Source organism: Jaculus jaculus, chromosome 9 (assembly GCF_020740685.1).
Source record: "Jaculus jaculus isolate mJacJac1 chromosome 9, mJacJac1.mat.Y.cur, whole genome shotgun sequence".
NCBI classification, from domain to species: Eukaryota; Metazoa; Chordata; class Mammalia; order Rodentia; family Dipodidae; genus Jaculus; species Jaculus jaculus.
In genome coordinates, this window is record NC_059110.1 from 80,503,242 (window position 1) to 80,575,330 (window position 72,089).

The 72,089-nt window shown below is 40.5% G+C and overlaps 2 protein-coding genes, 1 non-coding gene and 1 pseudogene across 3 annotated transcripts; 3 read left to right on the forward strand and 1 right to left on the reverse strand.

The window, feature by feature from the left end:
• Positions 1 to 21,770: 21,770 nt before the first annotated feature.
• On the forward strand, positions 21,771 to 23,777 carry LOC101595819 (annotated as a pseudogene).
• A 442-nt stretch (positions 23,778 to 24,219) lies between these two features.
• LOC101596111 (DNA-directed RNA polymerase I subunit RPA43-like) lies at positions 24,220 to 25,786 on the forward strand. Its single transcript, XM_012952341.2, is given in 2 exon segments — positions 24,220 to 24,473; positions 24,677 to 25,786. Coding segments are annotated over 2 exon segments (1,323 nt in total). The 3' UTR covers positions 25,746 to 25,786.
• Positions 25,787 to 38,498: 12,712 nt separating this feature from the next.
• LOC101596404 (olfactory receptor 1468-like) lies at positions 38,499 to 41,441 on the forward strand. The gene is made up of 2 exons (XM_012952343.2): positions 38,499 to 39,407; positions 41,412 to 41,441. Exons 1-2 carry the CDS (start codon positions 38,499 to 38,501, stop codon positions 41,439 to 41,441), a joined length of 939 nt encoding a protein of 312 aa, XP_012807797.1.
• Positions 41,442 to 55,387: 13,946 nt separating this feature from the next.
• On the reverse strand, positions 55,388 to 55,578 carry LOC123463647. The gene has a single exon (XR_006639050.1). It is a non-coding gene; the product is annotated as a U2 spliceosomal RNA (small nuclear RNA).
• Between the last annotated feature and the right edge of the window lie 16,511 nt (positions 55,579 to 72,089).

Consider the following 72,089-nt stretch of genomic DNA (forward strand, 5'->3'; position numbering starts at 1 on the left):
GTTAAATTCTAGCAATATAGCATTGTGATATGATATTGTGAAGGGAATTATGTCAATCTTCCTAAATATATGAAGGCAGTCTTTGTGACCCAGTATATGATCTATTTCAGAGAATGGTCCATGGGCTGCTGAGAAGAATGTGTAGTCTATGAATTTGGGATGGAATATTCTGTTGATATCTATTAGTGTAAATGTTGTATGGTTTTGTTGAGCTCTCTTCCCTGTTGGGTTTCTATTTGGGTGATCTATCTATTACTGAAAATAGTGTATTGAAATCCCCAACTATGATGGTGTTGGTGGTTATTTCTGTTTTATTGTCAAGTAGGTTTTGTTTTATGAACTGTGGTGCTCCTGTGTTTGGTGCATAAAGATTTATGATTGTGATATACTCTTGATGGATCAATCCCTTGATAAGTATGAAGTGGCCTTCTTTGCCTTTTTTGATTATTTTTGGTTTGAAGTCTACTTTATCCAACATTAGTATAAGTACATCAGCTTGTTTCTTATTCACATTTGCTTAGAATATTGGTTTTCATCCTTTCACCTGCAGGAGGTGTCTGCCTTAATGGTGAGGTGGGTTTCTTGAAGACAACAGATTGAGGGGTCTAAACTTTATGATCCACCTTGTTAACTTGTGTCTCTTGATGGGTGAATTAAGACCATTAGCATTTACAGTAATGACTGTGAGGTTTGATTTGCTCCCTGCCACATTGTGTTGGTATGTGTGGTTTGGTGTTTTCATGGACTTTGAAGTTTTTTTGTGCATTCTCTGAGCTTGGTTATTGTGATCTGCTTCTAGTACGCATTTGAGGTTGATTATTTGATTCTTATATGTGGAGAATTTCCTGAAATACTCTCTGTGGGTTTGATTTTGTGTTCATATAATTGTAAAGCTAAGTTTTGTCATGGAAATTGTGATAGTTAAGGTGACGTCAACTTGATATGTTTAGTAATCCACAGGCTGCTTCTAGGAAGGATCAACTAAAGGAGGAGGTCTTTCTCCCAGGGTGAGCCCTTCCCCCAGAGTTGGCGGCCCCGCTCAGAGAGGGACTTGATATAAGGAAGCTCTGGGTAGAAGAGTTCCCTTTTTTTTCCTTCCTTCCTTCCACTTGGCTGCCAGAGCTGCTCCCTACCTTCTAGCATGGATTAAAGACCAGTGCGGACTAAAGACCAACATCAACTGAAGACCCACGTGTATTGAAACCCAGCGGCTCCTCAGGAAGCCTCCAGGCTTTCCGGCACCATCTGCAGTGCCGGGTCAGGACTGCTGAGGCATCTAGCCACATGGACTGAGCAGCTACCAGGTTCAGTGATTCTCAGGCCTGCAACTGCTATTGGACTACTGTAAGCTAATCCAATAAATTCCCTTTTTAAAATAATTCATTCTAGTAATTCTGTTCCTCTAGAGAACCCTGACTAATACAGATTTTGGTACCAGGAGTGGTTCTAAAGAAACAGAATTGTAAGGATGGATTTCTCTAGTGGGCTTAGTGCTATCTGGGGTTGGCTCTCCAATTTCAGTGCTACTAAAGGCCCTACTGGTGATAAGGAGAGGACCTTTACTGGAAATAAGGAGGGCACTAATAATCCATGGTGTGCACTGTTTAAAGAACTCCATGAGATAGATGTATTTGCTGACCCTGACTCATGTCTTGTGAAGAGCAAGGAATTTAGTGACTCTGTATTTAAAACATTTGTGGAAAAGTAAGACCAATGATGAGGCTGGTTGGTTGCTTTAGCATCTCTGGACAAACTACTGAGGGAACAGCAGAAGCTCATAAAGGAAAATTACAAGCTTAAGACCTACATACATGATCTGAAGGTTTCTAAGGGAGCCCTGGAGTAGAGTCTCCTCTCTAGCCAGAACAGGGCTCATATTGCAGAAAACCAAACCCAAGCTCTCATTGTGAGATTGGCTAACTTGCAACAGAAACTTAGATCCCAGCCTCATCAACTATAAGAAGTTAAAGTGAGGGCACTGATTAGAAAAGAGTGGGATCCTGTGACTTGGGATGGTGATGTGTGGGAAGACCCTGAAGAACCTGGGGACATTGAAGTGTTAGATTCTGAAGAAGATGTTTTGGATGAAAATATGACCTGCCCTCCCTTAGCACCAGTTGTATCCTCACCCCCATACCCTGAAGTATTATCCTCCCCACCCTTGCCTGAGGGAATTCATCCTTCTTTATCTGAGGAATCAGCAGAAAATGCTGGTGATTCTCAGTTCCCACCCATCTGTGCCTCTAGGCCTATAACCAGACGAAAGGCTAGGCAGGCTCCTAAAGGTGAGATAGAAAGTGTGACACAGGAGGAGGTGAAGTACACTCCTAAAGAACTTCAGGAGTTTTCTAACTTGTACAAGCAGAAGCATGGGGAATATGTGTGGGAATGGATTTTAAGGGTGTGGAATGATGGAGGAAGGAACATAAGATTAGATAAGGCTGAATTTACTGAAATGGGCCCATTGAGCAGAGATTTTAGATTTAACAATGCAGCTCATGCAGTTGGAAGGGGTGCCAAGAGTTTATTTGATTGGTTGACTGAAGTATGACCCCAAAGATGGCCTACTGTGAATGAGCTTGAGCTGCCTCATATCCCTTGGCTTAATGTCGATGAAGGGATTAAAAAGCTCAGAGAACTTGGAATGCTGGAGTGGATTTGCCATGTAAACTCATCTTTGCCCCCACAATGGGAGCGACCAGAAGATGTGCCCTTCACTAAGACCATAAGAAACAGATTTGTGAGGGGAGTGCCAGCATACTTAAAGTCCCCTACCATTGGTCTTTTATGTAAAGAAGACCTCACAGTGGGAGCTGCAGTTGCTGCATTAGATGATTTAGATGCAATGGGCATAACTGGATCTCGGGGTAACAAGGGCCAAGTGGCAGCGCTGAATCACCAAAGGTGGGGTGAACGTGATTTACATAATAGACAGTGTAGGCAAAATTACACACATAAAGGTATGACTCGTATGGACCTTTGGCATTGGCTGATTAATCATGGTGTTCCCAGAAGTCAAATAGATAAGAAGCCTACTGAGTTTCTTCTTGATCTGTATAAGCAGAAAAGTTCCACAGCAAGGGGACATAAAGCCACTTTGAATTATAGCAACAGAGAATCAAGACCTCTTAATCAGTTTCCAGACTTGAGCCAGTTTACAGATCCTGAGCCCCTTGATTGAAGGGCTGGCCAGGTTCCCTCGGGGAAGGGCCCTCCTACAACTGCCAAAAGTTTCAATATTAAACTTATACCTATCCTTCCTCAGAGGGACCTAAGGCCTTTTGCTAGGGTAACTGTACACTGGGGGAAAGGAAATAATCAGACCTTTTGGGGCCTACTGGACACTGGCTCTGAATTGACATTGATTCCAGGAGACCCCAAAAAGCACCATGGCCCTTCAGTTAAAGTAGGTGCTTACAGAGGTCAGGTGATCAATGGAATTTTGGCAAATGTTAGACTGACAGTGGGTCCCTGAACGCATCCTGTGGTTATTTCCCCAGTCCCAGAATGCATAATTGGGATAGATATACTTAGCAGTTGGCAGAACCCCCACATTGGTTCCCTGACTTATGGAGTAAGGGCTATTATGGTTGGAAAGGTCAAATGGAAGCCATTGAGGCTCCCACCACCAGGGAAAATAGTGAATCAAAAACAATATCGCATCCCTGGAGGGATTTCAGAAATTAATGCCACTATAAAGGACTTGCAGGATGCAGGGGTGGTGGTTCCCACCACATCTCCCTTTAACTCTCCTATTTGGCCTGTTCAGAAGACAGATGGATCCTGGAGAATGACAGTGGATTATTGGAAACTTAATCAGGTGGTGACTCCAATTGCAGCTGCTGTACCAGATGTGGTTTCTTTACTTGAGCAGATTAACACGTCTCCTGGTACCTGGTATGCAGCTATTGATCTTGCAAATGCTTTCTTCTCCATACCTGTCCATAGGGACCACCAGAAGCAATTTGCCTTCAGCTGGCAAGGTCAGTGGTACACATTTACTGTTTTACCTCAAGGTTATATTAACTCTCCAGCCCTGTGTCATAGCTTAGTTCACAGGGATCTTGATTGCCTATCCCTTCCACAGGGTGTCACGTTGGTCCATTATATTGATGACTGTGGTGGTTTGATTCAGGTGTCCCCCATAAACTTAGGTATTCTGAATGCTAGGTTCCCAGCTGATGGATATTTGGGAATTAATGCCTCCTGGAGGGAGTGTATTGTTGGGGGTGGGCTTAAGGGCTTTATAGCCAGTTTCCCCATGCCAGTGTTTGGCACACCCTCCTGTTGCTATAGTCCACCTTATGTTGGCCAGGGGGTGAAGTCCACCCTCTGCTCATGCCATCATTTTTCCCTGCCATCATGGAACTTCCCCTTGAGCCTGTAAGCCAAAATAAATCTTTTTCCCAGAAGCAGCTCCTGGTTGGGTGATTTCTACCAGCAATGCGAACCGGACTGCAACAATGACATAATGCTAATTGGATCAAATGAGCAGGAGGTGGCAACCACTCTAGAGTTGCTAGTACAGCATATGTGCATCAGGGAATGGGAAATAAATCCATCCAAAATTCAAGGACCTTCCACCTCAGTGAAATTTTTAGGAGTTCAGTGGTGTGGGGCATGCAGGGATATTCCTTCTAAGGTGAAGGACAAGTTGTTGCATTTGGCCCGTCCTACCACTAAGAAAGAAGCACAATGTCTAGTGGGTCTATTTGGATTTTGGAGACAGCACATTCCTCACTTGGGTGTCTTACTCCGTCCCATATACCAAATGACTCGGAAAGCTACTAGTTTTCATTGGGGCCCAGAACAAGAGAAGGCTCTTAGACAGGTCCAGGCTGCTGTGCAGGCTGCTTTACCCCTTGGGCTGTATGATCCAGCAGATCCGATGCTACTTGAGATTTCAGTGGCAGACAGGGATGCTGTTTGGAGCCTTTGGCAGGCCCCCATAGGTGAATCACAGCGGAGGCCCTTGGGATTTTGGAGCAAGGCCCTGCCATCATCTGCAGACAATTATTCTCCCTTTGAGAGACAGCTCTTGGCCTGCTATTGGGATGCAGAGTTAGTAGGACTCATGTGAGTTTGAAGCCAGCCTGGGACTACAGAGTGAGTTACAGGTCAGACTGAACTGGAGTGAATCCTGACCTCAAGAAAATGTTATCCAGATGACTAAAAGTGAGATGAATTGAACACCAGCATTCACTTCTCTCTGCTTCCTAACTTAATCACATCACATTTTTGCTGCTATGCCATACCGTACATGATGAACTATGTGCCCTCAAACTGTGAACCAAAATAAATTCTTTATTATTTGCAAATATTATTCAGGAACCAGCACTTTGGAGGCAAGGCTAAGAGGTTCACTGTGAGTTCAAGACCACTCTAAGACTACATAGCAAGTTCCAGGTCAGCATGGGACCCTACCTCAAAAAAAAAAAAAAAAAAAACGCTATTCTGGCTAGGTGGCTCAGTTCTATAATCCTGCCAACTTTAGAGGCTGAGGCAGAAGGATCACAAGTATAAGGTTTGCCTGGGATACCAAGAGATCAAAGCTAGCCTAGACAATATAGATCCTATTTCATAAAAAAAAAAAGTAAAAAGAGGGCTGGAATGGAAATCCAACAGTAGAGCCCTTGCCTAGCATGTGTGAGGGCCTAGTTCAATCCTCAGTGCTAAAAAACTAAAAGGAACAAGAGGAGGGAGAGGGAAAAGAGGAAGAGAAAGAGTTGGAGGAATAAGTATTGACATTAAGTATATTAAGTCCTTGGTGTGTATCAGAACTCATGTAGGTCTTTCTCAGGAGTTTTTCCCTAATGGTGTTGCCCAGGCTACCCTAATGGCCTTTGCCTAAGAATTGAAAATATAAATCAAGGAAACCTGAAGGAGTGCAGTGTGTCATCAAATCCCTGGGTTCTGTACACATGCACAGGGGTGTGTCATCTGCACACACACACACACACACACACACACACACACACACACACACACGCACACACACACACAGAGGCATCTACTGTATACCACATATAAATAAATAATGTTGCTGGGTGCAATGAATATGTGCTGATAAGAGACTTATAAAAATGACTTGGGGACATACATTGGTAAACTTCTTGCTTTTCAAGCATAAGGACCTGAATTTGGTCCCCAAAACACATGTCAAATACCAGGTGTGGTTGCATTTGCTCATAATCGCAGGCCTGGACAGGCATAGATAGATGAAATCCCTGAGGCTCATGGATAGACAGTCTCACCTAACTGTTGAGCTTCAGGTCAAAGAAACATCAATTTTACAAAAAAATGTTCCAAGACCACGCATTGGTAAATACCTTTAATCCCAGCACTTGTCACACCAAGACAGGAGGATCACTGTGAATTTGAGGCCAGCATGAGACTACATAGTGAACTGAAGGGCAGCCTGGGCTAGAGGGAGATTGTACCTCAAGAAACAAACAAACAAAAAAGTCCTCCTGAGGAATGACACTCAGGTTTCCCTCTGGCTTCCATATGCATGTGCACATGTACATCTGTACAAAGTCAAGACCCAGATGGTTTCACTGCTAATTTCTACCTTCATTGAAGAACTAAAGCCAGTTTTCCTCAAGTTATTCCACCCAATTTAAAAGGAGTGAATACTCCTGGTTCCTTCTAAGAAGCTAGCATTACACTAACATCCAAACCAGACAGACACAGCAATAAAAGAGAACTACATACTGATATCCCTGATGAATTTATATGTAAAAGTTCTCAGTAAAGTTGTTCTTACAAAGCAAATTCAAGAACACATCCCAAGCCTCAATCACCTTAATTAAGTGTGTTTCACGCCAGGGATGTCAGGATGGTTCAACATAAAGTGATCAATAAAAATAATGCATCACATAAACAGACTCAAAGACAAGAACTACATTCATCTCAATAGATGTAGAAATGTCCTTGGAAAAAACTCAATATCCCATCATGATTAAAACACTAGAGAAGGGCTGGAGAGATGACTTAGTGGTTAATGCACTTGCCTGTGAAGCTTAAGGACCCAGGTTTGAATCTTCAGATCCCACCTAGGCCAGATGCATCTGGAGCTTGTTTGTAGTGGCTAGAGGTCTGGCATTCCCTCTCCTCTCCCTCTTTTTCCAATAAATAACTAAGAATATAATATTTTAAATTAAAAAAAGCTTGAGAAGATAGGGATGAAGGGACCATATTACAACACAATAAAGGCAATACACAACAGACCCAAAGCCTATATCTTACTAAATGGGGAAAAAGTCAAAGCAGTTCTATTAAGGTCTGGAGCTAGGCAGCACTGCCCACTATCAACATTGCCTTTCAACATAGTATTTGAAGTATCAGCTCAAGCAATATGACAAGCAAAAGAAATTAGAGGGATATAAATTGGAAAGTAAGAAGTCTACACCTATTTGCAAGCGACATGATTCTACACAAAAGAGACCCAAAAGCACCACCAAAAAATTCTTAGAAGTGATATGTATTGTTAGCAACGTAGAAGGATATAAAATCAACACACAACAATCACTAGCCTTGTATATGTCAATGACAACAATATAGAAAAAGAAATCAAGGACTCTGTCCTGTTTTTAATAGCTACAAAATGAATCAAATACATTGAAATCTCCCTAATAAAGGAAGTAAAAGAGCTATGCAATGAAAACATAAAAACATTGCAGAAAGAACTAGAGGAAGACATAAGAAGACAGAATGATCCACTCCCATGCTCATGGATTGGTAAAATTAATATTGTTAAAATGGTCATCCTACCAAAACAATATACAGATTCAATGAAATTCCAATCAAAATCCCAGCCACATTCTTCACAGAGTTAGAAAATAATAGTCTCTACATGCATGTGGAAGCACAAAAGCCTGCAGATAGCCAAAATGTACTAATAATAGAAATACTTCTGGTGGTATCTCCATACCTGATTTCAATTTACAACAAAAGGCCATGGTAATAAAAACAGCAGGGTATTTGCATAAAACCAGGCACACAGAGCAATGAAACACAATTGAAGATCCAGGTATGAGCTGTCATAACTACAGCTACCTGATCTTAGACCAAGAGGCCAAAAATGCTCACTGGAAGTACAGTTAGCATCTTCAGTATATGGTGCTTGAGAAATTGCATAGCTGCCTGTAGAAGACTGAAGTTGGACCGCTCCTCTCATCTTGCACAAAAATTAACTCCCAATGGATCAAGGACCTCAGTGTAAGATCTGAAACTCTAGATTGACTACAAGAAAAAGTAGGGAGAACACTCCAAGATATATGCATAGAGAAAGACTTTCTGAATAAGACTCCAGTAGACCAGGGAATTATGCAAACACTCAACAACTGGAACCTCATTAAAATAAAAAAGCTATAGTACAGATAAGCAAACCATTAACAGGGTCATAGCCAACCTATTCAATGGGAGAAAATCTTCATCAGCCATATCAATGTCAGAGGTTTAATATTTAGAGTTTACAAAGAACTGAGAAACCTAAGCAAAAACAAAAATTCAAGCACCCCACTCAAAAAATGGAGCAGTTGTTGAACTGAGTGTTCTCAAAGAAGAAACACAAATCACCATTAAACACCTAATGAAATGTTCAACATCTCTACTCATCAAAGAAATATAAACTAAAACAACTATGATATTCCATCTCCAGTCAGAATGGCAATTGTCAAAAAAATAAATAAATAAAAACATCAAATGAGGGCTAAAGAGATGGCTTAGCAGTTAAGGCACTTGCCTTCAAAGCCTACGATCCCACACTTGACTCTCCAGATCCCACACAAGCCAGACTACAAAGGTGAGGCAAGTGCAAGGTTGCACATGCCCATTAGGTGGCACAATCATCTGGGGTTTGATTTCAGTGGCCAAGGCCCTAGCATGCCAATTCTTTCTCTCTCTTCCTCTCTCTCTCTCTCTCTCTCTCAAATAAAATGAAGATAAAAAATATCAAATGATAGCACCTGTGGTGGGGGTATGGGGAAAAGGGACCCTCCTCCACTGCTGGTGGGATTGCAAACTTGTATAGCCACTATGGAAAATAGCATGGAGACTCCTCAAAAGGCTGAAAACAGAACCACCACTAGATCGAGCTACACTTATTCTGGGCATATACTCTAAAGACTCTACCACAGAAACATTTGCTCAACCTTTTTTGTTGCTGCTGTTTTCACAATAGCTGGGAACTGGAATCAGCCAGAATACCCATAAACAAATGCATGGTTAATTAAGGCATGGTTCATGTGCACAATGGAATTCTCAGTACTAAGCAAAAGTGAAATAACCACATGTGGGAAATGAGGGGCTTGAAAAAAAATACATGCTAAGCAAGGTCACACAGGCTCAGGAAGACAAATGCCACACTAATTCTCTCATCTACAGGTCCTAACTGGGATTAACTGGACATGAGTGCAAATGGTAGTAAGCACCAGGAATATAGGCATAAAGCTAGAATTAGACCAGTAGAGAGAAGAAATATTGAGGGAGGTGTTACCTGATAGGTTAGGAGAGAGGGAAGGGAATATGGGGAGGGAATTACACAAAATTTAAGACATCGTGAATCAGTTACATAGAAACCCTCATTCTTATTACCATTTTATAAGATATAACCACCAATAAAATGAGAAGGGGGACAGTCCAGACAGGAGGTGGAGACAGATTAACCTTAAAATCATGGGCTCTCACTGGTAAAGCCTAAGCCCAGAACTGGGTTCCTCCCCAGAGTGAGATATTGACCAGGGAGAGAAGCAAGGTCCCCAAAACAATGTAGACCATTGCCAAAACACTTGATTACCTGTCAGAACTAAAAGGTAAGATCCTATTGCTGAAGTCACCACAAACTGCAGTGACAGGATTTTGGAACACCATGCTGGAACTGAAAGGGATACTCACTCCCCCTAGCTAGCCCTCATAGTACTTCAGAGCCCTATGGGAGCTGCTGGAGGACTATGGTCACCAATAGCATGAATAATCAGGGGACTCTGCAGACTACAAAACCAATGGACTGGACAAGTACACACATGCAAGAGTGGCATACAGACTCTGCAGGTAACTAACTGTTCTCTGGTTGGACAGGAGGCACACTCAGTGGGAGAGCTCATATCTGGCACTGGAAACCAAGTCAGGAAACTCAGACTTCAGAAAGAAGCCCCTCACTGCTCTGGAGTACAACAGTGGACTTGAATACCAAAAAATATCTCAAGCAACTTTGCATACTCCCTTTAACCCAAGCTGCTCTCACTTAGTTGGAGAATCTGTTTCAACTTACAAGTGGCAGAGAAAACAGAGGAGAGCCAAGATCCATTGATAAGAAGATAGCCAACTGCCCACCACAACACCTGCCACCTATACCTCATTTGCCAGGGCCCAGGAGAAATTGCAAATTAAGAAGTGATATGAATACTGCTCTTACTGCTATCACAGTTAGCAATAGAAAATGGAAAATTGCCTTTCTTTACACAACAAGGAAAGAAAAGACCATGTTTCCTGTGGAGTTTATCTTTGCTTTTGGTTTTGCTAAGTGAGAGCAATTATAACAACCCAACAAAGGCAATGTCATTGAAGATTCAGGTTCCTAAGGAAGGAAGGTTGAGTGTAGCTGAAGTGATACAAAGGAACATAATGGTATGTGTGGAGGAAGAAGTTAAAATATTAATATTTCCACAACATGTCTCTTCCATGATGGTATTCAACTCAACGTCCACTAATAGCTTCTTCTCCACAGAACAAAGCCTAAACTTTTCCATTCCAAAAATATTTTAAATCCTTCAGAGTTTGCTCTCTGTTTACTTTTATGGTTTATCAACCATTCTTTTTCCTCTCCCCAAATGTAGGCTCTAGCCACACAGGGTTGTTGCTGATTCCTGAGATAGGCAGCGGATAAGCATCTATCAAGGAGTCTCTCTTTATCCCCACAGTCCCCCTCCCACCTCCCAAAGAATAATCAAGTGTGATCAGTGACTATAATCAGTCACTACTTCAGGACTCCAAAATAATTTGTCTTAGAGAGGTTTTGAATAATTACCTTTTCTTTAACGAGTTCCTCCAGGATCTAGACTCTCCTGGGATGCAGGTCTCCTTAGAGCCAGTGATTTGTAGACTGAGAAATGTGAGCAGGGTTGGTCCCGATACAGGTGATAGCTACAGAGGCACACCTGTAATGAATAAAGGAGAGCAACATCTTGGACCAGGGCCCTGGAGCCATCATGAGATATTCTGGGCAAGTTAGCAGTAGGGTTAATAATGGTGTCTTAGTATCCTTTCAACTTGATTCTCCATCCTGATCTCTCAAGTTGTATAATATTCTGCAGGACATTTTTCAGATACAGCTTTCCTCATTTCCATTCCTCTGCCTCCTAAGGCCTTTCCCACATTGTAAATATATTCTGATTAAACTTTGCTAATTTTATTAATGGTAGAATTATCACTTACTATACAATGTATTTTCACAAGACTGTATCATTTCAACATGTCTATGAAGTAGGTATTTCATACAAAGGTTATTGTCTGTATACTGAATTATCCAAGGAGCTTTGGAAACTTTAGATAAATTCTCTTGAAGAGATTATAATCACATTTATTGGGGCACAGCACCGAAATATGTACTTCACAAAAAAATTGTGATTATACACACCAAAGTGTGCTCCACAGAGCAACAGTTAGCATCACCAAATGTAACATTTACCTTGTAAAATGTACAGATCCAGGCTCAAACAGCCTTACTCATCAAAATCAGCATTCAGCTGAATAACCAGGTGTTTAATTTCTAATTAAAATTTTACAAGTCCTGTCTTTTGACATTCCTATGTGCAGTTCAGACTGAGAATTCCATGTGTACTGGATGAGGAAGAGAAGAGACACCATTATGGACCACTGAAGCTTGTGCTGATCAGTGGCACTGCCTACAAGTGATGTCCCATGCTTCCTGATTTTGATAAGAGTCTTGATGCCAGTGGCATGTACCAATCTTTTCCCAGGGAAGCACTATAATGAGATATTGGGTGTATGAAATTTGACTGATGGTTTTTCTACCTGCAGCAGTAGCCAGTTATGTCCAAGTGTAAAAACCATTAATGTGGCTAGATTAAATAGCACTGCCAAGGTAAGCATTATGTAATTGGATTCTGTTATATCTCTTTAGGGGAGGAAGTCCTTATGTAACTTAACAGCCCACTTTAGCCTTCTTAATTTGTTCTGATGCACCTGGATGTGTGGGGAAATACTGGAGTAATCTCAGAAGTACAAATTAATTTTACTTATTCCTTTCTTCCTAAATTACCCAGTATCACTGTAACATGTGGATGGCAACTGAAGGGGAAAAAAAAGTTAATGTGTTCACAACATCATACTGTCTGGTTGCCAAGCAAAGACAGAGAAGTACAAGCCTAAAGGTAAAAGCCACAGCACACCTCAGGAATTCCATGAAGGACACTTTGCATATCTTTAGATTGAAATCTGAAACTCACCACCACACATAAAGATCCACCCAGTGACATTGCCTCCAGCCAGGTGGCTGCAGAATGCAAACTACAAAAGAACTGAATATATTGGGGGCCATCTATTCAAACTACCACAACAACTGAAGGAAAAAAATGTTGTGTTCACAACATCATAAAGTCTGGTTGCCCATTTGCAATAGCTGTGTGGGTGGTCAAGATAGTGTTTTCCGTGGGTCTGAAGTTTCACCTGAGATTCTGTAGCACCGTATCAAAACCTACATGGGTCAAGCTGGAAAGTCTTGGTAGGACTTGGTAGGAATCTGTCTCAGCCTGAAGCACAGCCAATAAATATCCATGACACTGGTCACGTCCAGGAACCAGGTCAGGTGCTGCCCCCTACTGCTCAGTGAAGGCAGATTTGGCCTTTGCAGCATGGAGTGTACATTCCAGTGTCAAGTCAGATACAAAGTAGTGACTAGATAACAGAGTGTCATGGAAAGAGTGCAGGATGCAGTGGGAACATGGTAGCAAGTATCAGTTAGAGGGGATTGGACTATTTAGGTGGTCAAGCCACATATGATGTATCCAAAGGATAAGGCAGGTAAAATGGGAGCTGAGGGAACAGCATATGTTAAGGGCTGAAGTCAAGATGTTGTGACCTTTAAGTCCAGTGTGGCTGGAGAGTAGGATGTAAGAGATTCTGGGTCAGATGGGACTGTGGAGGTAGGGAAGGATAAGCTGAAGATCCTTGTTCCTTTGTATCCTTAAATGGAATTTTGTTTTTGTCTGAGAACAGTGGGAACCCATGAAGCTTTTAGCAGGAGAAAGATGATCAGATCAGATTTTTCAGCTCAAACCACCATCATGTGAAAAGGGTGAAACAGGGTGAGCATGTTTTCAGGGAAGTGAACTAACAAGCCTTTCATACCATCAGTAAGACAGCCAGTGGTTCATATTGCAACAGTGCAGTAGATGTGAATGAATTAGAAAGGAAGTGGCAAAATCTATAGACCTTGCTGAATTAGATGGTGATGGTGAGAGAAATGAATGGAAGTGTGAAAACAAGTTTCTTACTGAGCCTGGATTCCTTTGACTGACATGATAACCTGGATCAGCTGGTTAGAAAAAGAGCCATGCATGCCATTTGGGATCTTTTTAGTTGACGGTGGTCCTGACATATCCGTGGGGAGATAATCAGTAAACTGTTGATGTAGTGTACTGAAGGCCATAGAAGTTTGTCAATGAGGTTTAGATGGCAATCAGTGCCTCAGGAATTGGCTAACGTTTTCAGGTTTATATCTATGGAATTATGGAAGATGTATTTAGGACCAAGTAAATAGTGATATAAAAGATGTTAGAAAAAAAAAACTAGTTATGTAGAGTGAATGATTATGGAATGATCATCAGGAGACCTGGTATGCTATAGCTAAACCATGAATGTGTTTTAGACAGGAAGATTCAATATTGCCATATCTAATGAGATGTCAAAATATTTGACAGGTAGCTTGGATTTAGGTCATGTAGCATACTTTTATTGAAGAGTTATTTTTTTATCATTACATAATTTTTTATTAATTAGTTTTGTACTCAGCGAATACAGTCAATTTGGTACCATTGTTAGGCTCATCCACGTCCTACCCCCTCTCCCTGGCCTCTCCTTGTTGAGGTATATGGGTCATACATTCTGGAGTTAGCCCACAGTTATGGATAGGATAAATGTCTCTGTATATCATAACCCAACATGTGGCTCAGACATTATTTCCACCCCTTCTTCTGCAAAATTTCCCTGGCCATGCTGGGCTCATTTTTGGTCTGCTTCAGTAATGATGTGTTAGGGGCCTCTGGGTCTCTGGATATCTGATTTGGTAGGAGTTGATTTTTCTCTGTGTTGATCTCCTTCACCCTTGTGCTGGTACCCGGTTCACCAAGAAAACAGCAGCCTTGCTTGTTTTGCCAATTGTTCTTAGTTTCAGCCTGGGCCCTTTTAAGGTATGATGGGGTGGCTGTCTCCTTAGGATCTACGTCTATTGCAAAAGAGAATCAGATTCTCCAATGGAGAGTAAGTTAGCACCAGACACACGATATAACCCTTACTTTTTTTAATAGATAATTTAATAGATGTAGGCTGTCTTGTAGCCCACTACTGGTGGTAGCTTGATAATGGAGAGTGGGCTTATGTTTGGATATGGTTCTGACTCATTTTCCAGATCCAACTATGGGTCCCGAACCACTGAGGACATCAGTTAGCCAAATCAAGAGAAGTTGGTTTCCCACCATGGCTGTGGGCCACTATTCCACTTGTGTGAGCTTCACTACAGGTTACTTGCTGCTAAGTAGGTTAGATCATGAGTTTCTTGGACAGATATTGGTCATTTTCCCCCAGTCTCCCATGTAGCACCTTCTGGCACTGACTGTCTGGGGACTGACTCTCTTCCAGCTTCCATCCATGCCATTCCATTTTACGTGCCAACCATATAAGGTGTCATCAGCAGTAGGGTCTTAACCACTAACCTTTTGTGGGTCATCAAGTACTGTGACAGAAATCTGTCTTTCTTTTAGGAAACCTTGTAGATCTCTGTGATCAAAAACTCATTGTGGATGATGGCCACATGCTGGTACTGGGAGTTACAGGGCAGTGCCCACTAAGAAAAGGAAGAAAAAGATAACTAATATAAAAGAGTAAGATAGAGAGATCAACAGAAAGAGAGAGAAGCTGTAGAAGATTAAGGTCAGACTTCATCATACCCTCTCCAGTGTCTTGTGGCTCAGGTGTTCCCTCTAAGGGCCTGGTGAAGGTTTAGCCATTTGGTCTGCTTTTTAGGAAGTAGAATTTTATGTTACCACTGCCGTTTGGGTCTAGATTTGTGTTTCCCACCACCTCCCTTGCCCTTCACTCCCTCACCACCCACGCTATTGTCTAGTCTATGAGATACTTGCAGGGTATGTAAAGCATCTTGGGTAGATTCAGGTTATGTGCTGTAGATGAGTGAGACTATGTGGCAATTTTCTTTCTGTGATTGAGTAAGTTTACTGAGAATGACATGTTCCAGGTTCAGCCATTTTTCCTCAAATTTCACTGTGTCATTTTTTTCTTACTGATGTATAAAATTCCATTGTGTAACCACATCTTAGTTATCCATTCTTCTAGTGATGGACATCTGGGTTGATTCCAGCTCTTAGCTACTACAAATTGAGCCACTACAAACATGGTTGAGCAAATGGTTTAAAGGTTTTTGGGTAGATGCCAAGTAAGAGAATAACTGGATCTCTTGGTATCCCTATAGTCAGCTTTTTCAGAAGGCTCCATATTGCTTTCCAAAGTGGTTGTACCATCTTACATTCCCACCAACAGTGGATGAGGGTTCCTACTTCTCCACATCCTTGCCAGCATTTATTTTCATTTGATTTTTTGATGTTTGCTATCCATACTGGGGAAGGTGGAGTCTCATACTTGTTTTAATTTGCATTTCCTTGATGATTAGGGATGATGAACATTTACATAAGTGTGTGTTTGCTGTTTGTATATCTTCCTCTGTAACTGCCTGTTCACCTCTTTGTCCCATTTTGTGAGTGGGTTGTTTGACTTCTTACTGTATAGGTTTTTGAGTTCTTAGTAGATTCTACAGGTTAGGCCTCTTTCAGTTGGATAACCAGCAAATATTTTCTCCCATTCTGTGTGTAATTTATTGGCTTTGCTTATTATATGCTCTGTAAAGAAACTCTTCAGCTTCATGTGATCCCATTGGTTGAGTGACTGTATAAGATCATGTGCTACTGGGATTTTGTTCAGGAAGTCGTTTTTCATTCCTATATCATGGAAAGTTCTTTCTATATTTTCTTCCACAGTAGTTGAGTTTCTGGTCTTACAATGAGATCTTTGATCCATTTGGACTTGAGTGTAGTGCATGGTGAAATATGTGGATCAAGTTTGAATTTCCCGCATATGGTTATCCAGTTTGTCCAGCACCATTTCTTGAAGATGCTGTTTTTTGTTTTGTTTTGTTTTGTTTTGTTTTTTCCAGCCTATATTGTTTGGGCCTTTGTCAAATATCAAGTAGCTATAGTTGCTTGACCCAAAGTCCAGGTCCTCAACTCTATCCCTTTGGTCTATACTCCTGTTTTTATGCCAGTACCATGCTGTTTTTAGTACTATGGATTTATAATATAGCTTTAGATCAGGTATGGTGATCCCTCCAGAGGTATTTCTTTTTGTGAGGATATGTTTGGATATGTGAGGCCTTCTGCCTATCCATATGAAATTTGAGATCATTTTTTTCTCTTTCTGTGAAGAACACTGTTGGGATTTTAATTGGAATTGCATTAAACCTATATATTGCCTTTGGTAGGATTGCCATCTTCACAATGTTAATTCTGCCTATCCAGGAGCATGGGAGGTCTTTCCATTTTTTCAAGTCCTCCTCAAATTTTTTTTGAGTGTTTTTATATTTTTGTCGTATAGATCTTTCACTTTCTTGGTTAACATTACTCCAAATATTTTATTTTTTGTTGCTATTGAAAATGGCACCATGTCCCCTTTTTCTTTCTCTGTATCTTTGTCATTTGCATATAGAAAGGCTACTGATTTTTCTGCATTGATTTTGTATCCTGATACTTTGCTATAGGAGTTAATCACCTTCAGAGGTTTGGGACAGAGTCTCTCAGGTCTCTTACATATACAATCATGTCATCAGCAAATAGGGCTAACTTCACTTCTTCCTTTCTAAATTGTATCCCTTTTATTTCTTTCTCCTGTCTTATTGCTTGAGCTAGGACTTCCAGTACAATATTGAAGAGCAGAGGTGAGAGTGGACAACCCTGTCTTGTTCCTGATCTCAATGGAAATTTCTCCAGTCTCTCTCCATTAAGTATTTTTTTGGGCCTTAGGAGATTTGTATATTGTCTTTATTATGTTAAGATATAAACCAACCATGCTAATTCTCTCCAATGTTTTGATCATGAAGTTATGTTGTATCTTTTCAAAGGCCTTTTCTGCATCTATCGAAATGATCATGTGGTTTTTTTTTTTTGTTTAACCTTGTTTGTATGGTGTATTACATTGACAGATTTCCATATGTTGAACCACCCCTATGCTCCTGTGATGAATCCCACTTGATCATGGTGGATAATGCTTTTGATGTGTTGTCGGATTCAGTTTGTGAGGATTTTGTTCAGGATCTTTGCATCTAAGTTCATCAGGGAAAAAAGTTGGTAGTTTCCTTTTCTTGTGGCATTTCTGCCTGGTTTTGGAATTTGGGTGATAGTAGCTTCATAAAAGGAGTTGGGTAGCTTTCTCTTTTCTCCAATTGTGTGGCACAGTTTGAGGAAGATTGGTTTGAGTTCTTCCATGAAGGTTTGATAGAATTCAGCTGAGAAGCCATCTGGTCCTGGACTCTTATTTTGGAGGACGCTTTTTATTACTTTTTCAATCTCAATCAATGTGTTAGGTTTGATTAGGAGGTTAATCTGCTCTGAGTTTAGCTTTGATACATGGTATGTGTCCAGGAATTTATCCATCTCCTCCACATTATCCAATTTTGTGGAGTAAATGTTTTTGAAATAAGGCCTGATGATTCTCCCAATTTCACTTATGTCTGTTGTGACTCTTTCATTTTGAATTTTGTTAATTTGTAGCATCTCTTTTTTTTTTCTTGATCAAATATCCAGAGGTTTGTCAATCTTGTTAACTTTTTCAAAGAACCAGCTCTTTGTTTTCTCAATCATCTTGATTTCTTAGTTTCCAATTCATTAATTTTTGCTCTGATTTTAATTATTTCTTTCCTTCTGGAGCTTTTTGGGTTGGATTTTTCTTGCTTTTCCAGTGCCTTTAGGTGGATGGTTTGGCTTTTGATTTGGGATCTCTCTGTCTTTGTTATGAAGACATTTAATGCTATGAATTTTTCCCTTAGGACCACCTTTATTGTATCCCATAAGTTTTGGTATGATGTGTTATCATTGTCATTCATTTCTAAAAATTTTGCAATTTCATTTTTTATTTCATCCACTCTCCATTTATTGTTTAAAAGTGTGTTGTTCAGTTTCCAGGTGCCATTGGGATTCTTGGTGGGTCTTTTGTTGTTAATTTCTAGCAATATAGCATTGTGATCTGATATCATGCAGGGAATTATGTCAATCTTCCTAAATATATCAAGGCAGGCTTTGTGACCCAGTATATTATCTATTTTAGAGAATGTTCCATGGGCTGCTGAGAATAATGTGTAGTCTATGGATTTGGGATGGAAAGTTCTGTAGATGTCCGTTAGTTCTAAGTGTTCTATGGCTTTGTTGATCTCTATTACTTCCCTGTTGAGTTTCTATCTGGATGATCTGATTATTACTGATAATGGTGTATTGAAGTCCCCAACTATGATTGTGTTGGTGGTTTTTTTCTGTTTTATTGTCAAGTAGGATTTTGTTTATGAACTGTGGTGCCCCTGTGTTTGGTGCATACAGATTTATGATTGTAATGTCCTCTTGAAGGATCATTTCCTTGATAAGTAGGAAGTGGCCTTCTTTGTCTTTTTTGATAATTTTTGGTTTGAAGTCTATTTTATCTGATATTAATATAGCTACACCTGCTTGTTTCTTATTCCCATTTGCTTGGAATATTGTTTTCCACCCTTTCACCCTGAGGAGGTGTCTGTCTTTAGTGGTGAGGTGGGTTTCTTGAAGACAACAGATTGAGGGGTCTAATTTTTTGATTCACACTCTTAGCTTATGTCTCTTGATGGGTGAATTAAGGCCATTAATAATTAAGGTAATGACTGCAAGATTTGATTTCATCCCTGCCATATTGTGATGGTATATGTGGTTTGGTGTTTTCATGCACTTTAAAGTTTTTTGTGCCTTCTTTGAGTTTAGTTATTGTGTTCTGCTTCTTGTAGGCATTTGAGTTGGATTCTTTGATTCTTCTCTGTGGAGAATTTCCTGAAATACTCTCTGTAGGTTTAGTTTTGTGTCCATATAATTGTAAAGTTATGTTTTGTCATGGAAAGTGTTTCTTTCACCATCTATTATAAGGGATACTTTTGCTGGGTAGAGTAGTTTGAGTTGGAAGCCCCAGTTTCTTTGACTTTGCAGTGTTTCATTCCAGGCCCTTCTCGCTTTCAGGGTTTCAGGGTTGAGAAGTCTGGAGCAATTCTGACGGGGTTACCGCTACAAGTGGTGTGCTGTTTTTCCCTAGCTGCTTTTAGGGTTTTCTCTTTGGTGTCAATGTTTAGAGTCTTAATGACAATATGTCTTGGAGTTTCTTCTTTGGTCCAGTCTGTTTGGAGTTCTGTTTGCATCTTGTATCTCAATGGGCTTTTCTTTTAAGAGACTGGGGAAATTTTCTTCAATTATTTTGTTAAATAAGTTCTCCATGCCTTTGGTCTGAATTTGTTCTCCTTCTGGTATTCCAATGATCCTGAGATTAGGACATTTAAGGTTATCCCACAATTCCCTCATGTTCTGTTCACAGAAACTTTTGAACTTACTGAAACTTTTGAACTCTCAAACTGTTTCTTCCATCTTGTCTTACTGATCAGAGTTTCTGTCTTCCACATGGCTGACTGTATTCTTGAGTGCTTCTAGAGAGTTTAGGTCTTGTTCTATTAGGTTTGCATTTTCTACTACTTTTTTTTTGTCATTTTTATTTCTTTATTTGAGAGTGACAGAGAGAGAGAGGGAGAGAAAGAGACAGATAGAAAGGGAATGGGCACGCCAGGGCTTCCAGCCACTGCAAACGAACTCCAGATGCGTGCGCCCCCTTGTGCATCTGGCTATCGTGGGTCCTGGGGAATCGAGCCTTGAACCAGGGTCCTTAGGCTTCACAGGCAAGCGCTTAACCGCTAAACCATCTCTCCAGCCCTTCTACTACTTTTCTATGTATAGTTTCCATCCCTTTGTCAAGCTCCCTTTTCACATCATTCTCTGATTTTCATGATGCTTCTTGTAATTCATCCTTGCATTTCTTTAGTGCTTCATTTATCATCACTAGCTGATTTTTGAGGTTCTCTTTTTTTTTTTCATTCTCCTTCATATCTCTTAACTGTCTTTGAATTCCTTCCATTTTCTTACATATTAGGTCTAGTCTAGTGATGGCAGCATCCACACAATTAATGGTCCTTTGTTGCTTTTCTGCAAATTCCACCAGTAGCTTTTTCAGGGTTGCATTGCACATAGCTTCATTTTGGTGTTCTGATTCTGACTCTTCTATGTTTTGATTAGAGATGTTGATTGTAAGACTGGGTGAGATAATTGGATTTTCTTGCATTTGATTTTTCATGTTATTTCTTTTGTGCTGTGGTCTGCCCATCACAGTGTATGTGCACATAGGTTGGTGGATCAGCCTGGGCTCAAGCACAGTGGGAAGCTGAAGCAGCCTGAGGCAGTTGCCAAGCAGTCTGAGCTTTGGCTCTCACTTGCCAAAGTCACCTGAGCTCCTGCCTGGCAGGGGCGCCAAATTTGCCTGAGCTCTCACATGGTAATGCAGCAAAGTTGCCTGTGCTCACCCTAGGAGGGACACTGAGGCACCAAGCACTGAAGCAGACTAAACTCTGGCATGGTGGAACACTGGGACCTATAACAGTCTGAGCTCACCCACAACAGGACAATTGCAGTTGTCTGGCATGGCAGACAGGGAGGGGCTAGCACCTGAGCTGGTGCAAGTGACAGACAGAGACAGCCTGGGCTCATGTGGGCAGTTGGAATGGGCATGGGCTCATGCGCGAATGTGTGGTGGCTGCAGTAAGTGAGCAAATGGGCTGAGCAGGCTAAGCTTTTCACAAGCAGGGATCAGTGCAGCAGCACGTGTTTGGCAGGCAAATTGATAAAAGGAGCCTGAGCTCCAGTGGGCCAGCTGGTGTAGCCAGGCCAAGGTCACTTGTGGGCAGGGGTAGCAGGGTGATCGCCCCTGTGCAGTGAAGTAAGTGGAACTATGTTGGCCTGAGACCCTTTTCCTACAGTAAGTGTGGGAGTTTCCTGAAGCTGGGACTGTGGGTATGGTGGCTGCTTGAGGGGAGCAGTGGGCTACCCACACATGAGGGAATCAGTGATTCCCTGGTTTTTCCCTTCTGTGCCCTCCCACTGACAATCTATTGGAGATTGCTCCCCCATCAAAGACCCAGTGAACCCTTAATGTCTTGCCTTTATTTCATGGGGATGTGTGGCACAGTTAGGCAGTTGCCATCTTGGTCAGAAATTCTTGAGAGTTATTTTTTTAGGTAATGAGTGTAAGGCAAAATATAGCAGATAATATATCATGAAAATATGTCCATTTTCATTTGTACCTTTATGAGACCCTATTATTTTCTCTTAAAGATGCTGAAGACAGAACATGACAAAAGGTAACCTGTCATCTCAGAGGTCCTCTTCCTGGGCTTGCCCATCCCACCAGAGCACCATTGCCTGTTCTATGCCCTGTTTCTGGCCATGTACCATACCCCCGTGTTGGAAAACTTCATCATTGTCCTAATTCAACTAGACTCCCATCTCCACACACCCATGTATTCTCTCCTCAGCAACTTGTCCTTCTCTAACCTCTGCTTCTCCCGTGTCACAATGCCCAAACTACTGCAGACCACGCAGAGACAAGTACCATCCATCCTCTATGCAAGCTGCCTGACACAAATGTACTTCTTGGTTTTTGCAGACTTTGAGAGCTTCCTTCTGGTGGCCATGGCCTATGGCCATTATGTGGCCATCTGCTTTCCACTGCACTACACCAGCATGAGCCCCAAGCTCTGTGTGTCTGGTAGTTCGGTCCTGGGTGCTGACTACATTCCCTGCCTTGTTGCACACTCTGCTCATGGTCAGACTTTCTTTGTAGACAATGTGATCCCTCACTTTTTGTGTGACGTGTCTGCCTTTCTAAAGCTAGCATGTTCTGACACTCACATTAATGAATTGGTGATATTTTTCATGGAGAGCATTATTCTTGTCATTGCATTTTTACTCATTATTGTGTCCTATGCTTGGATTGTCTTCTCCATTCTCAAGGTCCCTTCTGCTCATGCCATCCATAAAGCCTTCTCTAATTGTGGTTCCCACCTGTCTGTGGTGTCACTGTCCTATTAGACAGTTGTTGGTCCCTACTTATGCCCATCAGCTACTAATTATATGGTGAAGGAGAGTATCATGTCTATGATGTACACATTGGTGACTCCCATGATGAACCCCTTCATCTATAGCCTGAGGAACAGAGGCATGAATGGAGCTCTGAGCAGAGTAATTTGTAAGAAGAATTTTCCTGCTGGATATGATAGTATGTGCTTGGTATTATTATATCATTTATTCATAGATATATTGATATTTGGATAGTATTATAGACCTTGTTTTCACTAGGGAAATTTTTGTTCAAATGAAGCAGGACCTAAGACAGTTGAAGTAGAAATATCTACGTGATAAAGGAAGGAGTTTTGTAATATGCCTGTAGGGTTTTTCAATATGTTAATTTTAGGTGACACAGAAGGCATAATGTAAAATCTTTTAATTAAAAAAAAAACAGGGCTGGAGAGATGGCTTAACCGTTAAGCGCTTGCCTGTGAAGCCTAAGGACCCCGGTTCGAGGCTCGGTTCCCCAGGTCCCACGTTAGCCAGATGCACAAGGGGGCGCACGCGTCTGGAGTTCGTTTGCAGTGGCTGGAGGCCCTGGCGCGCCCATTCTCTCTCCATCTGTCTTTCTCTCTATGTCTGTCGCTCTCAAATAAATAAATTTAAAAAATGAACAAAAAATAATTTAAAAAAAAAAACACTTTTAAGCTGAGTGTGGTGGCACACGCCTTTAATACCAGCATTTGGGAGGTATTAAAAGAGGTAGGAGGATTGTTGGGAGGCCAAGGCCACCCTGAGACAACATAGTGAATTTCAGGTTAGTCTGGAGTATAGTGAAATCCTATCTCGAAAAACCAATAAAAATTTTTTTTAATTAAAAATTGTCTTTAGCCATTGAAATAATAATTTATGGTTAGTATTTTTTAAAACCATAGTCTGTTCTTTCGTGAAAATACTATGTTCCAAGCATTTGTCTCCTGTTTCTTATTTAAACTGGATTCTTCATTGTTGAGTAAAAGCTTTGTACTTTTTCTGAGAAAATGTTCATGCCATTCTTCCTCTTTTTCTTTATTACCTTGTCCTTGTTTTTAGGTCTTCACTGTCTTTTTTCAGGTGATATTTTCTTAAGGTTTCTATTTCTTTTGTTGCTTGATTTCTGTTGGAGATATTTCTTTGAGGAAACAATTTTTAGAACCCAAGGAAGGGGAAGCTAGTTTCTTCTGATTGACTTCACTCTTTAATGATCACTTTGCCTTCATTGATATTCCAGAATTTATCAACAACCTTAAAAAGATATTTCAGTAAAGTGAATTTGAAATACAGCCTTGAATTCCTCAAAGTACATTTCACTTTACATATCCACATCCATGTTGACTGTGTGGTGTACTTTCAATAAATGTTTTAACATAAAATGGTTTTAATTTTTTAAATTTATTAATATAGTGAAAGAGGGAGAAGGGGAAGAGAGAGAGAGATAGAAAATGGTACACCAGGGCTTCTAGCCACTGCAAATGAAGTCAAGGTACATGTGCTACCATGTGCATTGGGCTTACGTGGGTGGTTCTAGGGAATTAAAACTAGGTCCTTAAGCTTTGTAGATAAGTACCTTAACCATAAAGTCACCTCTGTAGCCCCCATAGCATGTTTAATACCTGTGATCTCATTCTATACTTGTGATTATTTCATGAAAAGGAAATATTATTGTTATGTTAAAGAGTATCATTTGGGAGGGACCCACACAGGTCACATGGCTGCCGGCTGCGCCCCTTCGCCTCGGCCCCAAGGGGCCTCGGAGAGGCCCACGACGGCTCCCGCCGGCGTCGTGCCGTGCCTGGAGCTGCCGACTTACGCCGCGGCGTGCGCGCTGGTGAACAGCCGCTACTCGTGCCTGGTGGTCGGGCCGCACCGCAGGCACATCGCCCTGTCGCCCCGCTACCTGCACCGGAAGCGCACGGGGATCCGCGAGCAGCTGGACGCGGAGCTCCTGCGCTACTCGGAGAGGTACGAAGCCGGCCGCGTCCATGCCCGCGCCGGCGCTCGGGCTCCGCGTCGTGAGCGCGTGGAAACCCTGACGCGTGCAGGGGAGGTCGGCGGCGCGCCGGGAGAGGTGCTCGGCGCGTGCCCACGGCTGACCCCGGAGGCCCAGGCCGCTGGCTCCGTGCTGATAACGTGTGCCCGGTTGCCGTGGACGAGTTTGCTGTGAGCACTTAGGCCCGGAAGCCTCGCCTTTTAGGTGTCCCTATCGCATATGATAACATCAAAGTTGTGGGTGAACTGGGAGACATTTATGATGATCAAGGACACATTCATCTTAACATTGAAGCAGATTTTGTTATTTTTTGCCCTGAACCAGGACAAAAGTTGATGGGCACAGTTAATAAAGTGTCTTCTACTCACATTGGCTGTTTAGTGCATGGTTGTTTTAATGCCTCTATCCCTAAACCTGAGCAGATGTCATATGAGCAGTGGCAAACTTTGGAGATCAATGGGGGTGATGAACTGGAATTTGAAGTATTTCGTTTAGATTCTGATGCTGCTGGAGTATTTTGCATTCGAGGAAAACTGAATATTACAAGTTTACAATCCAAGAGCTATAAAGCTTCTGAAGATGTAGTACATACTGGCATTGAGGAAATTGTTGCAAAAGTTTCAAAGAAGAAAAAGAAGGCGAAGAAAGATCCAGAAGCCTCTGAGGCAGATGGTAGCACCACAGAGCTCACAGATATGGCAGTCACCCCACAGGAAGAGGTGTACCTACAGACGACTGCTAATGTGAATGGTGTCTTGGAACAAAAGCCAAAGAAGAGTAAGAAAAAGAAGAAAAAGAAAGACTCAGAAACTTCTGAGACAGAGGTTGGTGCCACAGAACTCACAGATTTTGCAGATGTCACCCTACAGGAAGAGATGGACCTACATACTAGTGATCATGTAAATTGCCTCTCAGAGCAAGAGCCAAAGAAAAAGAAGAAGAAAAAGAAGCACCCTGAAATCTCTGAGGCAGATGGTGGTGCCATAGAGCTAGCAGGTTTTGCAGATGTCGCCCCAAAGGAAGATGTGGACCAAACTATTAGTGGTAATGTGAATGACCTCTGGGAGGAAGAGTCGAAGAGGAAGAAAAGGCACCAGGAGGAACAGGACCCTGTTTTCCAAGCCAGTGACTCCAGTGGTTACCAAAGTGACCATAAAAAGAAAAAAAAGAGAAGAAAAGACTGTGAAGAGTCAGAATTTACCCCAGTTTTGGAATGTTCACCTAAGAAGAAACTGAAAAAGTAATTGTTTTTTCTGCCTTTTAACTATGATTCTGTTGTTAAAATATTTACGCATGGCAGATGAATAAATGTTTTGAATGATGTGAAATGTTTATGTATACCAGTTCACAAAACCTGGGAAACTTGGTTAGGAATTAGAAAGCTTTTGTAATAAAATCATAAAACAGAGTATAAAATAATTTGTGTAATACTAGTATTGTTGAAGTAGCATTTTATTGCATATAGTATAAAATGGTTACAACTGCTCTTTTAACTTTTGTATTCTTCCAGATGCAAAAATTTTACACTCTCGGTATTTGGTAAAAGACCTCATAGTACAGTGTTACTCAGATAATTAAATAAATAAGAATTTAGTTTTGTTTACTTTTTATTTTGGGAGGCTGAAAGGTTTTGGGCTTATTACATTCTATTTCATTTTAAAAAGCGCAATACATTTATCAGCTTTGAGTTTCCCTTTATTATAGTTACTTCAGTATTTCTGTTGTTTAACATAAAATATATTATCAGAGGAGCATGCACAGCTAAGCACTGTGAGTGCCAATGTGTTATTGGTGAGAAACAACAGTCACTGCTTTTTCTTCCAGTGTGTGCGTGTGTACGTCTTTTCCCTTAATTTTGTGAGGTTGATGGAAAGTACTATTGTACTTTTTCATTTTGTTGTAAAAACAAGAGAGAGAAGATGACATGATAAGTAAGATGCTGGTTCAGGTAAATTTTTCATGATCAGGGTTAATTTACTAGAAATTATTTTTCAGAAAGGAGAGTCATTACTGTTTTTATTGAAAATGTGGAATGTGGTATGACTGTGGAATGTGGTGTGACTATACTCTTCCTTCCCAGATGTCTGGTATGCCATCAATATTGAGCTTCATAATATTGTTTTATCTCCTCTTTTGTCAGATATTTGGTATACTAGATTATTATAAGTCAATTGCCTTTTTGCAGACAATTTTTCCTGAATGTACAAAGAGTTTTCAGCAAAGATTAGTAAGTTATAAAATCAGGGTACTTAAGAATAGAAGCAGTGTCAACAAACACAAATTTGCAGTGAGGATTTCAATAGCAAATAAACTGAAGTGCAAGTTTGTAAAAAAAAAAAAAAAAAGAGTATCATTTGTTCCAGGGAGATGGTTTGGTGGATAAAAGTGCTTGCTGCCCAAGCATCAGGATCATAACTTGACCCCAGTACCCATGTAAAAAGCTAGGCATGGTTGCACATGCCTGTAACCTCAGTGTTGATGTGGGGTGAGAGACATGAGGATTCATTGGGCACTGTGGTCAGTCAGGCTAAGTGAACAACAGGGTTCTTGAAGTTCATTGAGAGTCTGTCTCAGAGAAATATCATGCAAGAATGATAGAGGAGCATACTTGACATCTTCCTCTGGCCTCTGCATGCATGCACACAGGGCACACAAACACCTGCATGCATGTACACACACACACACACACACACACACACACACACACACCCTCAAAAATAAACAGAAAGATAAAACAGGTTATCTGTCCTATGGCTCTGTGTATGTATGCATTGTCTATGTTCCCTACCTTTGTTTCCTTGTCCCATCTAAGTGATTGCATCTGAACTTTTTATTTCATTCTTCTCTTTCATAGCACTAATCTCTGTATCACTGAAGTACATTCTTTACTTTTTCAATTTTATCCTTATTTTTCAGTAGACATTTTTACTAAATGCTTATGAAATACAAGAAATTGAACTCTGTTATTTGTCTACACTTGTGTATTGTTCTGCATTCCATTTTTTCCTTCTCATTATCTTCTGTGTAGTTATCAATGTGCATGTCTGTTTGTGGGTGTTTGTATGTATTTGATTTTCAAAATGCATTTATTGTTTGGGCAATATTTAATCACTGAATATTTCAGTTCCTGACATTTTATGTTTTCCATGTGTTGCTTAAATCACACATTTTCTATAGAAGATAAGTCTTCGGATCTTAGTGGTATGGTACAATAGTCTTTTCTACCCTTATAAAAACCAATTGGCATATCATAGTGGCTAATGCTATCTACACAAGACCTGCATAATAAGATGGAAAAATGATGACATCAAAATAGAAGAGAGGCTATTTGGAAAGAAGGGGTTCAGTGGACGGAGGCAGGGAAAGGGGAAGAGAGGGTGGTGGGAGGGGATTATGATCATGGTATATTGTATTTAAAAAGAAAACAATTTACATGAGTGCACAGAAGGTATGTTTCCTATCCTCAGCCAGATGGAGGCACTGACATCCTCCATACATGTTTTCTGACGTCTCCTCAGCTGCTAACATCCACTTGGACTTGGAGAAACAGCAGGTAGAGAGAGGATCATATGCAAGAATTCTATGGAGCAAACCTAGAAGTGACATGCACTGATCCTATGTACATTTCCTTCCCAGAATTCAGCTTGGATTTAGCATTGAGAGGCAGTGAGAAATGATTTCTGCAGTGCCACATGGTTCTTGCCAGGTCTTGTTTCTGCCCCCTGCTGGGGACTTCATAAACTGAGAACTCTGAAATACCAGTTGCTTTTGCTAGGGTTGTAGGGCAACTTCGGAGAACAAAATTATCCAAAAGCCATGTGATGCTCTCATAGTAGTATCTGCCTTGATAGTTTCCGAGTTGGCAAAAGTTAGGTAAAAAGGAAGATGAGGGATGGAGAGATTGCTCAGCAGTTAAGGAGGTTGACTGCAAAGCCTAACAACCTGAGTTTGATTCCCCAATACCCATGGAAAGCTATGTGCACAAAGTAGTACGTGCATCTGGAGTTGCAGAAGCTAGAGGTCATGGTATGCTCATTCTCTCTCATTTTGCCAGGGGTTGATGGCCCATGCCTTTAATTGCAGTAACTGGGAGGGTAGGTAAGAAGATCGCTGTGAGTTCAAGCTTCGTTTGAGACTACATAGTGAATTCCAGGTCAGCCTGGGCTAGAGTGAGACCCTACCTCAAAAAAAAAAAAAAAAGAGGAAATAAAATTGTGTCATGTGATTTACTATTGAGGGCTGAAAGGAGAAGAGAATTCAGGTCCCACTGAACCAAAAGGTCCTTTCTGGAACCCAAACACAGAGTCAAACAGTGAGGAGAGGGAAAATGAGATGGAAGGCAGAGGTGATACCTGTCTCATTAGAATACTAGTAAGTGAATTAAAGAACACAGGAAGGAGGTAATGTGGTGGGGCAGAAGTTGCTTCTATGTAAGCCTGTGGACAGTCACAATAAGAAAAAATAGACTATTCCAAGGACAGAAAGATAAGAACTTTAGGAATCCACAAAGGAAGTGGAAGGGTATCTGAAAAGTAGACAGGAAAGAGATGGGTAACACAGAGAAAGAGGACAAACAGACTGAGCTACACAGCTCCTGGGTAGGAAAAGGCAAGCAAAAGCCATGCCCAAAAGGAAAGCCAGATGGGCGGTCCTAACGCTAGGACAAGGACACAGTCCTGATAAGCGTTGAATGTATTTGCAGACTTTGGAGAGACAGGGATTCCTCCAGGGCATGAGATCAGGTGGCAACTATGGGAGCCTCACTGGCCTTCCACAGCTCAGGGTGAGGGGAGACCCAGGCATCTAGTGGGACAGAAATGATGCTAAAGTCTCCCTTGGGAAGGGAAGTACCTAGGGAAAGGCATCTCTGGCCTGGATAGCCAGGAGCAGATCTCACCAACTGATAATATTCCTCGAACCCATGTACAATGCATGCATTCATTCATTCACCTCTGGAGCCACTATCAGTGCACACTGTAATGCAGGAGAACTCTGAAATTATAGGTGTGTTTGATACCCACAGCTGCCTCCCCCTAGAAGAGTGATTTATACTCAGGAGGTCTTGAAGCACATGAACTGGTCCTCTGTCAGTGCTAATCTCATGTAGCTATTTTGGCTGGAATGGGTCTTTGTGTTATTTTTCTGTTTCTATTCCATTAATTTTAGCTCTGGTCTCCATTATTTCTTTCTAGTTTCTGATTTTGGATTTGACTTATTCTTGCTTTCTGAGACCTTGAGGTGGATCACTGTTATTTATTTACATTTTCTTGATCTTTTTAAAAATAACTTTTATTTTTTTATTTATTAGAGAGAGAGAGAGAGGAAGAGAGAGGCAGATAGAGAGAATGGGTGTGCCAAGGCCTTCAGCTACTGCAAATGAACTGCAAACACATGTGCCATCTTGCTCATTGGCTTATGTGGGTCCTGAGGAATTAAATGTTATGGGGGTCTGGTGTCACACAAGTAAGACCATCAACTCGTGGAATGTGAGGCAAAGTTTTATTGGGTAAAAAGAAAGGAAAAGAAGAAAGCCGGTGTACAAGGTGTGCATCAAAGGTTCGGGATCTCAAGATGCAGCCCTGAACTGTTCAGAATGCCACCTTTTATTGGAAACAGCCACATGATGTTTATAGTAAAAACAGGATTAAGGGCTAATCCATAAAGTTGTATATTGTTAAACAAGTGGGGGCTATTACAAGAAGCCACAAGGTTACATAGGTCACATACATGGAACTGAGGCAAGAAATATTCTATGCTATGTAATCACAAAGATATTTAGAATTGAAGAGATATAGGGAGGTCATGGTACATTGCACAGAGGGAGCATCCCATTCCTTTCACATTCCATTTTCCAGAACTTAGGTCCTTTGGGTTCATAGGCAAATGCCTTAACCACTAAGCCATGCCTCCAGCCCTCCTGATCTTATGATGTAGGCATTCATAGCTTCTTAGAGCTTCTTTTTCTTTGTTCTACTGATTTTGTAAATTGTAATTTAATTTTCATTTGACTAAAAGAAATTTCATAAGGTTTTTAAACTATAGGTATATTTTTATCAGAAAAAGAAATGAATCATTCTTTGGAGACCACAGAAGGAACATACAAGTTCTAGAACAGATACATTTCAGAGCAAGGTATTCTTAACTTTGGAAAGTGTGGGGGTAAGAAACTATTTAGGACAGTGATTCTCAAATTTAACTTCTTTCACAGACATAGTCTCAGGGGAGGTTATTGTAAGTATTTTATGATAATTTTGCATTTCACATTTCAGGTTTGTTGGCAGTTGTATTAGTTTGGGTTCTGTAGAGGGACATAACTGATAGAATAAATATGTATTGTAAAGGGAATTTATGATATTAGCTCATAGGATACAGACTGAGAAGTCCAATAGTTGCAGGCTGGAGAGTCAGAACCCAGGAGTTGCCCAGTCTATGAGGCTGGGTATTTTAGCAATCCCATTCTGGCACTGAGGGCCTAGAAGATTCCTGGAAAGCTGCTAGTCTTCAGTCCATGTTGGAAGGCCAATAAAAGTGGTTTCAATGTACAAAAACAGTGGCAATAAGGCAGAGAGATGCACACTAATGAGTAGTACAGTGGGCACCAGGCAAAAGGCTCTGCACTCTCTTGGAGCTGTTTTATTTTTTTTGGTATTTTTTTGTGTTTTTTTTTTTGGTTTGCAGTTTGTTCTTGAATAGTGTTCATTTAATCTCTTCACAATACATATTTAATGATGGTGTAGTATATTAAAAGAAAAACAACCTTTAAAGACTAACCAATATAGTCCACCACTGAAAGGGCTACTCACTCTGGAAGAAGGATTTTGTCTCTCAGTTAATACTTCCTGGAAATCTCACAAACCTGCCTAAGATGTCTGCCTTTTATCTGACTCCTAATCTGATTAAATTGACAACAAAACTTAATCTTCACAAGTCCACCCCTTGTCAAGTTGACATCAAACCACATGTCATGCTTACTCTCCAAATGAAGACAACAACAAGGTCATAATTCTATGTAACATGATGTAACTATGTACCCTGCAGGTGTTGGATGAAGTCTTCTATAAATACTTGTTAGGCCCATTACATAAATTTCATTTAACTCTGACGTTTCTTGGTTGATGTTTTAGTCTGTATGATTTACCTGTTGATGAAAGTAGTACATTACTCCCTCACCAGAGATAAAATATAATGCCTTGAAATCTCCTATGTATGTATTCAAACTCATGGTGATCCTCCTACCTCTGCCTCCCGAGTACTGGGATTAAAGAAGTCCATCACCATCCCTGGCTTTATTGTTGATTTTTTAAAATTTTTTGTTATTTATTTATTTATTTGAGAGTGAGAGACAGAGAGAGAACGAGGCAAATAGATAGAGGATGGGCACGCCAGGGCCTCTAGCCACTGCAAAGGAATTCCAGATGTGTGTGCCCCTTGTGCATCTGGCTAACGTGGGTCCTGGGGAATCAAGCCTCGAACCGGGGTCCTTAGTCTTGAGAGGCATGCACTTAACTGCTAAGCCATCTCTCCAGCCTTCTATTTGTGTGATTTAACTGAGGAGTTATAATCATTTGTATTTATGGTTATTTCTAATATTATTACTTTTTTTATTTTTTACTTTTATTGTTTGGTTTATCTAGGTAGGGTCTCACTCTAGCCTAGGCTGACCTGGAATTCACTAAGGAGTCTCAGGGTGGCCTAGAACTCATGTCAATCCTCCTACCTCTGCCTCCAGAGTGCATAAGGCGGCACATGAATCTGGAGTTCATTTGCAGTGCCTGAAGGCCCTGGAGCACCCATTCTCTCTCTCTGTTTGTATCTGCCTCTTTGTCTCTCTCTTTCAAATAAATAAATAAAATATTTAACAAATATTTTTTTAAAGTATCTGGATACAGTAATGATGGCTGTTAAGTTTTTACTCCAGGACTGAAATTAATATAATTACTTTTAGTTTTTCTGATGAGATATTTAATATTATTTTTGATGAGTTTGCCTTTTTAAGTGAGTTAGCTATTTCATTTGTTCCTTTCAACATAATTTGCTCTTGTGCTTGTGGCATTTAAGTGTAATGTGATGTAGAGAGCTTCTTTTCTGGTCATGTGCTTTTGGGGTTATGTATGTCTCCTGTACTTGGACATACATAACTTCACTGGGGATTTTTCCATCATGCTTGCTTATGTAAGTTCCTTCTTCTGTTCTGAGTATTCTTATGTCTATTCTCTTGATCATGACCCACATTTTTATTAGTTATGGACATACTCAGTATGTAACTGGCACATGTTGGTACCATCATTCCCCTCATCTCTGCCCCACTCCAAAGGGCCCCTCCTCATTGGGGATGCAGGTTATCCCCATGGGGATTGTGTGATGACCCACAATTTTTTTTTCTATTGGATTTTCAAGGTAGAGTCTCACTCTGGTACAGACTCTTCAGAGAATCTTGAAATTCAACAAAATTACAACCATAGCCCTAACCCAAACTTTTGTGTACAAATTGATGTGACTATTAAATGATGTGTTAAGACCAAAAAAGGCAAAATCAAAATCAGTTTTGAAAGAGAAGAACTAAGTAGGAGGAGTCAAGTCCTCTGGGGTTCAGGATTACTATTGTATGACAATGATTAGGAAGGTGGGAAACTAGCAAAAACACAGAATTTGTATCATAGAATACAGAATATCTTAGTATAGAAATATATTTATGGTGCTGTGGATCAACTCAGAGACTTATGCATACTAGAAATGTACTCAACCATAGAACTACCTCCCTTCATCCCTAGCCTCCCCTTTAAAGATAGAGTCTTACTCTTCAGACTAGACTGGCCCCAAACTTACCATCCTCCTGACTCTACCTACAAACTACTAGGGTAACAGGTGTGAGCTATCATGCTGGGCTAGATTGACTCTTATGCCATCAATTGCTATTTGAGAAGAGTGCAAAGACAACCCAATAATCTGCGTCCTCTCCAGCTAAGCAAACCAAAATGGAACTCAGATCTATCTCTCTCACTGTCCAAAGTGAGTAATGTAAAGTGGGCCATGGATTTTAATATTTCTTTGAGTGTTAAGGAGATTTTCATTATTATCTTTTGTCAAGTCAGAGAAGTCCTAGAGTAAAAATCAAGGAGCATGTGCAGAAAGATTGAGGTGAACTACTATCAAGTTGCATCTATTAAGGTTAGTTGGCATCAATGCAGAACTGGCTCTTGTAGCCATAGATGGAGTAAGAAATGAGTCTGTCAGGGTCTAGGGAGATGGATAAGTGGTTAAAGGTGCTTTTCTACAAAGCCTGCTGGCCCAGGTTCAATTCTCCAGAAACCAGATACATAAAAGTGACACATGCATCTGGAGTTTTTTCACAGTGGCACGAAATGAGTGTGTCAGACCTTCAATAGTGTGCTAAAAAATATGCAGCTCTTAATGGGTGTAGTATTCTCCCCGGGAATGTAATAATGGTTTCACTGAAATGGAAGCTAAGCCTCCCACACAGCTGGTTTTGGTTCTTAGTGAAGTAATGCACAAAGAACAGTGGTGTCATTCTGCCTGAGGAGTTTGAGACTAATGTCCAGGGAGAAACTGGGCTGCTGCACTCAGCAGGAGGAGGGAGCACTGCGTCTGACTCCTTGGGGAATTCTTTGGGCACCACTTAATATTTTCATGTGCAAAACTAAATTTTGATTTTTTTTTAATATTTCATTTATTCATTCATTCATTTTAGATTGAGAGGGGGAGAGAGAGATGTAGAGAGAGAGACATAGAGAGATAGAGATATTGAGAGAGAGAGAATAAGCATGCCAGGGCCTCTATCCACTGCAAATGAACTCCAGACACATGTGCCACCTTGTGCATCAGGCTTTACGTGGGTGCTGGGGAATTGCCCCTGAGTCTTTAGGCTTTGCAGGCAAGTGCCTTAACCACTAAGCCATCCCTACAGCCCCACAGAAAAAAAAATAATGCAAATTATACAAACCAAATAACTGAAAGACAAATGAAGAAATAGCTTCCCAAGGAGTGAATTTTTTTTTTTTTTTTTAGGGGAGCCTGGAGGAAGAAGTGGAAGATGTCTTCTATGACTTCTAAGTGATAAATTTGCAGAGACAGGAAGAGCTTGGCATTAGGGGATATTCAGGCACATTCTGATTCAGAGAATGGTTGTGATGTTGGTGGTGGGTGCTCACTAGGCTTTCCTAGCGAGATAAGGACATGAAAGTAAGTCAATAGGGTGAGATTCTGAATTTTCTTTTCTATCTCAACTTGAGGAAGAATGGAACAAATTCATAAAAGACTAACTCTTATTAGCAGCATGTTTATCCTTACATGGCCTGATTCTGTGATTTATAGTCAGAGACTGCACCATGGGATCTTCTCAAGCATGTGTCTTTCATGGTGGCACTCTGCTTCAAAACAGCTGATGACCTCTCTTGTAGAAATTTAAAAATAGTTGAAAGCATTCACAAGCTCCACTGACACAGGGCTATGTGTGATTTTGCAAACAGGCAGTGTGTAAGTATCAGCGTTCCTCAGCTCCCACTATAACCCAGAGTCAGAGCGCCAGGTGTCTGAGAGAGTTGGTTGCAGACAGGTCCTAAATAATTGTTTGTTCTTAACAAGTTCCTCCAGGATTTGCATTCCTCTGGGACACAGATCCCCTCAGCCTAGGAATGCACAGAATGAAAATGCAGGCAGGGGTGGTACTGACACAGATGATGACTACAGAGACTGTTCCTGTCTATGTCTATAATTAATAAAGGGAAGAAGGCCTTGGATCAGGGTGTTGGAGTTATCCTGAGACCCCCTGAGTAACTTGGCAAAAGGATGAATGAACTGGTGTCTTAGTGTCCTTCATATCTGAGGGTCGTGTTTTCCTAGCTTGCATAATGTTACTCAGGATATTTTCCCAGGTATGACATCTCTATTTCTCTCTCCTCAGACTTTTCATAATGTACAAATCTGGTTAAATTTTACCATTTGCAGTCTTTTTAATAATGAATGGATTCTCTAATATTAGCATAAAATTTATTTTCACAAAATTAAATTATTTCAACATGATATTATCTTGTGAAGTAGACATTTGATACAGAGCGTTTTAACCCTTGACTGTATAACTGAATTTATCAAGGAGCTTCAAAAATACTGTGGACTGGCTCCAAGAAGTTAGTACCACCTTTGTTAGTGGATGGCTCAGATTTATTTACTTAACAATGTATGTGTCATCTCACTACTCTATGGGTGCTCCGTGGGTCTGCAGAGTTTGTATCACTGAAAGTGAAACTTGAACTTTTAACAACATGTAGAATTTTTTTCTTACATCAAGACTACCTGAGTCAAAATTAGGATTTAGCAGGGTCATCAAATACTTCACATGTTAATTTTTAGAAGCTACTTATTTGTTCTTCATTTATTTAGTACTGGGGATTGGAACAAGGTACTTGTCCATGCTAGGAAAGGACCTTATCATTGAGCTTTATCTCAGGTCCCAAGCTCTGTGCTTCATGGTTTTATGTGCAGTCTAGACTGAGAATTGTACATATACCAAGTGAGGAAGATGAGAAGGAATGGCTGAAACTTATATCCTTGATCAGTAGCAGCTGAATCCTTCTTAAAGATTTTATTGACTTTTTATTAAAAATTTGCACACTTGACACCCCTGCCCCTCCCCAATTCTGCTGAGGGTCTTCAGTGGGGTTATTGGTGTTCATTTTGGGGACCAAGAGGCCTCAGACAGTCTCTGCAGGTATTGGGGAAACATGGTATTGATCTTTAATTCATAATAGTATCTGGATGCCACATATGGTCTTACTCATTTCTTAGGAAAGCAGCACACTGAGGTCTTCAAGATCTGTCTTGGGTCTATACAGTTTCACTGATGCTTTTCCCTATGGTAACACTGGCATGCTATGTTTGGATGTCTACAAACAAATGGACAGACAGACACTATTATTGTGGCTAGACTAAACCATACTTTCAGAAGGAAACCTCCATCATCAGGACTCAGCTGTTTCTCTTTGGTGGAGAAACTTTCCATGTGCATCTCTATCCCTCTTCAGTAGTCATAGTCAGCTCTGAGCTTGCTGAGCTATCTGGAGACTAGCTGGAGTAAGGTCTTGAAGATAGAAATTAACATCCCTGCTCTTCTTCCTACATTATTATATCTATCAGATTGGTTTTTGTCCTGATACAAACGAGTCACAAATTTTTCAACATGAAGGGGAAAATATCAGCATGATCACATATTGCAGATTTGCCAGTTGTCTATTTAGAAAAAAGAGTGGTGCGGCCTGAAGTTACACTTAGGAATTCAATACTAATGTCATAAATCAAAGTGTAATAAAGTATGGTTCAAACTAGGGAGTCCTGGGAAAATTTCATAGCTGTGATTCTTAGATGGTTGTTTTCAGCCTTTAGAATTGAAAGAATTATGTCTCAATCTGAGGGGCAGCAAGCAGATACTCATGAGCCACTGGTCCTGTCCAGGTGCCATGCCAGGTGTTGGCCCTGTTACAGAATGAAGGCACACATGAGTTTTCCTTAACACTTTCCAGTCTAGTGGGAGGTAAGTTATAAACCACTGTTCAAGGTTATTGAGCGCTGTGGGATGTGTGATGGACACTGCAAGAACATAGCAGCAGGTCTCAGCTGATCTAGGGAAACACAGAAGGTTTATCTGGGAAAGTTACATGTAATATACATGAAAGCTAACTGAGGGTAGATCATATGAAACAGAAGAGGGAAGATATGGCTAGGCAGGAGGAACAGCAAAGGTGGAAGGCGGGAGTAAAGAAATTGTGACGATGAAACACTGCTGTGTAGGACATGACTCATTGTGGGGGTCAGATAGCATTGTAGAGAGAGCCAGGATGCAGCTCATGAGGCATGTTTTGCCTTCTTGTCCTCAAAGATTTTAAATTAATTTTAAGAGTAATGAGCAGTCATGAAGCATGATAATGTTGATCAGAATTTCATCCTAGACAGCCACAGAAAGAAGAGACTGAAGCCAGGAAGAGCATGGAGGCAGTATGAGGAGATTGCAGCAGGGTGAGCATAGGATCAGGGAGGTGAAACGGTAAGCTCTTCTATTCTAACTGTCTAGACAAGACACAGTAGCAACCTAGTTCAGATTTTGGAAACTGGGGCAAGTATGCATGGGTCAATCAGAAAGAGAATGTAAAGTGAGCGTGGTGCCATACACAGCACTCGGAAGGTGGAAGCGGAAGGATGGTGACTTTGACGCCAGTTTGGGCTACTCTCCATAAAACAAGAAGACAGAAAGAAACAAAGGGAGAGAGGAAATAGGCAAGAGGAGAGACAGGAATAAGGAAAGAGAATAAGAAAGAGAATACAGTGTAGATCTTTAGGAGGTCCAAGATGAGATGCTGAAGGGAAGGAAGCAACTATGAGAAAAAAACAGATAGCTGACTTGAGCCTGACATGAGGCACTGGAGAAGTGGACTAGGACAAAGGCAGCATGAGCCATGAGTTTCATGCATGCCAGCTGAGTTGACTATGGTGCTGGTACTTTCATGGGGAGATGATCAGTGAGCAGTCAGTGATGGTACTGCAGGTGACAGGGAGGGTTGCTCATGAGGTTTAGATGGTAATTGATGCCATGGGAGCACCATCAGGGCTGTGTCTATAGATTTATAAGAGAACAGTGTTTAGGAAAATGCCTCGGGAAACAGTGACATGATAAATAGTAGTTGCTGAGGACAAATGACTATAGAACCATCAGCAGAGTTGAAGTACCAGGAAATTTAGAGCATGATTTAGATGGGAGGGAAGAGTCAACACTGTTACATCTAATGAGAAGTGAAAAAGAGTAAGTCAGACAGAAGGCTAGGATTCAGTTGGGCCATATTTCTGATTGCAGGTTGTTGAATTTCCAGTATGAATTGAGATAAAATCATTGCAGAAACTGTGACAGATAATAGATCATAGAAATATGTTCATTTTTGTTTTTATACTTCAGGGACACTATTATTTTCTCCTAAAGATCCTGGAGACCAAGTATGACAGGACAGAATCAAACCATCATCTCACAGTTCCTCCTCTTGGGCCTGCCCATCCCTCCAGAGCACCTACTCCTATTCTATGTTCTATTCCTGACCATATACCTCACCACCATGCTGGGGAACTTCCTCATCATCGTCCTCATTCATCTGGACTCCCGTCTCCACATGCCCATGTATTCTCTCCTCAGCAACTTGTCCTTCTCTGACCTTTGCTTTTCCTCTGTCACGATGCCCAAACTTCTGCAGAACATGCAGAGCCAAGTACCATCCATCCCCTATGCAGGATGCTTGATGCAAATGTACTTCTTCCTGTTCTTTGGAGACCTTGAGAGCTTCCTGCTTGTGGCCATGGCCTATGACCGCTATGTGGCCATCTGCTTCCCCCTACACTACACCAGCATCATGAGCCCCAAGCGCTGTGTGTGTCTGGTGGTGATATCTTGGCTGTTAACCACATTTCATGCCATGTTGCACACTCTGCTCATGGCCAGATTGTCTTTCTGTGCAGACAATGTGATTCCCCACTTTTTCTGTGACATGTCTGCCCTGCTCAAGCTGTCCTGCTCTGATACTCACATTAACAAATTGGTGATATTTGTCATGGGAGGCATTATTCTTGTCATTCCATTTGTTCTCATTATTGTGTCCTATGCTCGGATTGTCTCCTCCATTCTCAAGGTTCCTTCTGCTCATGGCATTCATAAAGCCTTCTCTACTTGTGGTTCCCACCTGTCTGTGGTGTCACTGTTCTATGGGACAGTTATTGGTCTCTACTTATGCCCATCAGCTACTAATTCTACAATGAAGGAGACTGTTATGTCTATGATGTACACAGTGGTGACTCCCATGCTGAACCCCTTCATCTATAGCCTGAGGAACAGAGACATGAAGGCAGCCCTGGCAAGAGTCTTTTGCAAGAAGAAAATTATCTTCTATTATGGTAACAATCAGGATTAAAAATATTTATTGTATTGTATATGCACATTGATATTTGAGTATTATTCTAGACCTCTTTATTCCAACCACCCAATTTTCTGCTGCAGTGAAATATTTCAGTACTTTTCAATCACTTTTTGCTCATTTCAATCACATATATTGCTACTGTAATGTGATTTATGTCATCACAATATAGTTTATTCTTTTCACTTTAATTCATTAATACATGTTTGTATACTTTAACAATATCCTACATGTATATATGGTAGTTTGATCATGTTCACATCCCATTACCCTCTATTATTCCCCTCTATTATTCCCCTCACACTGATACTAACCTTCTTCCCAACAATGTTGCTTGCATGAGTTGGACAAGGAGTTATTTACTGGATAATGGACAACTTATCAATGGCTACATCACTGGCAAATGTGACTCTCCCTCCACCAGTAATCATTAACTGACAATAGCTCCTCAGGGACAGGTATGGTCTCATGAGCCACTCCCCCATCCAAGATGGAATGTTGATAGGCCCAATCTTGTGCACAACTTGTGCAGGTAACCATGGCTGCTGTAAGTGCAAAGTCCTTGTCATGCTCAGAAGAAAGCAATTCCCCCCACCCACTGGCTCTTACATTCCTTCCACCCACTCTTCCACAGTGTTCTCTGCATTTGTGAGGGGGTGATACAGGTGTCCCATTTAGGAATGAGAACTCAACAGTCACTTATTCTTGGTACTTATGAGTTATGAGTCTCCATATTAACCCTTGCCCACTGCAAAAAGATGCTTCTTTGACTAAAACTGAGAGCATACTAGTGTATAGGCATACACCTAAATATTTAGAAAGCAGTTCAATTTAATGTCCATTTAGCCATAGTATTAGGTTCCCCTCCCAGGGCCTATGGCCTTTCCAGCCATAAGATTTTGACTGAATTTTAGTACCAGTCATGACTAGGCTGATTTTTTTGTCTTTGCAATAGTTTGCTTCCTCAGGCAGAATACATACTTACAGAGTGCATACACAGTCAGTCAGTAATTCTTACCTAAAACAAGTTTATATAGTTCTTCATAGAGATATTCTGACCTGGCTTGGGTGGAGCTCAGTGGCAGACTGCAGGCTTAACACATGCAAGTGGTGAGTCCAAATCTCAGCTCAAAAAAGAAGAATTTTTAAAATCTTGTAATGATAACTTATAATGATAATGGTTTAATAAGGCTTTGGGATGACAGTTTCCCTTAGTGTAGAGTAGACATGGTTTGACAAACTAAATTTTGAGAGTGAAAATTTCAATATCTCCTGTAAGTGTTCTTTCTGTTGGTTTTGTGAAGAAATATTATCTGGATATTAATCAGTTATTATACCCTCCTAGCAGTGTCAGTATCTGTTACATGGTGGTAATGTTCAGAGAAATATGAACAAGCACAGTGATGGAAAAACTTGATGCTAGTGAACTCTTCACTAGGCACCATGCTGGGTTTTGTTTGCATGCTTGCTGGTTGGTTAGTTTGTTTGTTGATGGTCTCACTATGTGGCTGAGTTTGGCCTCAAACTCCTGGACTCCAGCAATCCTCCCCTTCAGAACTTCCAGTGCTGCTGCTTCAGGTCCTGCATCATACCAGTTTCTGTAATACATTTCTATGTACAAATTACAGGTACCCGTATGTCCACATTTAGTGCATTTTGCTGTGTTACCCTGATATTGTTTGTGGGTATGTGCACTGGTCAGGTACTTGTTCAAAGACAAGCTATGTGTGAAGGTGTTACCATGAACCGAAGATGTTTGGGGAATGATATAGGAGATTTGCAAGTTTGAAGCTAGCTTAAGCAACATAACAGGACCCTGGATAGGAGGATGCCTGTGAGTTCAAGGCCACTCTGAGACTACATAGTGAATTCCAGGTCAGCCTAGGCTAGAGAAAGACCCTACCTCAAAAAAACATCCAGAATGGCCTGAAATGCACTTGCTACAGAAAGCTTGTCTCAAAGTCATGGCTATCATCTTGAGTCAGCATACCTTTTACTGTGTTCCAATAAATGTGTCACTGTGCCTAGATGAATGGGAAAAAAGTTCTAATTCAAAAACATCTTGTTTGGGGTGCTTTTTTCATTCATCTGAATATTTACTAAAATTTTCAGTGTTCACTCTCAAAATATTGCATGTATGATAACAAAATGTTTCAGTCAGGTTAGCATTGCTGTTAGAAATCACCTGACCAAGAACAGCTTTTGGTAAAAACGGGGTTTACTGTGGCTTACAGACTCGAGGGGAAGCTCCATGATGACAGAGGAAAACGATGGCATAAGCAGAGGGTGGGCATAACTTCCTGGCCAACATAAGGTGGACAATAGGAACAGGAAAGTGTGCCAAACACTAGCAAGGGGAAACTGATTATAACACCCATATGCCCACCCCCCAACAACACACTGCCTCCAGGATGCTGTAATTTCCAATTGCCATCAGCTGGGAAGACTAGCATTCAGAATACCTAAGTTTATGGGGGACACCTTAATCAAACCACCACTTTCTTCTCCTGGCCGCCATAAACTGATAACTATCCTTTCTGTAAAATGCAATGAATTTAGTCCAACTTTAAAAGTCCCTATAGTTTTTATCAATCATAATGATGTTAAAACATCCCCATAATCCAAGGTCTTTTAACTGAGCCAAAATATCAAGAACCCTATAATGGCACAGGTTAACACTGATAATGCAAAGGTACTACTGGGCCTAGCCAAGAAATATTCAACAAATACAAGATTTAAACAGAGTAAACATCAAACTCTGTAGTTCCAAGACCAACAACTCCAGCCAGTGACAAATCTCCAAGTCCAATCACTCTAACTAGCAATAAGTCTCTGGAATTCCAATTCCCCCTTCCAACTAGGCTACTCACTATTCTGGAAAACTTCATCTGGGGCCAGCAGCTGTCCTCAGCAGCCATCTGGTGGTCCATGCATCTCCACTGGGACTCCACTGCAATCCACAGTTCATCCTCATGGATCCACTGGGTCTCCATGCAGTCATCTAGCAAACCTGCTTCACACTGCCCATTGTCATTTCCAAAATACAAGACCACACTGAAAACTCAACGACCCTCTATTTCCTGTATTTCCTGCATTACTTATACTCCACAGTACCAGGTAGGGTTCCAGTTTGTTAATCCAGGGAGAATAAAGCAGACTTTGAAGAACAGGACAACCCTTGAGCATTCGGGCTCCTTCAAAAGAGTCTACCTTCTATTTTTAGCTATCTCAAGAATATTCACACTGATTTCCACAATGGTGTACCAGATTCCATTCCTACCAACAGTGTAGAAAGGTTCCCCTTTTTCCACATCCTCTCCAACATTTATTGTCATTTGTTTTCTTTATGGTAGCCATTCTGACAGGAGATGAAATCTTAAAATAGTTTTAATTGGCATTTCCTTGATGGCTAAGGATATAGAACACCTTTTTACATGTTTATATGGCATCTGTATTTCTTCTGATGAGAGATCTCTTTTTAGTTCCATAGTCCATTTTTGTAATTGGGTTGTTTGATAGCTTATTGTTCTGTTTTTTTGAGTTCTTTCTATATTCCAGACATTAATCCTTTGTCAGATGTGTAGCTAGCAAAGATTTTCTCCCATTCTATAGGTTGTCTCTTTGCTCTATTCAGTGTCCTTTGCTGTACAAAAGCTTTGTAATTTCATGAGATCCCAGTAGTTGGTTAGTGGTTTTATTTCTTGAGCAACTGGGGTTATTATATTCAGAAAGCCATCAACTATACCAATATGTTGAAGGGTTTCCCCTAACTTTTCCTCGAGAAATTTCAGAGTTTCAGGCCTGATATTAGGTCCCTGGTCCACTTTTATTTGATTCTTGTGCATGGGGAAAGACAAGGCTCTACTTCTACATGTAGATATCCAGTTTTACCAGCACCACTTGTTGAAGCAGCTATCTTTTCTCCAGTGAATATTTTTGGCATTTTTTATTTTTATTTTTTTGGTCAAAAATCAAATGGCTCTAGCTGCCTGGATTAACATTTGGGTACTCTATTCTGTTCCACTGATTTACATGTCTGTCTTTGTGCCAATACCATGCTGTTTTTTTTTTTTTTTAACTATAGGTTTGTAATACAGCTTAAAATTGGATATGGTAATGCCACCAGCCTTATTTTTGTTACTCAAAATTGCTTTGGCTATTTGTGGATTTTTGTGCTTCCAAGTGAGTTTTAGGACTTTTTTTTTCTATTTCTGTGGAGAATGCCATTGTAATTTTAATGGGGATTGCATTTAATGTATAGATTGCTTTGGTAAGTGCCCTGGCCAGCAGGGAGTTGAACAAGGACTCAAGGAGATGATAAAAACTGAGTCTTCCAGCCAAGATGGCGACTGCCTAGCTGCACTCCAGATACCAGGGAGAAAAAGGCAAGAAATTAAGGGCTAACAGGGTCTTTTTGCCAGTGGGAGGGCACAGAGTAGGGAAAAACGGGGAAGCACACATCCCCGCGCCCCCCAGCAAGACCCGGTGCTCCCCGGCACGCGTGCCCCGGCCCCAGCACTCCCCGCACCATCCACGTGCCCTGCACCCCCCACTCTTCCCGGGCAAAGAAAGGCAAGAAATTAAGGGTTATCAGGGTCTTCTTGCCAGCGCCAGGGCACAGAGTGGAGAAAAACAGGGAAGCACGCATGCCCCCTCGAGTGGGTAGTCTACCCACACACATACACCCGCCGTGCCCCACGTCCCACACCCCGTGCACTGCGCCCTGTGCCACGTGGCTGTGCTCTGTTCGCGCTACCGGCAGCCCATCGCGCGCATGTCAGCCTGCTGTGCTGACACGCGCGGATCTCCGCCTTTGTGCTCTGATAGTGCGTGTTGGCCAGCCACGCTATGCTCAGTTTCCACAACTGTGGGGGCCGCCTCTGCCTTGGTTAAGCTGCTGCCAGACCCCTGCTGCTGTGCTCCTATCGCTTGCTGCTGGCCAGCCTCTGCTGCTACCCATCCCCCACCCCCCTGAGACAGGAGAGCTCAGACAGTTTGCAGGTCCCAGTATTCCCAGCCAAAGTTTGGGCAGCTTCAGGGCTTGCTGCCTCAGTCTGCTTCCAAACTAGAAGGCAGGTAGCTTTGGTGCATTTCTGGGTGAGAATTCAGGCAACTTTGGTGCCCCTGTCAGGCTCTAGATAGGTGGCTTTGGAAAGAGAGAGCAAAAACCCAGGCTACTTGTAACTGCCCCAGGCTGCCTTGGATTCTCATTAAGCTAGATCTCAGGCTGCTCCACCCACTTACCTGCCCATACACTGACATGGGTAGACCACAGCACAAAAGAAATAACATGAAAAATAAAATGCAAGAAAATCCAGACAGATCACCCAGTCCAACAAGGATTACATCTAACCAAAACATAGAAGAGTGTTTAGGATCAGAACATCAAGTGGAAGCTATGAACAATGCAACCCTGACCAACCTACTGCTAGAACTGGGAGGAAAGCTACAAAGGACAGATAATCGTGTAGATGCTACCATCACTAAGCTAGAGCAATATGATAAGACACTGGAAGGAATTCAAAGAGAGCTAAGATAGTTGAGGGAGAGTGAAAAAAAAGAGGACCTTAAAAATCAGCTGGCCACACTAAATGAAAACATAAAGAAATGCAAGGATGATTTCCAAGAATCATCAAGAAAATTAGAAAATGAGGCAAAAACGGAGCTAGACAGAGTGATGGAAGTGATACATAGGAAAGTAGTAGAAAATGCAAACTTAATTGAACAAGTCCAAAACTCGCTAGAGACCCTCAAGAATAGGGTCAGAGAAGTGGAAGATAGAAACTCTGATCTGGAAGACAGGATGGAAGAAACAGTTCGAGAGTCCAAAAATTTCGGTAAATTCAAAAGTTCCTGTGAACAGAACATGAGAGAATTGTGGGATACACTTAAACGTCCTAATATCAGAATCATTGGAATACCAGAAGGAGAAGAATTTCAGACCAAAGGCATGGAGAACATATTTAACACAATAGTTGAAGAAAACTTCCCCTGTCTCTTAAAACTAAGGCCAATCAAGATACAAGAAGCAAACAGAACTCCTAACAGACTAGACCCAAGGATAAATTCACCAAGACATATTATCATTAAGATGTTAAACACTGACACCAAAGAGAAAATCCTAAAAGCAGCTAGGGAAAAACAGCACATCACTTTCAAAGGAAACCCCATCAGAATTACTTCAGACTTTTTAATGGAAACCTTGAAAGCTAGAAGGGCCTGTAATGAAACTCTCCAAACTCTAAGAAACTATGGCTTCCAACCAAAACTACTCTACCCGGCAAAAGTCTCCCTTATAATAGATGGTGAAAGGAAAACTTTCCATGACAAAACTCAGCTTTACAATTATATGAACACAAAACCAAACCTACAGAAAGTATTCCAGGAAATTTTCCACAGAGAAGAAACAAATAACCAAACACAAATGCCTACAAGAAGCAGATCACAGCAACCAAACCCAGAGTAGGCAGAGAAAATGCTACACTCCATGGAAATGCCAACACACCTCTACCACCACACCATGGCAGGGATCAAATCAAATCTCACAGTCATAACCCTAAATATTAATGGCCTTAATTCACCCATCAAGAGACACAAGCTACCAGGGTGGATCAAAAAATTAGACCCCTAAACCTGCTGCCTTCAAGAAACCCACCTTACCACTAAAGACAGAAAACTCCTCAGGGTGAAAGGGTGGAAAACAATATTCCAAGCAAATGGAAATAAGAAACAAGCAGGTGTAGCTATATTAATATCAGATAAAATTGACTTCAAACCAAAAACAATCAAAAAAGACAAAGAAGACTACTTCCTTCTTATAAAGGGAACAAACCATCAAGAGGATATTACAATCATAAATCTGTATGCACCAAACACACGGGCACCACAGTTCAAAAAACAAAACCTACTTGACAATAAAACAGAAATAACCACCAACACCATCATAGCTGGGGACTTTAACACACCATTATCAGTAGTAGACAGATCATCCAAACAGAAGCTCAACAGGGAAGTAAGAGAGCTCAACAAAACCATAGAGCATTTAGACCTAACAGACATCTACAGAAATTTCCACCCCAAATCCACAGACTACACATTCTTCTCAGCAGACCATGAAACATTCTCTAAAATGGACCATATACTGGGTCACAAAGACTGCCTCCACATATTGAGGAAAATCAACATAATTCCCTGCATGATATCAGATCATAATGCTATAGTCCTAGAAATCAACAACAAAAAAAAACAACAAGAATCCCAATGGCAACTGGAAACTGAATAGCACACTCTTAAACAATAAATGGATAGTGGCTGAAATAAAAAATGAAATTGCAAAATTCCTGGAATTGAATGACAATGAGAACACATCATACCAAAACTTGTGGGACACAATGAAGGCAGTCCTCAGGGGAAAATTCATAGCACTCAATGCCTTCATAAAAAAGACAGAAAGATCCCAAATCAATAGCCTAACCATCCACCTAAAGGCATTAGAAAAACAAGAAAAATCCAACCCAAAGAGCTCCAGAAGGAAAGAAATAATTAAAATCAGAGCAGAAATTAATGAATTGGAAACCAAGGAAACAATTAAGGCAATTGACAAAACAAAGAGCTGGTTCTTTGAAAAAATAAACAAGATTGACAAACCTCTGGCCAATTTGATCAAGCAAAAAAAGGAGAGACCCCAAATTAACAAAATTCAAAATGAAAAAGGAGAGATCACAACAGACATAAGTGAAATCAGCAGAATCATAAGGACTTATTTCAAAAACCTCTACTCCACAAAATTGGAAAATGTGGAGGAGATGGATAAATTCCTGGATGCATATCATCTACCAAAGCTAAACTCAGAGCAGGTTACTCACCTCAATGAACCCATAACACTCACAGAGATTGAAAAAGTAATAAAAAACCTCCCCAAAAAGAAGAGTCCAGGACCAGATGGATTCTCAGATGAATTTTATCAAACCTTCATGGAAGAACTCAAACCAATCTTTCTAAAACTGGGCCATACCATTGAAGAACAGGGAAAGCTACCCAACTCCTTCTATGAAGCTAGTATCACCCTAGTCCCAAAACCAGGCAGAGATACCACAAGAAAAGAAAACTACCGGCCTATTTCCCTAATGAACATAGATGCAAAGATCCTCAACAAAATACTCACAAACCGAATCCAACAACACATCAAAAGCATTATCCACCTTGACCAAGTGGGATTTATCCCAGGAACACAAGGGTGGTTCAACATACGAAAATCTGTCAATGTAATTCACCACATAAACAAGCTTAAACATAAAAACCACATGATCATTTCGATAGATGCAGAAAAGGTTTTGACAAGATACAACATCACATCATGATCAAAATATTGGAGAGAATCGGCATGGCCGGTCCACATCTTACCATAATAAAGGCAATATACAAAGCTCCAAAGGCCCAAATAATACTTAATTGAGAGAGACTGGAGGAATTCCCATTGAGATTAGGAACAAGACAGGGATGTCCTCTCTCACCTCTGCTTTTCAATATAGTTCTGGAAGTCCTAGCCCAAGCAATAAGACAAGAGAAGGAAATAAAAGGGATATAATTTGGAAAGGAAGAAGTTAAGTTAGCTCTATTCGCTGATGACATGATTGTATATGTAAGAGACCCGAGACACTCCATCCCAAAACTCCTGAAGGTGATTAACTCCTATAGCAAAGTAGCAGGATACAAAATCAATGCACAAAAATCGGTAGCATTTCTGTATGCAAATGACAAAGACACAGAAAAATAAATAAAGGACATAGTCCCATTTTCAATAGCAATAAAAAAAAAATACCTTGGAATAACGTTAACCAAGGAAGTAAAAGATCTATACAATGAAAATATAAAAACTCTCAAAAAAGAAATTGAGGAGGACTTGAAACGATGGAAAGACCTCCCATGCTCCTGGATAGGCAGAATTAACATTGTGAAGATGGCAATCCTACCAAAGGCAATATATAGATTTAACACAATTCCAATTAAAATCCCTACAGTGTTCTTCACAGAGATTGAAAAAATGATCTCAAATTTCATATGGAGGGACAGAAGGCCTCGCATATCCAAACATATCGTCAGCAAAAGAAATACCTCTGGTGTCATCACCATACCTGATCTAAAGCTATACTACGAAGCCAAAGTAATAAAAACAGCATGGTACTGGCATAAAAACAGGAGTATAGACCAACGGAATAGAGTTGAGGACCCGGATTTTGGGTCCAGCAACTATAACTACTTGATATTCAACAAAGGCCCAAACAATACAGGCTGGAAAAAAGATAGCATCTTCAACAAATGGTGCTGGACAAACTGGATAACCACATGCAGGAAACTAAAACTTGATCTACACATTTCACCGTGCACTACACTCAAATCCAAATGGATCAAAGACCTCAACATAAGACCAGAAACTCGAATACTACTAGAAGAAAATTTAGGAAGTACTTTCCATGACATAGCAATGGAAAAAGACTTCCTGAACAAAACCCCAGTGGCTCAAGTTCTTAACCGTCACTCAACCAATGGGATCATATGAAACTGAAGAGTTTCTTTACAGACAAGCATATAATAAGCCAAGCCAATAGAATACCCACAGAGTGGGAGAAAATATTTGCAGGTTATCCAACTGATAGAGGCCTTATCTCTAGAATTTACAAAGAACTCAAAATTCTAAACAATAAGAAGTCAAATACCCCACTGACACAATGGGGTGCAGAGTTGAACAGACAATTCACAGAGGAAGAAATACAAATGGCAAACACAAACTTAAGAAAATGTTCATCATCCCTAATCATCAGAGAAATGCAAATTAAAACAACTATGAGATTCCACCTTACCCCAATAAGGATAGCCAACATCAAAAAGTCAAATGAAAATAAATGCTGGTGAGGATGTGGAGAAGCAGGGACACTCATTCACTGTTGGTGGGAATGCAGGATGGTACAACCACTCTGGAAAGCAATATGGAGACTCCTAAAAAAGCTGACTATAGAAATACCAACAGACCCAGTTATACCTTTACTGGGCATCTACCCTAAAACCTTCAAACCAAAGGCCAGAGAGATTTGCTCAACCATGTTTGTAGCGGCTCAATTCGTAATAGCTAAAAGCTGGAATCAACCCAGATGTTCATCATTAGAAGAATGGATAACAAAGATGTGGTATATCTACACAATGGAATTCTATACAGCAGTAAGAAAAAATGACACAAAGAAATTTGAGGAAAAATGGTTGAACCTGGATCAGATCATTCTCAGTGAACTTACCCAATCACAGAAAAAAAATCGACACATAGTCTCACTCATCTACAACACTTAACCTGAATCTACCCAAGATACCTTACATACTCAGCAAGCACCTCATGGACTAGACAATAGGATGGAAGGGAGGGCGATGAGGGCATTGAAGGGTGGGAAACAGTAATCTGGACCCAAACGGCATTGGTACCATAAAATTCTACTTCCTAAAAGACAGACCAAATGGCTGAACCTTCACTAGACCTTTACAGGAAACACCTGAACCACAAGACACTGGAGAGGGTAGGATCAAGACTAACCTAAATCTTCTACATCTTCCCTCCCTCCCTCTCCCCCTCTCCCCTCTATCTCTCTCCTCTCTAACTCTTGTATATTACTTATGTTTTTCCTCAATTTATTAGTGGGCACTGGCCTGTAACCCCCACTTCCAGCTTGGGGCTACCATCCACAATGAGCTTTTGATCAGAGAAACCTACAAGGTTTCCCAACACAATGACAGACTTGTGTCAGAGTACTTGATGACCCACCAAAGGCCAGTGGTAAGACCCTATTGATGAAGACTCCATATGCAGCTGATACGCAAAATCGAACGGCATGGCTGGAAGCCAGGAGAGAGTCAGTCTCCAGACAGTCAGCGTGTCTAGTGCCAGAAGGTGCTACATGGGCGACTGGGGGAAATGACCAAGATCTGTCCAAGCAACTCATTGTCTAATCTAATTAGCAACAAATAACCTGATGTGATGGCCACACAAGTGCAATAGTAGCACACAGCCATGGTGAGGAACCAACTACTCTTGATTTGGCTAACTGATCCATTCAGTGGTACTAGACCCATAGCTGGAGCTGGGAAACAAGTCAGAACCATACCCAAACACAAGCCCACTCTACAATATCAAGCTATTATCAATCATGGGGTACAAGAGGGCCTACACCTATCAATCTCTCTATCAAAAAAGTAAGTGTTATTTCAATTTTCTGGGTGCTAACTTGCTCTCCGTTGGAGAATCTGCTTCTCTTTTTCAGATAGATGCAGATCCTATGGAGAGAGCTGCCCCAACATACCTCAAAAGGGGCCTAACTGAAACTAAGGACAATTGGCGAAACAAGCAAGGGTGATGTTTTCCTGTGAACCGGATACCAGCACAAAGGGGAAGGAGACCAACGCAGAGAAAAATCAACTCCTACCAAATCAGAGAGCCAGAGCCTCAGATGCCACCAACACCTCAGCACTGAAGCAGACCAAAAATGAACCCAACCCAAGATGGCTCAGGGAAATTTTGCGGAAGAGGGGGCGGAAAGAATGTCAGAGTCACATGTTGGGTCATGATTTGCAGAGACATTTAGCATACTAATAACTGGGGACTAACTCCACAATGCACGACCCATTTACATCAACAAGGAGGGTCTAATGGGAGGGGGTAGATCATAGATGAGCCTAGACAATGGTACCAAACTGCCTGTATTTGATGAAAACTAATAAATCAAATTTAAAAAAAAAAAAAAAAGGACTCAAGGAGAAGCTAACCTGGGTGAAAGACAAACAGACACAAGCAGGAGACCATGCTAGACATTTGTCATGACCTTGAGAGTTTATTCTTACTTGTAGGTTTATATAGGGTGTAAGGGGATGGGGACGTGGTCAGGGCAAGGAGTTGTAGGGGGAAGGGGACATAGTTAGGGCAAAGATCAAAGAGTTACTGGTTAAACCGCAATACCTTTGTTTCTTCATTAGCTACGGGCAGGATGGGGGAATGTTTGGCCAGGTGTACGATCCCATTCTTTCTGGTAGTTGAATATTAGGTGAGGAAGTAGAAACTTAACTTGATATATGGCAGTCTTTGTGGTAGTTGAGTATTAGGTAAGGAAGTAAAAACTTAACTTGCTATATGGCACTCTCTGTTAACATTGCCAAGGTTTGGTTCATAGCTCCCAACATCTCCTCCCTTCTTTTATACAAAAAGAAGGGAAGGCCCGCCTTTCAGCGATGGGCATTAACCAACTGGGGGAGTAGGGACCCAACTCCTCCCATGGGATGTCTTTTTCCCACAATCTTTGGCCCTTGGTACCTTTTGGGTAGGGTAGGCAGGGCCTATGTGGCCGGAGAGCGAGGCATGGCCTTAGTGATAACAGTTGTGGTACCAACCTCCATGCAAGCCAGGTATACCTCTCAGAGAATCCAGAAGTGTTCAGATAAGGACCTTCCCCTGCAGTGCTTTGCCTCGCACCCACGTTGGTGTCCATAACACCCTCACTTCATTGTGAGCTGATATGCATAGGTCTGGATCCTATGCAGCATCTAAAGGAGGGGTAGCTATTTGGCCAAGACAGGTAGACCGCAGCAATAGCAGAGGTGTAGAGGACAGCAGTATAGTAAATAAGTACAGAATGTAAGATAAAGGGAAAGTGACAGCTGCAGGTGGCAGGTCTTCAGTGGCAATGCCTCGCCTCGATCCTCCAGCTCCAGTCTGTGATAATGGACCTGTAAAGGCTGCACCTTAATGGCTTTAATCTGTTGACATATAAAAGACATGATTTTAATTATAATAACGGGTCCGATTATGAGTGAGAGGATTAAGATAAGTAGAGGTCCTTCCAGCTTTGTCCTGTTAGGGAAAAAAGGGAGATTCTCTCAGGAAAGTGTTTCTTTCCTGGATATATGAGATGTCATTGGAGGATCATCAGCTTGTTTTACAAGTCTCTCTGGCAGACATCTCGCAGCATTTTCTTTGGTTCAGACAAGCATACTGATCCTCGGCCCCAAATAAGTACTGAGTCTGGGCCATTCCATTTTAAGGTTAAAGGATCTTTCCACATGGCTTTGGCAAGGGTATTTTTTTGTATTTGTGTGCCAAAAGCGATCAGCAGCTGAATTTCCCTGAGTATCAAGGGTTAAAACGTTTAGGATAAACAAGGCATAATGAAGGATATTTCTTGGAGAGCTTGTTATGGGATATAAATCCCCCATTTTTAACTTTTGGAGGGTAAATGAACCCAGAAGAGGGGCCCCTCCTGCCAGAACACCCCAGTGGGTGTAAAGTCAGTGGCTCAAATGACCAGGTAAAGAGGCTTTTTCTAAGAGATAAAAGTGACCCTTTGGCTCAGAGTTGTAGTCTCCACTATCTTTAGGGCCTCTAAAATTTACCACAGGTAAACTAAATGTAAAATGCTGACAATTCTCAGGGTATAAGGGAAAAAGTAATATTTTAGGTCAATAATGATTTTACAATATCCTGTAGGAATTGTTACTGGAGTGGGGAGGCCTGGTTGTAGGGCTCCCATAGGTACCATGGCCTTATTAATTTTTTTAAGGTCCTGGAGCAATCTCCATTTTAAGGGCAAGTCAGAAACACTCCACTGTGGGGGCCTCTGGCTAACGACCACCTATTAAGATAAACCTATCATTTTAAAAGTTTTAAAGGGGCTGGAGAGATGGCTTAGCAGTTAAGCGCTTGCCTGTGAAGCCTAAGGACCCCAGTTCGAGGCTCGGTTCCCCAGGTCCCACGTTAGCCAGATGCACAAGGGGGCACACGCGTCTGGAGTTCGTTTGCAGAGGCTGGAAGCCCTGGCGCACCCATTCTCTCTCTCTCCCTCTATCTGTCTTTCTCTCTGTGTCTGTCGCTCTCAAATAAATAAATAAATAATTTAAAAAAAAAGTTTTAAAGTACCATTGTTTGCTCAGCCCATCACAATGGAGATTACCTTATCCTCAGTGTTTTTTGACCCAGCAGGTTTCTCTGTTTTAAATTCTCCTTCTGTTTTCTTATCCGTCTCTGGCCATCAGCGGGCAAAATTCAGGGAGAACTAGGATAAAGTCTGAGAGATCCAGGGACATGTCGTATAGTGTATAGCTCGGACCTCTGTATGAACATTTACAATAGACTTCATTAAACACTTGAAGAAAAAAGGCAATAGGCATAAGAGAAGAAGAAGGCAAACTCCCATAACTGTAAAGCTGCCTATCCAGAAATTTAGAGAGTCCGAACCAGGCAACACAGACTTAATTGTAGTAAATAATTCATTAGTAGCTTTAGTAGCATCAAAATTAAGATGACTGTTCTGTATAGTTAGATTTTTTGAATGTAAGTTAACCAAATCTAACAAAATGTTATCATGGTGTCAAAATTGAGATAGTTACTTTACATACAATAGAGCAGAATTTGGTCTTTTTTGAGCCAAAACAGCTAAGTAAATATTAATATAACCCTTGATAAAGTTTTTGAAAGAAAAATATTATTTGACAACCAATGATTTTGGCTTAAACTTGATAGCTATTGATTTTATGTACCACAGAAATTATTAACATAAAACAATTTTATGTTTTACCCATGACTTAAATTTGATAAAGTTTAAGTAAGTTATTCCAACAAATCCCAGGAAGATGAAAGTTATTATTACTGAAGTTAAATCACTTAAACCTAAGTGATTAAACCTAGTTATGCCCATTCAATAAAATTAGCATAAATAAGACAGAAGCTATCTGTAAAGTCACAATGTCTTTAGGTATGAGTACTTTACCTTTGGAATTTAAACATTTCTATGTGAACCTTTATCTTTAGAATAGTTAAAACTGATGAAAAGAGGAAACTAATTTACTTTACTGAGAGAGTCTTAAAGCCAGTTTTAAAACCCTTAAATCATAAAAAATTAGCATCAGTGACCTGTTAATGAGTGAGGCCTTATCATAAGACTCAGTTTATCTATTTAACATTTTGTCTAGTGAGAGACTTTATCTAACAGATGTGACTTTAGGTGTTCATAAGAGATGAACTAAAGAGAACCACAGTTATATGTTGTATTTCTTTTTCTTTGTCAGAGACAATTGGCCATTTTTGTCTCTAGTCAGAGTCTGGGGGACACATGGCTTAAACTTGCATGGGATTAGAGATAAAGGGGGTTCCATCTGTTTTTTTTTTTTTTCAGAGTCCAGATTTCCATGATTTTAAGTAGCATATGTTGGAAAGCAAGAACAGAATGAAATTACAGAGCAGAGAGATAAACATCCTGATATTTCTTTCCTATTCCAAAGTTGTTTGTTTTTACATAGCAAATTTACCCATTTGCAAAACACAAGGTGATAGACTCTTGTCTATGTTTAACCTGGTTAAACCCCCAATTACATATGTACTTATGACTTTGTGACCCACCTAACATAGGCATCACCTGTATCTAATGTAAGATGAATTTAGATTAAGACTATGTCCCTATATAAAACTTTCAGAGTATCCTTAAGAGTCTGTAAACAGTTGAAGAATCTCTAACTTTTGGCATAGTGTTTAGGTTTAGCTTGAAAATTCTTTCCTATATACGCACATCTTTATCCACATACTTTAACATTCTCAGTATCACTGAAAAAGCATTTTTAATGAGCATTCTATGTCCCAACATTGAAAAATTCTTTCCCAGTTCCTTTAGTCAATTCATCAAGAATCTCTAACTTTAGGCATGGTGTTTAGGTTTAACCTGAAAATTCTTTCCTACATATGCACATCTTTATCCACATACTTTAACATTCTCAGTACCACTCAAAAAGCATTTTTAATGAGCATTCTATGTCCCAGCATTGAAAAATTCTTTCCCAGTTCCTTCAATTAATTCATTTCATCCCATAATTAATTATCTTTTCTTTATTTTTTTTTTATTCCCCCAAGGGGGTGCATCATTCCTGGAAGTACTGCAATACCAGGTCGATGTGTGGAGTGGACGGAACAAGCTCCTATTCCAACTCCAAGCTCCAAAAATCCATTTAATATATTGTCCTTGGATAGTGAACATATCATATATTAAACTGATAAGAACAGATACTACACTTGATCTTAGCCAAAAGGCCGAGAAGCGATTATATTTCTTATAAGGCTATTAAAAAATTACACCAAATTGATTAATCCTATTACTAAAAAGAAAGCAGTCTTAATACAATTTTATATCAATACCAATAACACACTTGGAGATGATTTTATTAGGAGTAGCTAAGGCAAATTGTGTTGTTATCTTGAGGCAGGCTGGCTCAGAAGTCAGGTCAGTTGCCTCCTCCTTTTAAGTAACAGGACATTACCATCTTTTTTAAAAATATCTGGCAAATTATAAGTTACCTCTTTAGAGGAAGTTTTGTTGTTTTTAATAATCCTCTATGTAAGGTGAACTTGATCTAAAACAAATATCTAGCAAATTTACTCCTGTAAAAGACATTTAATTTTTCCTTTTTAATTTCTATGTTTAGGTCTTTGATTTCCTTGAATGGTTTTCTAGAAGAGAAAGGAATGTCATCTGCATCCATCTCATCTCTTTAGTTACAGTCACAAACATGACATGACTAGCAAGCACAATGAGCACACATAAACACATACACACACATTGCCCCGGCCAGCGGGGAGTTGAACAAGGACTCAAGGAGAAGCTAACCTGGGTGAAAGATACAAGAAGGAGACCATGCTAGACATTTGTCACGGCCTCGAGAGTTTATTCTTACATGTAGGTTTATATAGGGTTGTAGGGGGAAGGGGACATGGTCAGGGCAACGTGGTCAGGGCAAGGAGTTGTAGGGGGAAGGGGACATAGTTAGGGCAAAGATCACAGAGTTACTGGTTAAACCGCAATGCCTTTGTTTCTTCATTAGCTACCGGCAGGATGGGGGAATGTTTGGCCAGGTGTACAATCCCATTGTTTCTGGTAGTTGAATATTAGGTGAAGAAGTAGAAACTTAACTTGCTATATGGCAGTCTTTGTTTGTGGTAGTTGAGTATTAGGTGAGGAAGTAAAAACTTAACTTGCTATATGGCAGTCTCTGTTAACATGGCCGAGGTTTGGTTCATAGCTCCCAACAGGTAAGATTGACATTTTCACAATATTGATTCTTCCAATCAAAGAACATGGGATGTCTTTCCATTTCCTAGTGTTTTCTGCAATTTCTCACTTGAGTGTTTTAAAAATTCTCATTGTAGAGATCCTTCACTTCCTTAGTTAAGTTTATTCCAAGGTACGTTATTATTATTTTTTTTTTTTTGAGGCAATTGTGAATGGGAAAGATTCCCTGAATTCATCCTCTGCATGTTTACTGTTAGTATATAGGAAAGCCACTGACTTCTCTGTGTTTATTTTGTATCCTGCAATTTTCCTAATAGTGTTTATCAGCGCTAACAGTTTGCTGGTAGAGTCTTTAGGGTCCTTTATGTATAGAATCATATCATCTGCAAATAATGATAATTTTATCTCTTCCTTTTCAGTATGTATCCCTTTTATGAGTGTCTCTTTTCTTATTGCTATAGCTAAGACTTCCAGTGCTATATTAAATAAAAGTGGGGACAGTGGACACCCTTGTCTTCTTCCTGAATTTAGTGGAAAAGCTTCAAACTTTTCCCCATTAGTATTATGTTAGCTGTAGGTTTGTTATAGCCTTTATTATATTAAGATATGTTCCTTCTATTCCCAGTTTCTGTAATACTTTTATCATGAAGGGATTTTGTATTCTGTTCAATACCTTTTCTGCATCTATTGAGATGATCATGTGATTTTTGTCTTTCAGACCATTTATATGATGTATTACATTTATTGATTTGTGTATGTTGAACCCTTCCTCCATCCCTGGGATAAAGCCAACCTGGTTAGGGTGAATAATATTTCTGATGTATTCTGTTTGCCAATATTTTGTTCAGAATTTTTACATCTATGTTCATGAGTGAGACTGGTCTGTAATATTCTTTATTTGTTCTGTATTTCTCTGGGTATGAGGGTGATGCTGGCTTCATAACAGGAGTTTGGCAGAATTCATCCCTTCTTTTTCTATTTTATGGAAAATTTTGGGAAGCAGTGGTGTTAGTTCTTCAATGAAGATCTGGTAAATTTCACCAGTGAATCCATCATCTGGGCCTGGATTTTATTTTATTTTTAGTTGAGAGACTTTTTATACTTGCTTGGATCTCTGTACTTATTATAGGTCTATTTAAATGGTTTATCTCATCTTGATTTAATTTTGGTATGTTGTTCATCTCAGATTTTATTAATTTTTGTCTCTCCTCTCCTTCTTCTGGTTAAATTTCCTAAGGGATTATAAATGTTGTTCATTCTTTCAAAGAACCAACTCTTTGTTTTATTGATTCTTTGGATTTTTAAAATTTCTATTTTTATTATTTCTTTCCATCTACTGATTTTTTGGTTTGCCCTGTTCATCTTTTTCCAAGGCCTTAAAGTGAAGCATTTCATTGTTTACTTGTGAACTCTCTAATTCCTTTTTTTTTTTTTTAAATTTTATTTATTTATTTGAGAGCGACAGACACAGAGAGAAAGACAGATAGAGGGAGAGAGAGAGAATGGGCGCGCCAGGGCTTCCAGCCTCTGCAAACGAACTCCAGACGCGTGCGCCCCCTTGTGCATCTGGCTAACGTGGGACCTGGGGAGCCACGCCTCGAACCGGGGTCCTTAGGCTTCACAGGCAAGTGCTTAACCGCTAAGCCATCTCTCCAGCCCTCTAATTCCCCTTTTTAAAATATTTAATTAGTTTTGCAGTCAGTGAATACAGTCAAGTTGGTACCATTCTTAGCCTCCTCCCTGTTCTCCTCCCACACTCTGACCCATCCTTGTTGGGGTATATGGGTCATGCATTGAGGAGTTAGCCCTCAGTTATGGGTAGGAGGTCATGTCTCTGTGTATCATGACCCAACGTATGGCTCTGACATTCTTATGGGCCCCTCTTTTGCAAATTCCCCTGAGCCATGGCGGGTTCATTTTAGGCCTGCTTCAGTGACGAGGTCTTGGGAGCATCTGTGTCTCTGGATATCTGATTTGGTAGGAGTTGATTGATCTCTGTGTCAATCTCCTTCACCCTTGTGCTGATACCAGGTTCACCAAGAAAACAGTGCCCTTGCTTATTTTGCCAATTATTCTTAGTTTCAGATGGGGTCCTTTTGAGGTTTGATGGGGTGGTTCTCTTTTTAGGATCTGCATCTATCTGAAAAGAGAAGCAGATTCTCTTACAGAGAGTAAAGTTAGCACAAGATAAATTGGATAACTCTTATTTTTTTTAGAGAGAGAATTTAATAGGTGTAGGCCCTCTTGTAGCCCACAGCTGGTGGTAGCTTGATAATGGAGAGTGGGCTCATTTTTTGGATCTGGTTATGACTTGTTTCCCAGCTCCAGCTAGCGGATCCATTCCACTGAGCATATCAGGTACACAAACAAGAGCATTTTGCTTTCCACCATGGCTGTGTACCACTATTGCACTTCTGTAAGCATCATGACAGGTTATTTGCTCTTAGTAGGTTAGACCATGAGTTGCTTGGACAGATATTGGTCATTTTCCCCCAGTTGCCCATGTAGCACCTTCTGGCACTAGACACACTGACTGTTTGGGGACTGACCCTCTTCTAGCTTCCAGCCATGTCACTCCATGTTATGTGTCAATCACATATGATGTCTTCAGCAGTAGGGTCTTACCACTAACTAACTTTGGTGGGTCATAAAGTAGTCTGAAAGAAATTTGTCATTCTTTTAGGAAACCTTATAGGTCTCTGTAATCAAAAGTTCATTGTAGATGATAGTCATCTGCTGGCACTGGGAGTTACAGGTCAGCGCCCATGAAGAGAAGGAAGAAAAGGATAAGTAATATAAAAGAGTTAGAGAGAAGAGGGGGAGAGGGAGGGGGGAGAGAAAGTCAGTAGTAGGAGATTAAGGTCAGTCTTAATAGTACCCTCCCCAGTATCTTGTGACTTAGGTGTTCCCTCTAAGAGCCTGGTGAAGGTTCAACAATTTGGTCTGTCTTTTAGGATGGAGAATTTTAAGGCACCATTGCCATTTGGGTCCAGATTTTTGTCCCCCATCCCCTTCCTTGCCCTCCCGTCCCTCCCCACCCATCCTTTTTTCCAGTTCTTGAGGTGCTTGCTGTGTATGTTGGCATCTTGAGTAAGTTAAGGTTAGGTGCTGTAGATGAATGAGACTATGTGGCGATTATCTTTCTGTGATTGGGTGAGTTTACTGAGAATGATCTGTTCCAGGTTTGACCATTTTTCTTCAAATTTCACTGTGTAATTTTTTTTCTTACTACTGTGTAGAATACAATTGTGTAGATATACCACATCTTAGTTATCCATTCATCTAGTGATGCACATCTGGGTTGATTCCAGCTCTTAGCTATTATGAATTGAGCTGCTATAAACATGATTGAGCAAATCTCAGTGGACTGAGGCTTGGAGGTTTTAGGGTACATGCCCAGTAAGTGAAAAACTGGATCTGTTGATAACTCCATAGTCAGCTTTTTTAGGAATCTTTGCATTGCTTTCCAAAGTGGTTGTACCATCTTACATTCCCACCAACAGTGGATAAGGGTTCCTATTTCTCTACATCCTTGCCAGCATTTATTTTCATTTGATTTTCAAATGTTTGCTATCCTTACTGGGGTAAGGTGGAATCTCATAGTTGTTTTAATTTGCATTTACCTGATGATTAGGGATGATGAAAATTTTCTTAAGTGTGTGTTTGCCATTTGTTTTTCTACCTCTGAAAACTGCCTGTCCAGTTCTTTGCCCCATTGTGAGTAGGTTGTTTGATTTGTATTGTTTAGGTTTTTTGAGTTCTTTGTAGATTCTAGATATTAGGTCTTTGTCAGTTGGACATTCAGCAAATATTTTCCCCCATTCTGTGCATAATCTATTGGCTTTGCTTATTGTATGTTTTTCTGTGAAGAAACTCTTCAGCTTCATGTGATCCCATTGGTTGCATGACTGTTTAAGATCCTGTGCTACTGGGGTTTTGTTCAGGAAGTCTTTTTCCATTCCTATATCATGGAAAGTTTCTTTCTCCTATATTTTCTGCCAGTAGTAGCTGAGTTTCCAATCTTATATTGAGGTATTTGGTCTTGAGTGGTGTGCATGGTGAGATGTGCGGATCAAGTTTCAACTTCCTGCATATGGTTATACAGTAGCCCCCCCCACCCAGTGTTCTGCTCCTTCTTCAGTGGCTTCCTGGCAGTCCTGGAGGCCCCCCCTTTTCCCAAAGGTCCCAGGCCTGTCCCCTCCCTTCTTTAACTTTCAGGTAGCCAGACTTGGACTCTGGCAGTGCTCTTGGCCAGTCTAGGCAATCACCTCCACGTGTACTAGACCTGACCCTGGGTGAGTGCCTGGGAGCTGGACAGGGCTGATCTAAGGTGTATGCAAGTCCCCGCCCAGCTGCTGCAGTGCACCAAAAAGCAGCAAGAAAAAAAAAAGGTCACGATTAACTAAAGCCTATGGTGAACTAAAGTTTTATATAAAGAATGTCATACTTTCTTACATGATATCATAAATATAATTACTTAGTTTATGTTCTAGGTTAACTTCAACTTACATAGAGGAATATTGAAAACAACAGAATTCTCTATGAAGTGGAAACTTATAATTTGTCAGGTATTTAAAAAAAATAGATTGTAATGTCTTTTTACTTAAAAGGAGGAGGCAACTGACCTGACTTCTAGGCCAGTCTGCCTCAACATAGCAACAAAATTTGCCTTAGTTACTTCTAATAAAATCATTTCCAAGTGTGTTATTGGTATTAATGACATAAAATTGACTTTAGACTACTTGTTTTTAGTGAGTAAGAGGATTAATCAATATGTTGTAGTTTTTCTTAATAGCCTTATAAAAAAGATGTGCAATAATGGGGTGAGATGAGTTAACTGAAGGAACTGGGAAGGAATTTTTCAATGTTGGGACATAGAATGCTTGTGAAAAATGCTTTTTGAGTGGTACTTAGATCAAAATATTAAAGTATGTGGATAAAGATGTACATATGCAGGAAAGAATTTTCAGGCTAAACCTAAACACCATGACTAAAGTTAGAGATTTTAAAATTGTTTACAAACTCTTAAGGAAAAAAATACTAATTTTCAGGGTTAAATATATTGGGATAGCTTGCATAAGCTTTATCAAATTTAAGTCATGGGTTAAACATAAAATTGTTTTATGTTAATAAAAATTTTTATGGTACATAAAATCAATAGCTATCAAGATTAAGCCAAAATCATTGGTTGTCAAATGGTGTCTTTTTTTTAAATAATATTTATTAAGGGTTATATTAAAATTTAGCTAATGGTTTTGGTTCAGAAAAGGACCAGATTCTGCTCTATTGTATGTAAAGTAACAGCCTCATTTTTGGCGTCTTAAGTCCAGTGTTTATAACATTATAAAATAGAAATAAAAGCTTATAAAATTAACTCTTAAGACACATTCCCTAGTTTATGGTATAGCCTCATGCTCAAACAATGGTTTTCATCTGAAAAAAATAATTTCAAGCTCTGTGGTTCTCTTTCCAATGTTTTCTGGGTAACTGGTATTCACACAGGTATCTGAACTAATCAAAGATGTTTTCATACTAAAGTATTAAGACTTATTTATAACTATAAATATAATTTATAAATATAATTTATAGTTGTAAATATAAATAAGACTGTCTTATTTGTCCTTTTCTGACTATTTCTATGTTAAATTATTTAGCTTGTTTGTAAATTATTTTGTGTCATTTTCAAGACTGGTAACAGGTTCTGCCTATATTTATAAATGTTAGATATTTAAAGTGTGAGATGTGCCTACTTCCTATGCCTCAGATATATGACTTATGATGCCACAATACAACAAAAATTTTAAAGATTGGACAAAATGATTTTAGAAGCTCTTGTGCCATTCTTTAACTAAATCTACTTCAGTAATCAAATGTGCTCTATATGTACATACATCCAGGTTGGTGTAACTTCCTTTCTAAATGTGTTAATTACCTACATAGAACCTAAAGCCCATTGGAATCATTGGAGCAAGAGGTGCCAATATTTTGGCCTGTGCTCCCAGGTCATGAGGCTACTGAAGATGGTGGGACATTTCTACACTGGCCCCTGGTAAGTCAACTGTCTTCCTGAGCAGGGAGGATACAGAGACCCAAACAAAATTGGAATACAGTCTATAACAGGAGAGTCACAATTGAGGAGCAATCAGTCCTCCTGACTTCCCAAAGGAAAACTACTCCCGGCCTTGACTCATCAGAGAGAAATGTATGACAAAAGATTTCAAAAAACCTTAAATATATAAATGACCTACTAAGTAATACAACAAGAACTTCCCAAGAGGGGAAACAAACATTAAGACATCTTTTCCCCATAGTTCTAATTCTATAATAAAGAACAACTATAGATGTCAAAAGGGTTATTTTCAAATCTAGAATACACAAATAAGTTCTGAGACCAAAAAATATATATTTGTACAGCCTTTAATGATGCACATGGCTCTATATTATGAAGGTTAAATGTTGCGTATATGTTTCTGATAACTCTGCTATATATCATCTGTTTTACAAGCCATGTCAAATACTACTGTGCCACTTAATGAACAGTTCTGGAAGAAAATCTCAGCCAGCTCATTCTCAGATGGTCTTGAGACAATACAAACTTGTCTACCTGGATTCCCTCAACCTCATAAGGACCTGTGTGCTCACTTCTCATTAACTCCTTACTTTTATTCTTTCTCTCCAGTGTTCCCTTCCAAGACTATCTTCCTACACTCGGGGTCCATTAGAATAGTTCCCCTCTCTGGGAGAGATTCTAACTGCAACAAGTCCTCACTTCATGTCCCATTCAGCAGGAAATAGCAAGTTATCTGATGTCTTCATCCCTTGTCCCCTAAAAGCAGTTAGTGTGTCTTCTCATGAGAGGGAGGAATAAAGGATAGAATTAGGGTGACTGGACTGTTGAAGGTTAAAAGGACAAGAACACTTTTCTTATCTCTTGTCCAGTTCCAGGGAACTGTTTTTTTCATGTGTGTTCTGAGTCCCTGGCTCTGCAAAGGACAGGCCTCATCCTCTTTGATGCAGGTCATTATATTTCTCTGCCTGTCCAGTGCTAAGCCAACCAGAGATGAATGCCTACTCAATATTTCCATAATCAGGACCAGTTGTGTCAAGACACTGGCTCTCCTTTGGTGCAAAAAGAGTAACCACCCCATATTAAATATTTCCTCTCCCACTTATTGTTCCCCAGTCTCGATGCTTCACAGGTATACCTCTACACACACAGACACACACACAAAAAAAAAATCTATAAAGTCCGCCTGTGCCAACTTCCAGTGCCAACCACAAGAGATCTTCATCCCAGTGCTGATGAGCCTCGGCATGATGCTATCTCTGGAGGCCTCTGGTGACCAACAGCCTCAAATCTCTCCAGAGACAATGAACTTTCTTGTGGGTGTGGTACTTCAAAACCATCTAGCCTTAGATTTCATTACTGCTGAACTTGGGGGGTATGTATGGTCTTGGGACAAAAATATTGTTTATATTGTTTAACTTGTTAACAAATCAAATGTTATTAAGCTGTTTGATTGCTACAAGCCTGAGGACCCCACCATATGGTTCTCTAACCCTTTAGTTACTTGGCTTCTCATTAGCCCCTTCCTTACTATAGAAACCCTATTGCTTGTAACCACCTGTCTCATCAAATTTCTCAGGAAACAAATAACTAATATCGGTAAGGTTGCTACTAATCAGGTCCTCATACACTACCTAACTCTTTTTGGAAGTATGTTAAATTATAAAAATCTCATTTGGGATGACACTGTCCCATTATAAAAACAAAGGGGGAGTTGTTTGGAACTGCCAGGCACAGGCTGGAGCCTTCATGAGAGGGCTCTGAGCTTCCAGGCATGGCTAAGGACCCCCAGGCTACACAAGACCACTCCCTCTCCAAGACCAGCTCACCTGAACTTAGGCTCTGTCCATAGCCCTGTAACCTTTGGCCAGTTGCTTAGGAAATTCCTTCTCTGCCTTCACATATCACATCCTCTTGAGACCCTAGATCACCTGACCAACCCCCTCCATTGCCTATGTGCTAGAATGAATGTCCCCATATGCTAATTAGGCATCAGAAATGAACTTGGTATGTTCATTCCCCTTAGGGTCCTCCCCCAACAATCAGATGCTTATAAACTCATTTTCACTGACAATAAACTGAGAGAGCTGTTCAACTATCTCCCAGGAGTGTTTTTCTCATCACACACTCACCCATCCAGGTTGCCTGGGCACATTCAGCAACCATGGCCAGGCCTCAGAGGACACAGAAACCCACACTATACTCCTGTTTTTATGCCAGTACCATGCTGTTTTTATTACTATGGCTTTGTAATATAGCTTTAGAACAGGTATGGTGATGCTTCCAGACGTATTTCTTTTGCTGAGGATATGCTTGGATATTCGAGGCCTTCTGCCTTTCCATATGAATTCTGAGATCATGTTTTCTATTTCTGTGAAGAACACTGTTGGGATTTTAATTGGAATTGCATTAAACCTATATATTGCCTTTGGTAGGATTGCCATTTTCACAATGTTAATTCTCCCTATCCAGAAGCATGGGAGGTTTTCAATTTTTTCAAGTCCTCCTCATTTTCTTTTATGAGTGGTTTTATGTTTTCATCGTATAGATCTTTCACTTCCTTGGTTAACATTATTCCAAAGTATTTTAATTTTTTATTGCTATTAAAAAGGGGACAATTTCCCCTATTTTTTTCTCTGTATCTTTGTCCTTTGCATATAGAAAGGCTACTGATTTTTGTGCATTGATTTTGTATCCTACTACTTTCCTAAAGGAGTTAATAACTTTCAAGAGTTTTGGGATGGAGTCTCTTGGGTCTCTTACATATAGAGTCATATTGTCTGTGAATAGGGCTAACTTCTTCCTTTCCAAATTGTATCCCTTTTATTTATTTTTCCTGTTTTATTGCTTGAGTTAGGACTTCCAGTACTATATTGAAGAGAAGAGGTGAGAGAGGACAACCCTGTCTTGTACCTGATCTCACTGGGAATCCCTACACTCTCTCCATTAATTATTATTAAGGCTTTAGGAGCTTTGTATATAGCCTTTATTATGTTAAGATATAAACCAACCATGTCTATTCTCTCCAATGTTTTGATCATGAAGTAATGTTGTATTTTGTCAAAGGCCTCTTCTGCATCTATCAAAATGATCATGTGGTTTTTGTGTTTAACCTTGTTTATATGCTGTATTACATTGACAGATTTCTATATGTTGCACTACCCCTGTGTTCCTGGGATGAATCCCATTTGATCAAGGTGCATAATGCTTTTGATGTGTTTTTGGATTCAGTTTGTGAGAATTTTGTTCAGTCAGTACCTTTGCATCTAAGTTCCATCAGGGAAATAAGATGCTAGTTTTCTTTCTTTCTTTCTTTTTTTTTTTTTTGTGGCATCTCTGTCTGGTTTAGGAATTAGTGTGATAGTAGCTTCATAGAAGGAGTTGGAGAGTTTTCCCTGTTCTCCAATAGTGTGGCACAGTTTGAGAAAAATTGGTTTGAGTTCTTCCATGAAGGTTTGATAGAATTCAGCTGAGAAGCCATATGGTCCAGGACTTTTCTTTGTGGGTAGGTTTTTTACTGCCTTTTCAATCTCAGTGAGTGTGAGAGATTTATTTAGGAGATTAATCTGCTCTGAGTTTGGCTTTGGTAGATGGTATATGTCCAGGAATTTATCCATTTCTTCCATATTATCCAGTTTTGTGGAGTAGAGGTTTTTGAAATAAGTCCTAATGATTCTCCCAATTTCAGTTATGTCTGTTGTGATCTCTCCCTTTCCATTTCTAATTTTGTTAATTTTGGAACATCTTTTTTTTTTTTTTTTACTTATTCAAATTTGACAGGGGTTTGTCAATCTTCTTTATTTTTTCAAAGAACAAGCTCATTGTTTCATCAATTTTCTTAATCATTTTCTTAGTTTCCAATTTATTAATTTCTGCTCTGGTCTTAATATCTTTCCTTCTGGAATTTTTTGGGTTGGATTCTTCATGCTTTTCCAGTGCCTTTAGGTGGATGGTTAGGTTATTGATTTGGGATCTCTATTTGTTATGAAGACATTTAGTGCTATGAATTTTCCCAAGAACCACCTTCATTGTGTCTCATAAGTTTCAGTATGATGTGTTCTCATCATCATTCATTTCTAGAAATCTCACAATTTCATTTTTTATTTTGTCCACTACCCATTTATTGTTTAAAAGTTGCTGTTCTGTTTCCAGGAGCCGATGGAATTCTTGGTGGGTCTTTTGTTGTTAATTCCTAGCAATATAGCATTGTGATCTGATATCATGCAAGGAATTATGTCAATCTTCCTAAATGTATGGAGGTAAGCTTTGTGACCCAGTATGTGATCTATTTTAGAGAAGGTTCCATGGGCTGCTGAGAAGACTGTCTAGTCTGTGGATTTGGGGTGGAATATTCTGTAGATACCTAGTAGGTCTAAATGGTCTATGGTTTTGTTGAGCTCTCTTACTTCCCTGTTGAGTTTCTGTTTGGATGATCTGATTATTACTGATAATGGTGTATTGAAGTCTCCAGCTATGATGTTGCTGGTGGTTATCTCTGTTTTACTGTTAAGTAGATTTTCTTTTCTTTTTTTTTTGTGAACTGTGGTGCCCCCATGTTTGGTGCATAACAATTTATGATTGTGATAGCCTCTTGATGGATTGATCCCTTCCTAAGTATGAAGTGGCCTTTTTTGATTATTTTTTATCTGAAATCTATTTTATCTGATATTAGTATAGCTGCATCTGGTTGTTTCTTATTCCCATTTGCTTGGAATATCGTTTTCCACCCTTTTACCCTGAGGAGGTGTTGGTCTTTAGTGGTTAGGTTGGTTTCTTGTTGACAACATATTGAGGGGCAAATCTGGCCTGATCTTGTGTGATGGATGGGCAGAGCCAGCCTGAAGTCACACATGTGTAGGTGATACAGGCCTGAGCTTCTATGTGGGTGGGTGGTCAGAGTGACCTGACCTTGCACGTGGCAGGCAGATGGGTGTGCGTGGCGTGACCTGAGCTCAGGCGTGGTGGGCATATGGGGGATTGGGCCTGAGCTGGTGCAGGAGGACAGGCAGAGCAAGCCTTGGGTCACACATGGGCAGGTTGCATGAGCCTGAGCTTGTGTGTAGATGTGTGGTCAGAGAGGCAAGTGGGAACATGGTCAGAACATGGTAAGCTCACACAGGCAGATAGATGGCACAGGACTAAGCTTGCACACATGCGCAGTGGGGAGATGGACCGATCAAGCCTGAGCTCACGTGGGCTGGTGGGTGGAGCTGGCCCGAGGTCATGCATGGGCAGGGCAGGGATAGCAGGGTGATCACCCCTGTACAGTGAGGCACGTGGAACAATGCTGGTCTGGGCCCCCTTTTCTGCAGTCAGTGCAGGAGTATCCTGAAGCTGGGACTATGTCTAGATCAGCTGCTTGGGAGGGATTTGAGGACTAGTGGGCTAACCGAGAGTGAGGGAATTTGCCAATTCCCTTTTTTCCCCTCTGTGCCCTCCCTCTGGTGATCTACTAGAGATTTCTCTCCCCTGAAAGACCCAATGAACACTTAATGCCTTAACTTTCCTTCCTGAGGTGGTGTGGCATGGTGAGGCGGATGCCATGTTAACTTGAAATCTCTCTACTTTCTTAATATAGGCAGTTATAGCTATGAATTTCCCTCTTAGGATTGCCTTCATTGTGTCCCAAAGGTTTAGGTATGTTGTAGTCTCATCATTACTTGATTCTATGAGTTTATTTATTTCCATTTTGATTTCTTCCATGACACACTCATCATTCAATCTGTATGCTCTGTAGTTTTTCTTGTTGCTGATTTGCAGTTTAACCCTATTGTGGTCAGATAGAAGGATTATTTCAATATTCCTGTATTTTTTGAGATTTGCTTTGTATCATAATATGTGGTTTATTTTAGAGAATATTCCATGTGCTGCTGTGAAAAATGTATATTCTGCAGCATTTGGATAGTGATATTCTGTAGATATCTGTTAGGTCTGTTTGTTCCATGACATCATTTAATCCAGGTGTCTTTTTTTGCTGGGATGAACTGTCAATTGATGACAGTGGGGTATTGAAGTCTCCCACTACAATTGTGTTTGATGTTATCTGTGACCTTAAGTCTAACGGTGTTTGTTTGATGATGTTGGGAGCCCCCACATTACATGCATATATGTTTAGGATTGTAATGTCCTCCTGTTGGAACTGTTGGAGTGTTCCTTTAATCAGTATGGAATGATCTTCTTTATCTGTCCTCACTAATGTTGAAGTCTATCCTATCAGGTATTAGGATAGCAACCCCTGCTTGTTTCCTAGGTCCATTTTCTTGAAATACAGTTTTCCAACCTTTCACCCTAAGACAGTGTCTATCTTTTATTGAAAAATGAGTTTCCTGGGGGCAACAAATGGTATGATCCTGCACTTTAATCCAGTCTGCAGGCCTGTGTCTTTTGGTTGGTGCACTGAGGCCACTGATATTAAGAGTTATTATTGAAACATATGCATTTATTCTCTCCATTCTTCTTATTTTGGAGTGCTTTTTGTTTTCCCTTTACTCAATTGTTTTAACTGTTATTTGAGTATGGTTTACTTTTTATTATTTGCTCATGTGTTTGTTTTGCTTTCTCTTCAGTATTAGGGATTCCTTGAATTATTTTCTGTAGATCTGGGTTGTCATGAATTCCTTTACCCTGTTTTTATTGTGGAATGTCCTTATTTCTCATCAATTTCAATAGATAGTTTTTCAGGACAAACTAATCTTGGTTTACAGTTGTTATCTTTCAGAACCTGGGATACTTGATCCAGCTATAGCACTCCTAGGCATATAACCTAAGGACTCTTTCCACTACCTTAGAGATACTTGCAAAGCCATGTTTATTGCCACTCTCTTCACAATAGCTAGGAAATAGAACCAGCCTAGATGTCCCTCAACAGGTGATTGGACAATAAAAATGTGGCACATTTATACAGTGGAGTTCTATTCATTTGTAAAGAAAAATTAATTTTTCAGGGAAACAGATGGATGTGGAAAGGATTATATCAAGTGAGGTAACCCAGGTCCAGAAAGCCATTCTCTCGAATGCAGATCCTAGCTGCAGATGTACAGACTTCTGTGTGAGCTGGAACCAAAAATAGGTAGCAGGGGCCAGTAAGCTTGAAAATGGCTATAGGGGAGGGATGAGAGGGAAGGGCTTAAGGGAATGGTATTGTATATGTAAGTAGAAAAACAGATTACAGGGAGGGAAAAAGCCTAAGAGAAGTCAGGGGAAGAGATTATATAAAAGAAGTGCAGGAGGGAGGGTCAATCAAAATTCAAGATTTTCTGAATCAGACATATGAAAACCTACTTTTTTGAATAATGGCACTTCCATAAGCCACAGATTGTTACTAGAAAATTTTCAATGCCAGGGATGGGATACCTCCCAGTGAGTTGTTGGCCAGGAAGATCCCTGTTGCCTCCAAAACATTACAGGTTCTTTCCAAGGCCCTTGGTTTCCCTTGATAAGCAGATGGTAAGATCCTACTGCTGAAGACTTCACATGCCTGAGCAGCAGTAACAGAGAAATCCAGCTGGTGCTTAGAAGAAAACCTTTTCCCTGTAGACTATCAAACTGAAAGTTCAAAAAAGCTACACTGTATGTAGCCCTTTGAGAGACAGAACTCATCAGCAGTGAAAACAGTGGACACTGGCAGGCTCTAGTTTGGCCAGACAGGCCAAATGACCGAAGGAGTGCATATGGTACATCTCTTCTGGGGAAAACTAACTGCTCTCTAAATGGACTGAAGGCCTATTCTATTGGAGGGAATACATGCCTGGTACTGAAAACCTAATCAAAATCCTATAGCAGGAGATGTCATGAGCCTGAGGGGTATAAAGCCTGCTCTTGTCTGGATAAATGTATATATTATTCCCACTGAACTGTTCTGAAAGCGCTACACTTAATGTTCATATTTATATATTAATGCTAATGTCACTTCTGGTTAGAGAAGCTTCTCTCTTCAGATGGCAATGACCACCGAATGACCCAAAAGGCAACATAATGATGAGCAGAAGGGACAGAGGAGTGTCCAGCACTGAAACATCTCACACCTTCCAAGGCTCAGGGTTCATTGTGGAAGATTTGGTGGAAATAATGTAATAGCCAAAGGTAGGCTAGGACTCCTTACAATGCAACTGTCCAGATAGAAATTGGCCTTTATATCCATGACTTCACAGTGCCTGGGAATATCTTCACAAGACCCTAATAATAGGAGGAAAATATGATAACATGAAATTAAAGGGAGACTAATGGAGAGAGGGAGAGGATAGGATGGACAACAGAGTTGTGAAGGGGAAAGTGGGGGAGGAAAGGGAAATATCATGGGTTATTGTCTGTAAGAATAGAAGTTGTCGGGCTGGAGAGATGGCTTAGCGGTTAAGCGCTCGCCTATGAAGCCTATGGACCCTGGTTCGAGGCTCGGTTCCCCAGGTCCCACATTAGCCAAATGCACAAGGGGGCGCACGCGTCTGGAGTTCGTTTGCAGTGGCTGGAAGCCCTGGTGCGCCCATTCTCTCTCTCTCCCTCTATCTGTCTTTCTCTCTGTGTCTGTTGCTCTCAAATAAATAAATAAAAAATGAACAAAAAAAATTATAAAAAAAAATAAAAACAAGAGATTACATTCTTCCTGTTGCCCCAGGGGAGGGCAGCTGACCCAATCTCAATGGTTGTAATCCCTCAATTGCAGCTCAATGGGCAGTTCACACAACCATTTCATTTTCTTCTGTGCCATATCCTTCTACTCATACCAGTTTGTTTTTACACGAAGAAACTCTGCATAACTTCTCAGGACACAGGCCGCCTCTCACACAACCTGCTCCTAGCCCAGCCCAGGCAAAGTTCTTTTTCATCCTCACAAGCCAAAGCTCAAAGTCCTTAGTACTTCCTACATTCAGGTCTTTCAACTATGATCAGAATAGTCCATTAAGCTGTACTTACAGCACTGCAAGGCATCTCTTAGGCCATATTTTCAAATTCTTCCACATTCCCTTTGAAAATCAGCTCCAAAAGGCCAAAGCCACATAGGTGTCTAGCAGCAAATGACACCACTCCTGTTACTGTTGTAGTCACGTTTGCATGTCTGGCAAAAATCACCTGACCAAGAGCAGCATTGGGGGCAAAAAGGGTTTATTGTGGCTTATAGACTCAAGGGGAAGCACCATGATGGCAATGGAAAAGGATGGCATAAGCAGAAAGTGGATATCACCCCCTGGCCAACATAAGGTTGGCCACAGAAACAGGAGTGTGTGCCAAGCCTTTGCAAGGGGAAACTGGCTATAACATTCATAAGCCCACCACCAAACATACACTGCCTCTAAGAGGCTTTAATTGCCAATTGCCATCAGCTGGGGAGACTAGCACTCAGAACACCTAAGTTTATGGGGGACACCTGACTCAAACCACCACACAGAACATCATTTATGATCAAGGTTACTATTTTTTTAAAAAAAAATTATCTGGACGAAAATGATTGCTTAGCAGTTAGGGCACGTGCCTGTGAAGCCTATG

Bases quoted from the DNA above. Each gene is read 5' to 3' on its own strand.
- LOC101596404 (XM_012952343.2), top strand. From the start codon at position 38,499: ATGACAGGACAGAATCAAACCATCATCTCACAGTTCCTCCTCTTGGGC. The intron at 39,408-41,411 runs GTCTTTTGCAAG...TGCTACAGAAAG, and splicing joins TGAAGGCAGCCCTGGCAAGA to CTTGTCTCAAAGTCATGGCT.